The sequence below is a fragment of the Neolamprologus brichardi genome, chromosome 1 (assembly GCF_056152115.1).
Source record: "Neolamprologus brichardi isolate AB-2024 chromosome 1, ASM5615211v1, whole genome shotgun sequence".
Classification (NCBI taxonomy): domain Eukaryota; kingdom Metazoa; phylum Chordata; class Actinopteri; order Cichliformes; family Cichlidae; genus Neolamprologus; species Neolamprologus brichardi.
In genome coordinates this window covers 26,483,490-26,544,437 of record NC_142104.1, presented here as the reverse complement: position 1 = coordinate 26,544,437, position 60,948 = coordinate 26,483,490, and the positions used below count along the sequence as shown (strand labels likewise).

The 60,948-nt window shown below is 39.0% G+C and overlaps 5 protein-coding genes across 7 annotated transcripts; 4 read left to right on the top strand and 1 right to left on the bottom strand.

Annotated features, from left to right (window-relative positions):
• Positions 1-3,604: 3,604 nt before the first annotated feature.
• Positions 3,605-14,774, top strand: ace2 (angiotensin converting enzyme 2). Its single transcript, XM_006780411.2, has 18 exons — positions 3,605-3,833; positions 3,914-4,072; positions 4,200-4,293; positions 4,935-5,078; positions 5,422-5,537; positions 5,673-5,778; positions 6,524-6,621; positions 6,786-6,958; positions 9,122-9,348; positions 9,989-10,133; positions 11,259-11,357; positions 11,519-11,641; positions 11,868-12,040; positions 12,586-12,644; positions 12,768-12,865; positions 12,947-13,063; positions 13,542-13,736; positions 14,183-14,774. Exons 1-18 carry the CDS (start codon positions 3,645-3,647, stop codon positions 14,277-14,279), a joined length of 2,412 nt encoding a protein of 803 aa, XP_006780474.2. The 5' UTR covers positions 3,605-3,644; the 3' UTR covers positions 14,280-14,774.
• Positions 14,764-20,952, bottom strand: il1fma (interleukin-1 family member A). Its single transcript, XM_006780529.3, has 7 exons — positions 20,919-20,952; positions 20,670-20,788; positions 19,647-19,743; positions 19,049-19,391; positions 18,443-18,568; positions 18,136-18,275; positions 14,764-16,328 (listed from the first exon to the last, which is right to left on the bottom strand). Exons 1-7 carry the CDS (start codon positions 20,928-20,930, stop codon positions 16,110-16,112), a joined length of 1,056 nt encoding a protein of 351 aa, XP_006780592.3. The 5' UTR covers positions 20,931-20,952; the 3' UTR covers positions 14,764-16,109.
• Positions 20,953-25,237: 4,285 nt separating this feature from the next.
• zgc:113276 (uncharacterized) lies at positions 25,238-31,342 on the top strand. The gene is made up of 10 exons (XM_006780410.3): positions 25,238-25,363; positions 25,697-25,907; positions 26,542-26,726; positions 26,810-27,025; positions 27,934-28,348; positions 28,592-28,713; positions 28,809-29,048; positions 29,282-29,443; positions 29,632-29,721; positions 29,811-31,342. Exons 1-10 carry the CDS (start codon positions 25,238-25,240, stop codon positions 29,979-29,981), a joined length of 1,938 nt encoding a protein of 645 aa, XP_006780473.2. The 3' UTR covers positions 29,982-31,342.
• Positions 31,343-34,319: 2,977 nt separating this feature from the next.
• Positions 34,320-47,545, top strand: pir (pirin). Of its 3 annotated transcripts, none has more exons than XM_035905279.2 (10): positions 34,320-34,475; positions 35,522-35,640; positions 35,724-35,816; positions 37,611-37,691; positions 39,784-39,990; positions 41,846-41,930; positions 42,706-42,750; positions 44,478-44,560; positions 44,928-44,994; positions 45,128-47,545. In XM_035905279.2, the coding sequence occupies exons 1-10, from the start codon at positions 34,355-34,357 to the stop codon at positions 45,244-45,246; spliced, it is 1,020 nt and encodes a 339-aa protein (XP_035761172.1). In that variant the 5' UTR covers positions 34,320-34,354; the 3' UTR covers positions 45,247-47,545. The 3 variants fall into 3 exon arrangements, with proteins under 3 accessions (XP_035761172.1, XP_006780472.1, XP_035761218.1); XM_006780409.3 differs by having other exon boundaries at positions 34,423-34,475; positions 35,544-35,640; XM_035905325.2 differs by lacking the exon at positions 34,320-34,475 and adding an exon at positions 34,527-34,586 and having other exon boundaries at positions 35,544-35,640.
• A 118-nt stretch (positions 47,546-47,663) lies between these two features.
• On the top strand, positions 47,664-56,790 carry vegfd (vascular endothelial growth factor D). Its single transcript, XM_006780408.3, has 8 exons — positions 47,664-48,594; positions 52,066-52,267; positions 52,348-52,468; positions 54,318-54,387; positions 54,520-54,647; positions 54,736-54,848; positions 55,697-55,862; positions 56,520-56,790. The coding sequence occupies exons 1-8, from the start codon at positions 48,481-48,483 to the stop codon at positions 56,536-56,538; spliced, it is 933 nt and encodes a 310-aa protein (XP_006780471.1). The 5' UTR covers positions 47,664-48,480; the 3' UTR covers positions 56,539-56,790.
• Positions 56,791-60,948: the final 4,158 nt, after the last annotated feature.

Here is a 60,948-nt window from a genome sequence, read left to right as displayed (position 1 = left end):
TATGTGTGAGAGTAAACTCACACATCTGCAGTCAGCTAGTTTATCAGTTGAAGTCACTTAACTCTGTCATAAAATTGATAATTAGATTAGATGATATCTGACCATAACAAGTCTTTCTTATGATTTGATTATCACCTGGAATAGGGTAGTTTTACTGTGTCCGAACATAAACCCTATGTACAGTCCGTGGTCTGAATTTTTGTGTCATCACGGAGAAATGCTTTCCCGGAGACGTCTAAAATGTTGAGAACTAGCACAAAAAGCATGTTCAAGAACTTTGGCAGGTTTGTCCTCATGATGGTTTTGCAGCTACCTGAGATACAGTTACAGAACTTTACAGGTTTCCACAAGTATTTTTTTCTTTCCCAGTCATTAAAAAAAGTTCCTGGTTTCAAACATAAAAATTAAATTACGTTTTTTTCTTTGTGTGTGTGTGTGTGTGCGTGCGCGCGTGTGAAAGCATTGTCAAAGTGAATTGCAAATCTTTACATCCTGCACACTCAGCATTGGTTTGTAGCTTTATCAGGCACGTGCAGAGAGGGGGCTAGAGGGGCTTGAGCACCCGCCCCTTTCCTGATGGGTGCCCAAAGTGCCCTTTTGTTGAGGCAACTTTTTTAAAAAAAATTATTATTATTATTTTAATGTGTGTGTGCGTGCGGAGTCCTGTCTGTGCGCCTCAACAATAATATTTAACTATTAATCACAGTTTTGCTAAATAAAAGGATCTGGCTTGCATCAGTCACATGATCACATTTAACCAATGATCGCCCTTGACTGCAGAACGCGCTGGTTACAAGCCGGGAACGAGCTCACAAAGAGCACACGCATTTTTTGCGGTCCAGAGCTGTAGGAGAAACACAAGTTAACTCAGAGACACAGACTGATGCGACAAAACCAGTAAGTAGGTGTACAGCGTACACTGTAGTGTGTAGCACACAGGAGTATTAGCTTATTACGTACACGTTGGTAAGCTGTCTTGTTGCAACTGACGAACTGAAACAAACGAGCGTGCTGTGTGCAACAGCGCGACAAACATTACCTGTCCTTTTATTAACTGCACAAGTAGTGATGGTCATAGCTGCTGGCTACCTGTGTAAGGCTGTCATGGGTCTGTAGCTCTGTCACCGTTTTAGGGAACATATTTAGTTTTAAAGTAAGTTTAGTAAGTTAAAGTAAGTAAGGCTTTTCCTGCCTTTCTGGAAGGATTATATTTCACTAAAAAACGATCTAATATGCATGTCCACATAATTATGCATTATTATAATTATAATATATTAAAAAACACACGCTGTATTTTAAAGAACATACATTAAGAAACAGATTATATTAGATTTATATTTTAAATAAGACAAAATTTGGTTTTTACAGCAGTAAAATGATTTTATCTCTACAGTTCCCCCTGCACAGAGTGGATAGTGAAACAAATGGAATCATCATAATGACATTATTTCATATTTATTACTTCTCCCTCCTCATTGCTTTATTATTGTAGCTCTAGTAATAAATAATAATGTAAGGATTCTGGATCAGCACCGTGATGCCCATAGTATATACAGTATTCTGAAGAAGGTCTAAAATGTCACTGTGTGTGCGTGCATGTGTGTGTTTTATTTAGATGGATTAAAAATATATATATTACTCATGATATAACATTGTCCAGACATGCCTGGTAAGGACATGAGGAGGGAACAGTAGGAGCTGTGTGAGGCTACTAAAGGCAGGGCTATAACATTTTTCTGTCATCATTTTATTATAGATTAAGTGTTAGGTGTGGATAATTAGATTATAGTTTATTGCAATAGCAAGTTGTGCCTTGTTCTCAGATAGACAGCACGTGGAGAGTGATATATGAAAAGATGGGATGGAAGGAAGAAGAGAAACAAAGAGTGATTCACAGGCAGAGCCTAAATTATTTCTCACAGTTTTTTTGTTGCCTTATGGTTCCAAACGCTGTCACCAATCTTTGCATTTTGTTATTATCTCATGACACTTGTTTAACCAGCTACCATCTCTCCTATGGACTTTTTAGTGTCTACAGTCTCAGATCAACACAGCCCTGCCCTTCCCATATTAGATTCTTGATGAATGTGTGTTGTTGTTATTCAGCCTGGTTCAATGTGCCCCTTTTTAACTTTGAGCACCCGCCCCTTTAAACCTCTCTGCACGGCCCTGAGCTTTATTGTCCCAAATTCCCATTTTGTACTTCCACAGACTGCGTGCCCTAAATAAGGTTTGGTGGCGTAATAATGAAACAAACGGTTCACAGATTTTTAGGGTTCATGAGGATCTAAATAGTGTTTAACCGCGAGACGGAAAGAATTTCTAAGTGCTGAAAGTACTGTAATGCCGCTAGTTTCCATAGGAGGTCACTGTTGCACCAGTGTTTCAAATTACTGCTAAGGTAGAAACATATATTTGGAAACTGCCACTTTAATAGCAGAAGTAAATAACAAAGGTAACATTCAAAATCAAGCTTTCCTCAGAATACCCCAAGTCTCAACCAGAAAGTCTTTTGAAAGTCGAATTTGCTGCTGTAACAATTCAGACGGCCTTTATCTTGTTATTTTCCCGATGTTTTAGTCAATTATTGATTGGTTTGTAGCAGAGAAAGCCAGGAAGTATTAAATAATCTTTGGTGTTAGTAATAAACATAAATATGGCATAAACTTTGTCCTTATGGCTGATTACTTATCAGTATTTAGGGCCTAACAGTGCATGACTTGCAATTTTATCTATTGCTTGGAAATTCGTCACCAACTGATAAAGTGGTTTCAGGCTCATCTAAAGCTACTGTGTTCTGTTTTTCTGCTTTACATGTAAAATTACCTCAGCAAATAATTGCATTTTAGGGTTCTGAGATTAAAAAAGCACATAAAGCAACAATAATCCCATATGGAATATATATATATATAAATCTTATAAAGTTTGTATCTCTCTTCTGTTGAACTTGTATGAAAAGCATACAAGAGTGAAAGCAGATATAAGATCCCTTGAAAAATTATATAAATGAAACTTGTATGTTTTGAATACTTCCTAAAACAATATATGAAAGTAATGAGAAAGTGGCCACTTTGATGAGTAAATCATATAAGCCTTATATAATATGAAGCAAGCCAAAGCTGATGCAAGTCTTTTATAAGTTTTTTCTATTTCTTTTCCAAATGGGAAGTAAAATAAGCAACATGAACTTAATAAACTTATTAAAGACACAAGAAAAAAGCCAAAAAGGAGAAGTAATAAAGAGAAGTAATGATAAATAATGAAGTAAAACAAAATGAAGTATACAAAATTAAGATAAGACTGATGTCTTGTTCATAACAACAACCCTTTCACTTCGAGCCAAAGTATATAAAACCTTTGAGGAAGTGGCCCCATCAAAACAGCACATTTTGTGCACATGTAACTAATTGTACAGCTTCTTGATAATTATCAAAGCGAATCTAAGACTTCCCCTCTTGTGAAGACAGCCCACTGATGTTTGCTGCTTCTCTGAAACATTGTATCTGTAAATGAAAACTCAGATACACCCTCCGTTATGGCTCTACTGTCCAAAGGCCAAGGCAGCACAGAAGGTTAATGAAACTGTATAACAGAGTCCTTCCCTCTCAGTGAGAGTTTGTCTGCGTGGAGCTGAAGCAGCCAGCATGTCTCCGAGGATTCTTGTAACGCTCCTGGCCGTGTCCTGTGCTGTTTCTGCTCAGTCAGACGTGGAGAGCCAGGCGAGGGAGTTCCTGGACAGGTTTGACAAGGAGGCGAGTGACCTTATGTACCAGTACTCGCTGGCATCATGGGCCTACAACACCAACATCACACAGGAGAACGCAGACAAAGAGGTCAGCACTTGTAAAAACACTTACTTTAAAATGTGGTTATTTTGTTACTGAGTTATAAAACCTGAAGTCATTCTCCACAGGCAGAACAGGGAGCGATCTGGGGCACGTTTTACAACAGAATGTCTGAAGAGTCCCAGAAATACCCCATCGACCAGGTCAACGACCTGGAAATCAAATTACAGCTCATTTCCCTACAAGACAAAGGCTCTGGTGCTTTGTCCGCAGATAAAGCTGCACATGTAAGACTATTTAAATATTAAATTCAACTTTGGCAAATTTTCATTTGGACAAACTGCACAGATATAGTAGTCTTCCACATCAAATTAAACATTTTATCCCTGTGTATTCTTTCATATCTTCCTGTAGCTGAATAAAGTCATGAGTGAGATGAGTACAATCTACAGCACAGCCACAGTGTGTATGCTTGACAACCCGCTTAACTGTCTGACATTGGAGCCAGGTAAGCTCTCCTTATTAGGACCTGTTGTAGTGAAGTGGCTGCCTGCTGCTGTCAAAGACAGGCAGAGCAGTTTATTATTATCATGCTCGCTAAGAAGATGAAAATATGTCTGTTTGGGACAAAAGTTTGTATTTGTTGCAGTAAAGCCACTTTCGTCACAAGGGATCGCAGCAGCGGGCAGCTCCACGTGTGATTAGTAAATGAAATCATCATAAAATAATAAAATAGCACTAATTCATCGCTATCTCCTCACAGTCAGAAGGCTCTGGGTTTGAATGTTTTGTCCTGGTGAGGGCCTTTCTGTTTGCCCTGCACAGCTTTTATCCGGGTTCTTGACTTTCTTCCCGTGATCCAATAGAATTCCCTGTTAGATGCATTTGCGATTTTAAATTTGACGTAGGTGTAAATGTGAGTGTGGATGGTTGTCTGTTTTTTTAAAGCCTATAATGGACTGCCTACTTGCCCAAGGCGCACACCTGTTCTTGATCAGTGTCAGAATGGATACAGGAACAAACCCAACTTTACTTTTTTTTGTTTTTGTTTAGTTTAGTTTTTTGGGGGGAGAATATAGGCATTTTTCTGTTTTCTCACTTCAGTGTGAGTCTGCCCTGACACCGCTCTGTGTCTTTACTTGTTTACAGGACTGGACAAAATAATGGCCACTAGTCAAAACTATGACGAACGTCTCCATGTGTGGGAGGGCTGGAGGAAAGAAGCAGGAAAGAGGATGAGACCTCTCTACGAAGACTACGTGGATCTGAAGAATGAAGCTGCCAAGCTAAATGGTGAGGAACTGATGAAAAAATAATGAATAACAGACAAGTTTCATTGCGGTGTGTCCTGATGCAGACTCTAACTTTATCAGGGACCTGTAGAGATATAAACTGATTCTCAGTGAAGATAGTGAGACAAGAGCTGATAGTGTTCAGTGATCATGACCACTCCTCCACCACTGAGGTCTAATTTTGCTTTGGCAGCATCTCGCTCATGTAACACTAGTAGTGTCATATCTTACATTATGCTTATTAAGTGTGATTACCACCAATGCTAAACACACCAAAAAATGTAAAAAAGCATTTGATTTGGTGTTTTTTCTTGATCTCTGACACAAACGCTTACTGCGTGCAGGTTTTGAAGACTATGGCGCTTACTGGAGATACAACTATGAGACTCTTGAGGACGACATCATGTACCATTACACAGGCGATGAGTTAATGGAAGATGTCCGTGTAATATACAAACAGGTACGTCCATGTCTGTGTGACGCATGCTTCACGCTTCAGTGCCTCTGTGTTAAAGACAGTTAGAATGTGCAGTTGGTTATTGACTGTGACGTAATTAACATAAATTATTTATAATAATTGTTTTTTTTTCCACAGATCCTGCCTTTATACAAGGAGCTGCATGCCTATGTGAGAGCCAAGCTTATGGAGGTCTATCCAGGGCATATTGATTCAGATGGATTTCTCCCAGCCCACTTGCTGGGTATGTTTCTGGTTTCAAAGCTAATAATGAAACCAAAGACACTGAATGCGAAATATTCACCTACTACTCTCATAATTACATTTTTATATGCTTTAATTTTACAGAGTTAGTGTTTTTGGCATAAATTCAGCACAGTTGCGAAACAAATTTGAGAGCGGCATCAGGAGCTTTATTATCATGAAAGAGTCAAGATTCAAATCTGTTTCATCATATACAGAAAATTAAGATCTTCACTTCCTGTCCTCTATGATTATCAGGCTACAAATAACTTTTAAAGAAAACATCTAAAAGTGTGTTGGGGGGGGTATTACATTTGATTCCCCCATCATCGCTCCCTCATGTCTGCACTTTCTGTAATATTTTCTTATTTGATCCTTGGTTTAAGTGTAGAGTCTTTGTTCATGGGGCTTGTGGGATACCTGACGACAAAAAAAGAGTAATTGACAACATATAACTGTAATCTGTAAACCGTGACAACAAAAATGTTGTTGACAGAGCAGATAGTTCATGCAAGGTCTCATAAGTTCAGAACTGAAAGTGTGTCTCCCTCTGCTGTTCATGTATTATCACTACCTCTCTGTGCTACAGAAAAATAATGCCAACAGACTTATTATATTGTATATGTGGCTTTTAGCTGGAAATAACTGATCCACCCACATGCATTGTGCACGTATAAAAAGCTACAGTCTGCTGTAGACGGAGAAAATGTATGAAAAAATAATTTTCTTATTTGTTGGTTGTTCAGGTGACATGTGGGGAAGATTCTGGACCAACCTTTATTCTCTAACAGTGCCATATCCTGACAAACCGGATATCGATGTCAGTCAGTCTATGGTGGACAAGGTATTGCAGAACTTTTTATTTATATTAAAAAAACAGACAGCCCTGTGACATGGGGTTATCTGTCCAGGGTGTACCCTGTGTCTTGTCCTATGGTAGATAGAGTGGATGGATGGAAAATAAATATGTATACTTAGAAATTCCCTACCTGTCATCTTAAATTTCAGGGTTGGACCAAGCTTCAGCTTTTCCAAGAAGCTGAGAAGTTCTTCATGTCTGTGGGCCTCTACAAGATGTTTGACAACTTCTGGACTCACTCTATGTTTGTACATCCCGATGATGGACGCAATGTGGTCTGTCACCCCACAGCCTGGGACATGGGAAACAGAAAGGACTTTAGGTAGAGTATACACAGCTACACTACTGTGCAACAGTCTTAAGACACCTGTCATTTCTTTATGAGTTAACCAGTTTTGTATCTACAAACAACTAACAACTTAGCAAAGAACAAAACTTAAATTTCTTAAGGCACCTTGTAAAATTGAAACTCACTTAGCAGATCTCACGCAGCGATGAATCCATATGTGAATTTTCTGGTTCAAATCAGTGTCAAAATATAAAGAGGAGGTCGGGAGAGAGGTACAGTGAGACTCTGATTTTGATCCACGGTGGGATGTGGTAATTGTCTGGTTGGCAACAACAATGATCCCAAACACACTTCGGATAAAGTAAAAGCGTACCGGATGGAAAAGCACACAATGGAACACTATCAGTGATGGTTTGGTCCCCCCTGAGCCCGGACCTTAACATTATTGAAGCAGTGTGAGATCACCTTAGAGAACAGAACAAAAAGCAGCCAACATCCAAAGAAGAGCTTTGAATGTCCTCCAAGATGCCTGGAGAACTATTCCTGAAGACTTCACAAAGAAATACAATACAATACAACTTTATTTATATAGCACATTTAAAACCAAAGGTACACCAAAGTGCTTCACAACAAGGTTAAAACATAAGATAAAAGATAAAAGGCTATAACAGAGTACAAAACCCCCCAAAGGTACAGACAGAATAAGAAGTAAAACATTAGAGCATGGTTTAGAAGATAAAATTACAGGGTATTCATAAATATAAGGTGGGGGTATTTATGCAGTGGAACATTAGTAGGAAGATAAGTAACATAAGGGTAAAATATAGGGGAAGTGCACTAACTAACTGAAAATGCTCGGTCAAACAAGTATGTTTTTAACTGAGATTTAAATGCAGAGATTTAAATCTGAGATTTTAGAAGCACAAATAGCAGCAGGAAGATTGTTCCAGAGGCTCGGGGCTGCCAGGGCAGAAGCACGGTCACCTCTGGTCTGTAGCTGGGATCTAGGCTGCACTAAGAGTAATTGTCCTGATGATCTTAGGGCTCTCCTATGGGTATATGGACTAAGGAGTTCAGTGAGGTAGCACGGTGCAGTATTGTTTATGATTTTAACGGTAAGCAACAGAATTTTAAACTCAATTCGGTATTTGACAGGGCGCCAATGCAGGTCAGCAAGGACTGGAGTGATAGAGGCTAACCTTGCGGTTCCAGTCAGAAGGCTGGACAACCTGCAATCTATGAAGAAGGGTGGAGTGGAGACCAAAGTAAAGGGAATTACAGTAGTCTAATCTAGAGGTCACAAAAGCATGGATTAGTTTCTCAATGTCCTTGTGCGGTATGTAGTGCTTGGCCTTGGAGATTTGACGCAATTGGTAGAAACTAGATTTAACTATAGTGGATACTTGCTTGTCAAACTTAAAGGAGCTGGCAAAGAGAACACCTAAGTTGCTAACAGTGCCAGGAAGAAAGGCGGCAAGGGGTCCTTGACAGAAATAACAGAAAGCTTGTTAAGAGAGTTCAAGCTCTTCTAGGCAAGAGGAAAAAAGGTGTATATACAAGATGTCGACTTTCAAGCTCCTTCGAATTGTACAAACTCTGTGTTTGCCTTTTATACTGTATTTCCAAGCCTGCATACTTCAGTAATTTAATGCTCTTATTTCCCATTGTCTTAGCAAAACTTAGCAAGACATGAAGAACAAGAGGTGGCTCATAACTTTTGATTTATCTATCCATCTGTCCATCTGTCTATCTAGGTTCGACTTTTGTTAAAGCAAGTTGGCAGCTGGGAATTATGATAGCCATAAAAATAAACCTATTGGAACACTGATGTTGTGATGCTATTTAATCGCTGAATCATCCTTTTCTGCTGATAAAGATAACCAAAGTCTAGGTTGTAAAATATTAATATAATTTCCCCAACACTGCCTAGAATAACAAAGTTTCTCAAAATGCAAAATAAGCAAAATAATTTTATAGTTACTCATGTGTCAGTTTGGTTTAAAATTACAGGAAAAGATTTTGCGTGTAAAACTGAAGTCCTCTACCTGTCTTTTTAATTAGTTATTCTGCTTTTAGTGCTTGGAGTTCACTGAGTTCACTATTGCTCTTTTACTGGTCACTGGTCACATTAGTATGAAGTCTCTCTGTCACACAATATAATTGCTGATATCACCATTTCTCCTGTGATATCTTCAGGATCAAGATGTGCACCCAGGTTAACATGGACAACTACCTCACAGCACACCATGAAATGGGACACAACGAGTACCAGATGGCTTACCGCAATCTGTCCTACCTTCTGAGGGACGGAGCCAATGAGGGTTTCCACGAGGCTGTTGGAGAAATCATGTCCCTCTCTGCTGCAACACCCAAACACCTACAGAGCCTGAATCTCCTGCCTGCTGACTTTGTTTATGATCAAGGTACAGCCGTTGCGGGCAGCACTGGTGCTTAAAAACATTAAAGCTGCTTTAATCAATAGATTTATAATAACAAGAAACAGGTGAATGAGTAAGCTACAGAGAGCAATCACCTAACTCTGCAGTTTTTGTATGCAGAATTTTAACTTCTTTCAGCCAATTGTTTTAGTTTTCTGTCCCCTCAATTTTACAGGAGCATTCAATATATACCCAACATTAGAACTCAGGTAGTCGCAATTGCTGGTGTCTCACTTCTACAGACAACCTCAAATGACAACCTGAGGAAGTGCTGTTTCTGGCTTGATTTTTCTGTCCTGATGCTTGCCCCCTCAACATGAACCTAGATATTATGAACACGTTGACCTTGTTTTTATTGCCTCTGCGTAGCAAAACAAATATGTATTTATTGCAGATTTAATTTTGCAATGTGTCTGGATTATTAAATGTAGGGTTAAGATAACTTAAGCACTACATGCGATATCAGGATAAGATGACCTGCAGCCTTATGCTAACTGGTATTCAAACTGTCATCGATTTACAGTCTCTGATAAAGAGGCCATAAACATAAAAACAAAGCATTTGTAAAATTTAATTACGTTCTCACTCTGAATCATAAACTGTCTTTGTGTTTAATGCCTTACAGACACAGAGATCAACTTTCTGCTGAAACAGGCACTCACTATTGTGGCCACCCTGCCTTTCACCTACATGCTGGAGGAATGGAGGTGGCAGGTGTTTGCAGGGAACATCACCAAGGATGAATGGATGCAACGCTGGTGGCAGATGAAGTGAGCAGAGTTATGCAATATTTAGTATAAAGTTTACTTCAATGTCATCAGATTACAGTTAGGTTCATACTTTTTTTAACTATTTTTTTTGCATCTGTGCACCCCTATAGAGATTTTAAAATCAAACAAGATGCAAATGAGGTGCAGAATTTCTTGTACTTAATGCAAACTGTTCATGCAAACTGCATGCAAACTTAGGGATTACAGCCATTTTTAAAAGATGAATTCAATTCCATGAAAAATGAATCCAAAGATTTAGAGTTCATTTGAAGTGTTGAATTTAAATTTGTCTGCTTTTCACTAGAATCTCAATTTGATGTTCCAAGACTTAAAGTAAAGTAGGCCAAATTATGCTGAATAAACCAACATAAACCTGTTAAAAAAATAGGAGTGACCAAATCAAAGTTATTAAAAAGAATTAATGCACAGGCCAGCTCGATAACACCAAAAGGCTTAAAAGAGCACAGAAGACAACTAAAGGAGATCATGGCAAAAATGTTTCCTCCACAACATCACAACACTCTCAAGAAGGTCATTGTACCATTATGGAAGTCTATAACGTAGATGTGCCTTCTTGACTGGAAATGCAAAAAGTTTACAACAAGGTGCAAACAAGTCACCTAATCTCAACACAACAGAGCCTTCTTTGTAGTTATTAAATGCAATGCAGCAACTGAATATTGATGCAATAAAGGCCTGTGAGAACATTTTAAGTGAAGACACGGTTTTTGATATCCATGGGTTTTAGACTTCAAGCAGCCACCAAGAACAATGGAGTTTTTAATCCAAGTTTTAATAACAGTCCTTAAATTTAAAAGTTTGTCTCTGTCTTTGTCTCTAACTCTTAAACTGTAAATGCAAAACCGTAGTTAATCCTTTGAATTAAAGTCAGCACTTCAACCACATCTTAATTGTTCAAGTTAAAATCCATTGTGGATTGGTTCTGCTGGCAGCCATGCGAAATTACAACAAAAACACAACAGAAATGTTACAAAGCGGGCATAACTGTAGGGAAGTGACTTAAAAACTGGAGAAATAAAAAAAGGTCTTCATTTTGTGCAGTTTAGCAGCTGCTTCACTGCAGGCCTGACAGCTTGTATTATTGATTCTGTGTTGTTTTAATAGGAGAGAGATGGTTGGGGTGATGGAGCCAGTGCCAAGAGATGAGACTTACTGTGACCCACCCGCTCTGTTCCATGTGTCTGGAGACTATTCATTCATCAGGTAACAATCCCAATCTAAAGCTGCATTTTGTGTAAATAACACTACAGATTGTGGATTGACTTAATTCTTAAATCATAGCAGTTATGACCATTTGGTGCAGTTCTCAGTTCACTTTAAACTGAACCTGTGTGTGTGTCCATTTGTTACTGCTTTCGATCCAGGTACTTCACACGAACCATCTACCAGTTTCAGTTCCAAAAAGCGCTCTGCGATGCGGCCGGTCACACAGGCGACCTGTCTGCATGTGACATCACTAATTCTATCGAAGCAGGAACCAAGCTAAGGTGCATACAACTTCCCTTTCTTCATTTTTAACCTCGCTCGCTTGATTTTCTTATCACAGCAGTGTGTTTATGTTTTCTAGGAAGTCCATCTAGCTATTTGAAATTACAGCATAAATGGTGCAGGATTTCAATTTTGCTCTAGCACATTGTATTACTTTTTTGTTCTTCACGTCTAAAAGTGCTGGAATAATTTATCATCATCATCATCCTCATTGTTTTCTTCTAGGAATATGTTAGAACTTGGAAGGTCTAAGTCTTGGACCAGGGCTTTGCAAGCAATATCTGGTGACACAAAGATGGATGCCCAACCTCTGCTGGACTATTTCCATAAACTTTATGAGTGGTTGCAGGCACATAACAAGAAACACAACCTGGTTGTAGGCTGGAGTGAAGATCCATGTAAGTACAAAAGATACCCAAAATGAAAATTATACTATTATATTATTGATACCGCTCTTCCTGATGCCACTACTTGACAAAAGACTGAACGTGGGAAGGAAACTCTCTGTAGTCTGTACTTGCACGTGTAAAGTGCATTGAATGATTTGTACACAAACTTTAGAACTGACTAATTTACTTGAATCTAGTTGTCATCGTCCAGCATAATACAGCTTTCAAAATGCCGTTGTTTTTTTTTTACAATTTGCTTTTTATACTCAAAGAAGACAACATTTTAATTAGTGTCACAGTCTTCTGTTCCCAACCATATGTCCTTAATTTATCACCACTCTTCTCACACATTTTCTGGTCCTGTTAGCCTTTAAGCTTTCATCGATTCTTAAAATCTTAAAATCAAAAGTCTGCTTTTGGGTCCTCACCCCTACAGCTATCTGTTCTTCCTTATTTCTAGACTTTATGCTAGTTAACGTAATATGCTGGAGCACATTTATCATACAGGTATACATCTTTAAAATGTCTTTAACTGATTGTTGTTCCCATTACAGATCCAGAATATTCAATTAAAGTGAGACTAAGTTTAAATTCTGCAATGGGCGATGATGCTGTGAGTACTAAAAATTGTCATTGAGACAGAAATTTTGCAGGAATTCTGCACTTGTGAAGTGAAATACTGTCTGTTTAACGTCATGCCCATTGTTGTTGTTTTTTAATCTACTATGTGTTTCAGTACCCCTGGAATGACAATGAGCTTTACCTGTTCCGGGCCAACATTGCTTATGCCTTGAGGCAGTACTACAGCCAGAAGAACAAGACTCTTCCTTTCACGTCAGTATGCGGTCGATATTTTGTGCTTTAAGCAAAACAAAAAAATTGTTTGGTTTGAGTTTTCTCTGTTTGCACATGCAGAATAACTAATGTCATCACCTATAAGGAGACTCCCAGAATCTCTTTCTACGTTGTCGCCAAAAACCCAAATACACCCACTGAATTCATCCCAAAGAATGAGCTGAAGGAAGCCATCAGGTGAGGATCAAGTGCGTGAGTGGCTAAATACAGAATATCCCAAAGCACTGAGCTCAGCATCCTAAGGTAGCTGCAGTAGCCAAGCTATTTCATTTATTTAAAATCTTTTTAGTTGCAGTTTTTAGCTGGATGGAAATGTTGAACTTCAGTAACATGGCACAAATTGCCATCAAATTGCTGTTTTATTCACGCATCCATGGTCTTTACAGGATTAGTCGCAGGTGTCTTTGGTGATCTATGGCTCAAACCTTTTTCTTATGAAATGAATTGTAAACTCTTTAAAATATTTTTTAAAATGTCTTGGTACAGCTATAACAACAGCATGCATTTATAACATATTCTTTTTATTTTTTTTATTATAAGAGTTGTAATTTAACTGCCTCCTGCTACACCTGAAATAACCAACCTGGTAGTAATGTCACCTGTGCCTGTTTATGAGTTGTAAAGCAATAGTAAAGTCATTTAAAATCTATTCCAGGTTAGCTCGAGGCCGGATCAACGACGCCTTCAAGTTAGGTGATAATACTCTGGAGTTTGCCGGTATCCTACCAACACTGGCCTCACCCACTGAGCAACCTGTGCAGGTGTGGCTGGTGGTATTTGGTGTGCTTATGAGCATTGTGGTGGTAGCCGGCGTCTACCTTGTCGTCTCTGGTGTCAAGGAGCGCAGGAAGTGAGTAGACCAAAATATACACTACTAGTAATATACTGCTCAATTTTTCCAGTTATTTACTGCAATTCAAGTCATTCAAGTCCAATGAATAGCTTGATAACTGAAAAATAATGTACATTTCAGAATTATACAAAAAAGCCTTTTTCAGGGAACATAAAATGGGTTAAAATTTAAAGCTGTTCTGCAAGTCTCAGTTTCAACTGTGAAGAGAAGACTTCGAGCTGCAGGTTTAACAGGACGGGTTGTGTATGTGTGTTTTAATTATATGTAGATATTACAAGTCTGTCTATGCAGCTGTATGTTTTTACCATCAGAGCTTTAGTCTGCCCCTTTTCACAAATGATATCTTGACTTCACATAGACTCGGTGACTAAATGAGTAAAAAATATTCCAATTAAATTAATTATGTGCATAATGTTAAGGAATGTTGTTTTCTGTGTTTATAGGAAAAAGCCTGGTGTGGAGAACCCCTATGAGTCATCCACTGATGGACAAAGCAACAAAGCCTATGATGACAGTGACAATGAGCAAACTGGATTCTGAGTCTACCACTGTCGTAGTAGATCAGAGGGTTGTTAATTGGCAACAGTGAATAACCCTGTTAATGAACAGTATCCTTAATTGCCATTTACATAATATACTTCCATGTGAATGTCATTAAAGTGTTATTATACAGTATTTTGTGATATAATAAGTAACAAGTTTAACACACTGCCTTACCTCCCTTTTTGAAACCCTTTTTACTTACCTGTGCAATTATGTATATTTAACTGTTTTGGTAATAATAATAATAATAATAATAATAATAATAATAATCGGTTTAAAGTATAATTTTAAAAACAAAGTTCATAATTGAAAAAGTTAGGCAAATTCAAGTCACATTTATGATCACAGCACACATTTAGTTTTAGTCTAGTTTACTGTGTTTTCATATCAAAACTGAGAGATTTCCTAAAGTATCAAATCTTGTCATTATACACCTAGATGCTAAAGAAAAATGATAAAATAAAAACATGAATGTTGCATTAAAAAATTCTGCTACACAGTTTACCAATGGAACTTTTTTTTACTTGTCAGCTGCGCATGTGTACAAAAAAAGACATTTCTTTCGCAAGCAGTGAGTGACCATTAAGCGAAAAGGAGAATGGTACATTTGTATGAGTTGATATTATACAATCAAAGCCTAAAGGTGTGATTTCCAGGACGTCTGAGATGTGTTATTAAAAAAAGAATTCTAAATATGTTTGGTTGTGTTAATGCATTGGGCCATTATTTATCATTCATGTAATGTGTCATTTTTCCTTACAATGTCTTATAATATATTGGAAACCGTATTGCTGTATCAAACATATAGATTATACAATATGAGTTCAAAAAAGAAAACAAACAAACAAAAAAATTCAGCTTGAAAGACTTTAAACGACAACGGACCCCAGCTCTGTTTACATATCAGTACACGGTACACATCAGACATCCTAGATCGCAGGCCAATGATTGATTTTGTAATCGTATCATTGGAACTGCTGCCATATATTCCCGACACCAAGGAACACCTGATCGCCACCTTCGCCTGGTGGTGAGCTGGATCAGGTGGTGGGAGAGGATGCTGGATGGGCGTGGCATATCTAAACACAGAGTGAAGGTGTGCTGGGAGTGTTGGGTAGAAGCTCTGGTCTGTGAAATGTCAAATTCACACTTCCAGCAGAAATTTGACAACATTGTGAGGGAAATAGGGAACAGTGAGGCCCCTTGACCATGTTCCCAACCTCCATTGCTGAGGTAGCTGCAATGGGCTACAAGGTGGGTGGTGCCTTTCTTGGTAGGGCCAGGTGAAGTGTGGCTCTGAAGCAAAAACTTGAATGTGTTTGGTGAGAGCATTAAGACTTTCAGTCAGCCTCAAAGTGATTCTAGCAAATCTTCAGGCAACTCAGAAACTTGCGGTGTGTGGTACGGGTGCTGCCAGTTTCAACTGAGGATGTAAGTCGGATGGCGGAAGGAATACTTTGAGGATCTCCTCAATCCCACAGACTTACCTTCTGTAGAGGAAGCAGAGCCTGGGTACAAGAAGGATGACCCATCCATCACTTGGGGTAAGGTCACTGAGGCAAGTAAAAAACGAAAGTGTAACACTACAGTTGGTGTCTGAGATCATTTTCCACGTCATCTCTCAGGTAGGGACATGTGGAATGACAGCTGTGTAAAGGCATAGCCTTATTGAGATGGAGAACTATGGATTTCTGCAGCAGCAGAATTTGAAACATGGATGTTGGTTTGTGTTGTTAAACCAGGTCACATGAAATATTTACAAGAATTTTTTTAAAAATGTAACTGACTTTTCTGAGTCCTGAAAATGCAGAAGAAAATGACTCTCCATCACTTTTGAATGATGAAGAGGAAGGACTGATCCACTGTATGTCCATCCAGGGTTGCCACGCCCACTGTGTCTGTGTTGCAAACGTTGATGAACCAACCGCTATACAATGCTGACTCAAATCTCCGTCGTCTCGCTGAGTCACCCTTCATGTAAAACACAAAGGAGAGGGTACTCTCATCGCTCTTGGAGATCTGCTTCAGCCTCTGCTTCTCACATGTCTAAAGGGATGAAAGCGTGGATTAGTTTGCTTGAAAATGGCAATTTGGCAGAAGACTACACCAGGTTCCACTACTGTCAGCTAAGAACAAGCAGTGAGGCTACAGTTCACACAGTACAACAGAAGATTGGAAAGCCATTGTTTGGTCCGATAAGGCTTGATTTCTGCTGCTACATTTGGAAGGTAGGATCAGACTTTGGCATAAGCATGAAAGGATGCATCCATCCTGCCTTGTATCAATAGTTCAGCTTGGTGGTGTAATGGACATTTTTTGAACACCCTTTAGGAGTACCAGCTGTGCATCATTTAAACACCACGGTCTACTCGAGTATTACTGCTGACCTTGTCAATTCATCAAGACTATACAGTGTACTCTGATGGCTGCTTCCAACAGAATTATGTGCCAGGTCTCAAATCATCTCAAACTGGTTTGTTCAACACGACAGTGACTCAAACGACCTCCACAGTCACCAGATCTTAATCCACTGCAGGACCTTTGAGATGTGGTGGAGCAGGAGAGTCTCATCATGGAGCAGCTGACAAATCTGCTGCGTCTGTCTGAAGCTATCATGTCAATGATAGTAAAATCTCTGAGGAATGCTTCCAGAGGGCTGTTGAATCTGCGCCACAAAAATTTAGGCAATTTTGAAAATAAAAGGGCTCCAACATAATATTAACAAGATGAATCTAATATTTAACTGGTATTAGATTAGTGTGACCTCTAAAGTAGCAATTTTTGTACTGTTTTGGTTCTGGCAGGCATGTGGATTTTTTTTCTCCTTCTCTCTCCTCTCTGTAACCGCTCTCTCTTTATTTCTGCCATTCTCATTAGGCCATTATTTCGGTTGTATGCTTTTAGCCCGTTCTGTACTATATTCTCGAGAATGTGCAGCTAACATGGAGAAAATTAGAGCAGTAACCAAGTGGCCGGTTCCTGCCACTAATTACACAGTCTCATTCTTCAGACACTCTGTTTAATGGCCAAAAATTGACAAAGATTTTAAAGAATATGTACTTAATTTCCTGCTCCATTTGAACAGTTTCTCTTGTCCCTGTCTCCCTTTGAAGTGTCTCTTGGTTACCAGCCTCCTTTGTTGTTCACAGCTCTTTCTGTTCAGCATGATGTATGCCCCTGCCATCTGTGGAAACAGGCCAAACCTGCCCTCCTCAGAACAGCTGACCAGAATGGTTGATTGGAGGACTCCAGCTCCTAAGTGTTGTTGCAGACCATGTACACCCTTTAATAGAAATGACTGTGGCCTCTTTCAACAGGATAAAATGCTCTGCCACAAAGCAAAAATGTATCAGCAATGGTTTGAGGAGCATATCTTCAGGTTGAGGTATTGACTTGGTCTCCAAATTGCCCCAGATCTAAATCCAATTGAGCATCTCTAGGATGTGCTGGACAAAAAGTCTGACCCATGAAGGTCTCACCTCATAACTAAAGGGATCTGTTGCTAACATCTTGGTGCCTGATACCACAGTCCATGCCTCAGGGGGGAAGGCTAATTTTGGGACCAACACAATATTAGGCAGGTGGTCATAATGTTATGCCTAATCTGTGTATATTTAAACAATTTTGATATTACTACTAATTTGAGATGCTAATTATTCTGCCATTATACATTTTTTGTAACATAACTCTGTCTAAGCAAATCTTTTAAAGTGAGAAGTGTATCTACATAGAACAAAGGACAGAAACTGGCATGCAATGCTTTCATCCCCTGAACAATTATGGCTTAGTCCAGAGAAACAAATGTTTATCAAGCCTTTTTTTTCACTGAAAATCAAGAGCGTACACTTATTACCTCCACTTTTAGGAGCACTCTGTCCGCTTGCTTGCAGCACATGAGGAAGCAGTTGGAATCGGTGAGGTTTAGCACCACTGGCATCCCACTGGAACCCCTTCTGAAACCGCTTGACTTGTAGTAGTAGATAGTAATTTTCTCTGAGCACAAAAGGAAACCAAAACAATGAGAGCAGTTTCTATATCAGAACAGAGTATTTTCTTACTCTGCCTAACACTGGAGAAAATGTGAATGATGACAGCTTCAGTAAAAACTCATCTGAAAACCACAAGTGCCACGTTGATGTGTCCTACTCTGACAGACAAACCTGGATTTGGAGAAGCATAGACGATCCTCTCAGAACAGATACCTCGGAGGTATTGGCGAGTGGCCAGATTTTCAATTAAAACATTCGACAACTTTTCCTGCCGGAAACTGCCGCCTCCTCTCGGAACTGAAAGTAAGAATGGGAACAAGGGCCCCTGTTTATAAGTCATATCCCTTTTTAAAAACAAAGGTGACTCCACTGACCGTTTTCAAACTGTGATTTCACAGTAGTGGTCTTGTGTTCTTTACATCGATCTCGACTTTCACAGGTTTCATTTTTCCTTTATGAGATTTAATGTTGCCAGTTGAAGGCAGTTGTACAACACATAAGTGATCTATGGGGGCCTGCAGAAAAACTGCCTAGTCAAGGTCATAACAGCTGCCAGGACACATTTTGGTTCATGGGTGTAAACATGCGACCATTCTCAGTAGCTTCCTCTTTAGATAACCACAAATATACAGAAGCAAAAGAAATACCCAGTTGCCTCACAACATTCAAACACTTTAATTCATTAAATACTGTAAATATTGCTGTTAGCAAAGTTAATTATGAGAAAAGAAGAAAAGCTGGGAGAAAAGGCAGGAGAGTAAAACTGCTTTTACTTACCGAGCGTCACCGTGCTGGATTCTGCCACCATGATGATGTCATTAAAGGTACATCCTGTCGCATCACAGCCCCTGCCTCTCACCAGAGAGATGCTAGTTTTTGTCATCTCAACAACAAACATCTCATTCTCCTCAGTTTTCGCTTGGCAAAGATCCTCTTCAATATTCCCCGTCTCCTTTTCTTCTTCCTGCGGCTCCACTACAGTTCCCTTCGGGTCATCCTCCCTTGTCATCTCCCAGCTAAAGCTGAGGAGTGTGGGCTCTTTAGAGACTGGTTGTAAAGTGTCTTCAGTCAGGGATGTCTGCTCAGTGTGGTCCTCTTCCTTGGCTGGTTTGCACACTGTCTGAAGAGAACGAAGAGAAACAGGATAATATAAAATACCCCCAAAAACCAAAATAAACACAGAAAAAAGATGTTCGCAGTTAGCATTTACCAAGATTATGAAGAACATAAGCACAGAAATTTGAATCACATTACACAATTTCATAATGTTTACATATATAAAGTGAAACACAATGAATTGTTTATTTTATTTTATTTTTAATCTTCTAAGACTGTATCTGAAATAATATCTCTAAACTAGAAGTCGTCAACTCACCAGCATTGGACTCCCCTCAGCTATCATGTTTGCCACCTCCTCAGGTGTAAGATCATTCGCGTCCATGCCATTTATCTGCAGAAGCTTGTCTCCTTTTCTGATAAAAATAAACAGTAAATAAATCAAATAAATATACAATGTGCTTTACTGAGCCCTTTTGTGTTTGGCAGATGTAATAAAAGGAGTTAGCGTGTGTTCATAAATAATAATTTACTAGTTTTACTCTTTAAAGGGGTTATTTTTTCCACTACAGAAGGTCTCGTGAGTACACTGAGCTAGAGATGAACACAAAAAAATGATCTTCAGACATTTCTTAGCAGTTAAGAAAACAATCCAACCCAAAATTGGAATAAAATTACAAAATAAGGCGACAGAATTATATAATACATCTCAGTTCATTTGCTCAATTCACCTATAATATTTCACAGTTTCAAACTTTTCTGGCATCATGTTGAAACGATTAAGTGGTAGAATTTGAAAACAGTGAAAATAAGAGAAAAAACAGGATTACATAATTAGGTATGCAACAAACCAAGATACTCCAAACTGAACTCATGCTCAAAGAAAGAAAGAAGAGAAAAAGAAATTCTGCACAAAATGCTGACTTTAAGTAATTTTATCACATTTAAATTTTGTAATTTTGTTACATTTTATTGGATCTGGTCAAATTGGTCAACATTTTATACCAAGTTTATTTCAGTTTATTCCTTAAGAATGAATTATTGGAATAAATAAACATATCTTTCATCACTGCTTCATGTTTAATGAGGGTGAAAAATAGACGTCTCAACATGTAAGCTGGAGAGAAAACCTCAATGTAAATATAAATAAAAACTAAGAGAGTTATATGTTTTTACCAAAAACATGGTCTTGGTAAAAAAAAATCCATAACATGAGGTCCGTGCAACGTTATATGACTACAACTTTTGAGGCTCTACAGTAAAACTGTATTAACTTCTTCCATAGTAGTACCCGGAAAATAGTTGAAGAGAAAGAATCCGCTAAACAGAGAGCAAATTATACCTGACATAAAGTTTTCCTTCATTCTTCATTTTGTACTTCACCACATTTTCCACTACATATTGATGCTTTCCCTCATGGATCTTGTGTGCAATCAGCACACCGCCCTTAACCAGAGAATCCTAAAATGTACAAAAAGAACACAAACTTTAACTTTTCTCAACAAAGACAATCATGTCAGGATTATCTTTTAAGTGTATCTCACTACATGTAGTGCTTATTGTTAGGGGACCGTTAAGCGTTGTCACCTACCTTCATGTCCATGGTGGCAGCGATGTCCGCTCTAGATAGCGTAATACCACTGACTGAAACAGACTCCGGTGAAAGTGGCAGTTTTTAAGTCTTCCAGTGTGTCTGTGCTTCAACTTATTATAGAACAAAAAAGGGAACTGTGAGTGAGAAAACACTGACACTGTCGTGGATGGGGAACTGCTGTCAAAAAAGGAAGTAAGAGAAGATTAGAACATTTATGATGAAAAGTGGACACAGTGTATGGTTTGTTTTAAAGCAGAACTTGTGAAGCATGTGGAAGAAGAAGGTTATGATTTAACTGTAAAATATCTTTTCAATAGCAACAAATACAGTGCTTTGATAAGTCACACACTTCCCTTTTCAAAACTGATAGAGACTAAAATATTATCACATAGTATTACTATATAATATTACTCAGATAACATCCCTTTTTTTCTTTCACTGTGTTTAAACTTCCTTAAAAACACCAATAATAAGGATTAAAAAATTAGCATGAAAACCTGAAAAGCTTCAAATATAAATCCCAACAGTCAGACTTACAGTGTATCACAGATCACATGTAAGCTGTTGGAAAAGAAATCTCTTCCCTGTGACAGTTATGATGGAAATATATAATGTAACTAAATATCAGTTCATTTTTACCCATGTCTGCCTGTACATTAGAAAAAACACAGTACCAGATTGTGAACATCAAGTAAATGCAAGTAAAATTCCTCCATTTAAAACCATAAGTACAGCGTTCACTATTAATTTAATGCTTAAAAAGTAAAAAGATGCCGCTTCTTAATTTGTACATTTCACTGCTTTAAACAGAGGCGCTACCAACGGGGGGCCGGGGGGCCCTGGCCAACCCCCTGGCAAAACTGTCCTAATAATGTAAAAATGGTGCAGAAAAGCTGGTGCCAATCCCTGGACAGATCGCTGGTGCATCTCAGGGACAACACAGAGACAGGCAACATGATCGAATGCTTATTTTTCTTTCCTGAACAAGTTTGCTCCTAAAGTTAACTCCACTCTGAGAAAGTGAATCTTAAGCTGCTTCTGCTGACAATCATTAAAGTGATGGTTGGGACTTCCAGTCAATTAAAACAGATTAACATGGATTTCCAAATTTCCACCTATTTTATGTCACATCAACTTTAATAGCGGGGAATTAACCAGGCATACAACTCCCAAAAAGTGGATTCTGTTCATCTGGACTTTTTTCAGTGGGAGAAACATCACGTCACTCATCCAAGTAACTTCTTCAGTCTCATATAGGGCATGTTTTTCAAGTAACCTATATTTGATGACAGCATACTAAAACTGGAAATTCAGTTTCTGGTGCCCCCCCCCCCCCCCCCCCCCCCCCCCCCATATTTTTAGTGGCCCCTATAAGGCCACCCCTATGAAAAAATTCTGGATGCCCCCCTTGCTGTACAGTACATATTTCATATTCTTGCTCAAAAAAGGTCAACCTATTATGAGTTAAGTTTATTTTAAGAAGGTGATTTTTGTGATGCGTCCATGCTACCAGCAGCCATGGCTACCCAACTGAGAGAGATGGATTTAAAGCACATTTAATTACTATCTTATTATAAAAAAAGAAGTCAGCACAAATCTCTGAGCTTAAATTGTATATACATATTTATAATTTGACCTCCACACAGTGTATTGCTTATCATGATTTGTGTTGAATTACAGTGTTTTAGCCCACTTTAATGACATGAAACGTGATATAGTGTCGCAACAAAAACGTCGGGATGTTACGCCTCGGGAGTGAGAACGGGCTCAGTGTCCTCACAATTTTGTGTTCCAGCACCACCTAGTGGAGGACACCATGATTTATTAGAGAAGAGAAGAGAGGGTTTCTGGATATTTACTTTACAGCATTGAATGCTGAACTCCTATTTAAAGTAATTTTGAAATTTTCCAAAGGAGCCTGTTTATGTGGATCATTGTTTGATTTATTATTTGAATAAATCATTCTTTTAACACTGCACATCATCACCAAATGGATGAAAGAAAGTATTAACAATTGATATGAACTCATTTTAAATTATGGTTTTAGAATATTTAATAGATTTTTTTTTTTATCCCTCTTTGGATCTTGATGTTATTGATAAACATGTTATTGATAAATGTCTTTTCTTTTCTTTTGCCTTCTAGAGACCCAATAACAAAACCAATGTTGTTTTTGAATCTAATTATCCAGTCACACATGTGTGATGTGTCTAAGAGTTAGTATTTTCTTTTCTCTCTTTTTTCTTTTTTTTGGGCATTTTCTTTTTAATTAATTTATTTATTTATTTCACCTGTCCCTTTTGGATCTTTAGCCATCAGAATTGTTGTCCGAAGGCCAAGAAAGATGCCAAGCGGATTTACTTTACCAATTGGATCATCATGGCCTTGCCATATTGGTCTATTTAATTGACCTTTATTATAATTATGTATTTATTTGATTTGATTTTCGGTTGTTACAGACGGGACAGACATGACTGGGGGATAGGACAGGGAGAAAGAATAAAAGAAAGAGAGGGAGAGAAAGAAAAATAGAGGGGAGAAGAGACGGTGAGAAAGGGGGGAAGAAAACAAGAAAAACAAACCAAACAACTGGATCACCTGTACGGAGATAAGAAAAAACAGAAGAGAAAACAAACCAAAAAGAGCAACACAATAAATACAACACCATCACAATAAACTAGCTAACAGCAGATAACAGTATATTAAATGTTATTGTGCAGCACGCAAGATCGACAGCGCACAATGTGCTTTGAGGTAGCAGCCAAGAAAGGTGTAGTTTGTGTCTGTGAACACCCGTGTGTACACCTGTGTGGATCAGCACACTTCTATTCAAAAGGTTTCTCTATGTAACGATCTGTTAGGGAGTGTGGGGAGCCATAGCCCCGTCCCCCAGGGCATGAAGCAGGTATGGAGGAGATCCAGGCCCCAGACATCCAGAGGCCCCAGAGTACGAGGACCCAAGGAGGAACACCACAGGGGCAACCGTGCCACCCTCCTGGGAAGAGCTGAGGAGAGCCCCAAACAAGAGGTCACCCTGCAGCCACGGAGCAGAGGCCAGAGGGGGTTGCAGTGACGTGCCCGTGGGCTCTGCCGGCAGTCAGCTGTGGCAGAGAGGACCGAGCCCCAGGCCCAGAGGCCAGGAGTGAATATATATTACTGTCTGTAAGCGACTGTGTGAACATTGCTTTACTGTAAAGATGAAGGTCACCTGGACCCAAACCTAGTAATTCAACAAAAATAATGGTCAGTGAGACAGTTTGTGACATGGCGGCTCATTGTGCAGACTGTCCTGTAATTATGAAACAGAAAGTTTTGTTAATTCACAGAAAATGTCCTTCTTTTTGTCTTCATTTATTGTTTTTCTCCAAACAAAACAAAAAAAACACAAACAAATGCAGGCAGGCAGGAGTGCCTGCCTGCAGGACGCTTAGGAAACAAGGTTTCAACTGAAAATGCAGCTTTATTGCTAGAACAAAACTTCAACATAAAATAAAACTCACAAAAGCAAACAAAATTCTAAACTGAGGTGCAGGAGGACTGGAAATCATGAACACACAGCAAGTTGAGGGTACAATGCGACAGGGAGCACAGGAAAACACAGGGCTTAAATACACAGGGGAGTAATTAGGAAATGGGCAACAGGAGGGAGACACAGCTGGGAGAAATTAGGCTAACGAGACAGGAGAACGGTAAAACTGAACACATTGACATGAGACATGAACTTTCAGAATAAAACAGGAAACTAACAGACACAGAGAACCAGAACGGACACTGAACTTGGCAGGCAGACTCACGAGCACACACAGTGACACCATGGACAGACAGAGGGACACAGGCAGGCATGAAACAAACACACTAACACATAGCAAACCTAAACAAAAGACAAGGCAGAATAAACAAGAATATAGAAGAATATAAAGAAACACAAAACACCGAGTCCTCAGACTCAGGACCATGACAGTAAAACTCATGAAAATGTATACCCTCCTTCACTTATTATTAGTCTTTGTTGGGACAATTCTGGCCCCTGGGCTTTGTGTTTGACACACCTGTTTTAAAGCCTCCAGATAATATCAGCGCTGTCCGCAGGGCTAGAAGCCTGTAAAAACTTTCCTTTTCACATAACTGTATGACTGCAAACATAAATGTTATGCAGTGACTTTGATGCTTTGCTGCTATGATGAGTTGTTACTAAATTTATACAAGCACACACACACACAAACAAGCAACCACACATTCTGCAGTTATTTCCAGTGTGGCCTGTGGAGCCACTGACATCCAGCTAAATCCGTAGATGTTCAGGTGGATTGAATTACATGAGAAGCCCACTCCAGTGTCGCAACATTGGTAACAGCGGCACACGGTGGACCCTCAATCCAGTGTACTGGCCAGTTTTTCACCATCTCAGAAGCCAAAATAAGCTGATGAATAAATCCAAACAGGTACTGTGACATACTAAACATACAATGAGAAATTGTGCATGAAAGTGTGTGTCTGCCTCCTGAAAAATTTTTTAAATCTCTACCTGGTAAAGTTTTAAAGACTCTTACTGTATTGATAAGTATGTAGCATTTTATCTGCTTAAATCTTGGCAAGAAAACAAGACGGCTTAAGTCTGTATTTGCATTTTCGAGTGAACTTTGACAAACTGTGTTGTTTGAAGTTTCCTAAATTGCGTTTCAGAAACTCATATCGACTTTCTCGGTGTTGTCTTTAATAAAATCAGCAATATAAGAGTTGTACTGTTTGACATCATTACTGTATGTGTGTTTCAGATGGTGATACATGATGTGTTAATAATAGGAAGTGGCCCTCATGCCCTAACCCTGGCTAGCTTGCTATGTAGCAATGACTGGGACCCAAAATCAGACCTTAGACATGACTCGCTGCTCTCCACCTCCACCACCAAGTCTCAGCCAAGCACAGAAACATCCAGCAACAAGCCCAATAGTAGCAAGATGAAGAGGAAGAAGAGGGTAACAGATGGTATGGTGTGCTTAGCTTTACTTTCTCAAAACTGGGAAGATGTTAGGATTGTTACTGAGAATCTGAGTGTTCACAGGGAAACATTTTCAGGCAATTAACCAAACTGTCCAGGCAAAATGAACTGAAGACAGATTGTTTGAACCGTTTTAAGCAGAAATGCCAGACGTAATGTAGATCTGTTTATAAAGCGTGAGGGCTTGCACTTTATTTTAAAAAGCAGAGAATATTATTGGGCTGTTGGTCAGACAAAACAAGTAGATTGAAGAACATGAGTGATGAGAAACTGGGAGTTTTTCATAGTTTTGTAATATTTTGTAGTTTAACTAAACTACAAATGATAAAAATCTAAAGTATCTTATTACGAATAAATAAAATTCAAGTATCCACACAAACTGAACCAGATAATTTAGATTTTTCTTTTAGTCATTTTGACTTTTTCTGGATAGTTTTTAAATTGACTGTTTAAAAAAAAAAAGCCGGCTTTTGTAATTCGCCGATTTTTCAGACATAACTGAGTTTTATGTGAACATGATAATGAGACTGAAGACGCACTTATTTTGATATCCACTGATGCTGTAAATAAGAATGAACAGATCTCTCTGTTCTCTTTGTTGACAAATTAAATATTCTGCAGGCCAGGCGATGGAGGTGCAACATGCAAAGTTAACCACATCGGAGAGGACAGTTTGTTCCCCGCTCAGTCTCAGAGTGGTGGACACCTATGGAGAGTGGACTGCTCTGTGGGAGAGCCAGTTCACAGCTCTGAACATCCCTCATCTGCGCTCACACTCGCTGGTGCACACAGACCCTCTTAATAAGGTAGAAGCACAATCGACTTCCCCTACTGTGGAAATGAGGTACGAATAAGAACGGTGTTAACGTGTGAATATTTGTCCTGACAGAAAGCGCTGCAGGAATTTGCTTTAAGGTGCGAGCGCTCGGCAGAGCTTCATAGCCTCCCAGAGCAGGTTTATATTCTGGATGAAAATGCGTTCTTTAACGACATGAGGCTCGGCAAGAAAGAGAGGAAACGTCTAAACATCAGCTCTGGGCTAAAGAAGAGTTTGTCCTTCAGTCTGCCAGGAGCAAAACTAAGTGTGGATTTCTTCAAGGAGCAGGTGAGAGCAGCTGTGTGTGTAAATAGCATGTGTGCTTGTCTTGTTTGAAGGTGCACTGCATTGATTGGTACACTTTGTAAGCTTTGATTGCTGCTCTTTTAACACCACATTTGTGTTACTGAATAAGAGAAGTTTGCATGCAAAACAGAATATAAACGTTGAAACTTTGAATCCTAAAATGAGACATTTCTTTTAGACAATGTGATTTCTTCTCTACCTGTTGCTGTTGGGGGAGCATCAAAGTTTGGAACAGAGCTGTGCTTTAGGATTTTATTTTGTTTTTAGATTCAGCTTGTTCAAACAGTGGGATTTCTTGTCAGCTTTTATTATTTTGAAGATGTCTAGTTTTAGTTTTTATTAGCTTCATAGTTAAGTCTTTTTAATTTTTAATGTATGGAGAACATATGTCAGAGGCAAGATTTAAGAATGTAAGAAAACCAGCAAGCTAATACAATAAGAACATCAATATTTGAAAACAATTGACTTGTGGTCTTCTAGACATCCATCAAAGACTCATCAAACCTTATTCTTATAATTTAAGAAATAATCCAACTAATTTTATATCCTCCATATTTTATTTTAGTTGGTTTTACAACTTCACAAAATTAGTTTAGTTAGTTTCAATATTATATTTGTTTTTAACAGTTGTAGTTATCTTTTATTTTGGTCAACTAAAATATTTTTTTCACACCTACTTTTAGGTTTGAGTTTAGTTTTCACTTTTAAAAAAACTTTGCAACAATGTAACTAATGTTGCATGACATCTTCTGCTGCTTCGAGAAACTCACCAAAACACCAACGCCAAATTTAAATTGCTAATTGCTACCACTTATCCTGCCAAATTTAAGCAGCATGAGCACCAAAATTTGAGAATTGCTGTTTCCTTAGCTATTTCAGTTAAAACACAGGTGGAGAGATACAAGTTGGACAAAGTGCTGCTGAAGGGAACAGTGGAGCACATCACCCCTGTGAAGGAAGACGAGACAGAGATGAAAGACAAGAACTTGAAACAGGAGGAGGAAAATCAGAGTGACGTCTTCAAGGTGTCTGATGCAAAGAGAAATGGGGCGGGGAAGAGAGCTAAATATTTTCAAGTCCAACTTGAAGATGGCACCATCCTAAGAGCCTACCAGATCGTCATGGCAACAGGTCCAACCCGTGCCCAGATGGCGAACATCCCATCGTGGGTGAAAAGCATTGGTGAAAGCTACCCAGAGGAGCGTTTACTGCATACAGTTCATCTCATGCATCATCTGCCGAATTCTAAGCAAAAACCTCGAGAAGCAAATTGTGTGAGAGACAAAGATACTTTTGCTCCTCAAGGTATGTGAGATTTCTTTTAGAAATAATTTGATTACATAAACATTAAAGCTTTAGTGCCCCAGTACCTTAAAGTAAAACTCCACTTTGTGAGTTGTTTGCACATTTCCTAGAATGTTATAACTTTTGCTTTCTGATAAATGTCTTTGCTTCTGCAGACTTCATTGGCCATTTGGCACCTATCCTCACACCTGCTCCTCCCTGTGCAAATACTGTGTGCTTGTGTGTTTCTGTCATTGTATGTAGTCTGTGAGCCCGGCCAGAGAGTAATGGTCATTGGTGGAGGTCTGACCAGCGCTCACGTCATCTCAGTTGCACTGCAACAAGGTGCCAGCCATGTGACATGGGTTATGAGAAAACACCTCCAGGTTTAGAGACTGTAAAACGGCACATGAACCAAAAATTAATAAGAATTCTGTCCAACTCGAGTACACATTTTAGCTCGTGTTGTTTTCTTTCACAGCTGAAACAGTTTGACGTGGGTGATGTTGAGAGTTTGGTGGGTCGTTACTCTCATGTGGAGCACGGCATCAAGATGGATGGCCAAGCCTACCTACGGCAGTTCTACAATGAGAGGAGTCTCCACAAACGCCTTGCAATGATTCATCAGGCAAGGAAGGGAGGGGCCGTCACCCCGGAGGCCTACATCCAACTGCAGCCATTCATAGTGAATGGAAAGGTGGATGTGAAGACGTACTGTCAGGTTTGTATTCAGTGTAGAAGGTCCCAAGAGTAAAATGAGATATGACCCACCAAGTAATGACAAACTTCTGAGTTCTACTACCTTTCCAGCATCCTAATGTGGACATGTCACCCATGTTTGAGTTGCACAATGCAGTTACCTCACTGGCTTGACAATGTGTGCATTGTATGTCAAATAAGGCCTATAATGAACAGGGAGATAAAGAATCCGAACCTGAATCTCACACCGTCTAGGTGAGTGAAGCCAGCTGGTGCTACAGAAACCAGGTCTGGAGCCTTTCCCTCACCACCGGGGAGCACTGGACTGGAGATAAGATTTGGATCGCCACCGGCTGCAAACTTGATGTGAAACAGGACCCATTACTTTCTGAAGTGATGAAGGAATTCCCAATTCAGGTGTGTTATGTAGAGAAATGTGTAGTGTTTGTGCATGTACAACACAGAAGTGTATTGTACATGCACAAAAGTTTTGGAAATTACTTGGATAATGAGGAATTTTTTTATGTTTTCATGTAGTTTTTTTCTGCAATCAGTCTCTGGATATAAAAATAGATTATTGATGACATATGTTTTGTGTTCTTTAGGTGATAGACGGATGGCCGTGCATAACGGAAAGCTTACAGTGGACAGAAGAATGCCCACTCTACCTGATGGGGCAGTACGCAGCTCTTCAGGTAAGTTTTACAAATTGTATTTGAAGTGATTTTTTCTTTTTAGTTATATTACAGGCTGTCTGTGCCTTTCCCCCCAATTTCTCACATAGGTTGGACCTCATGCAGTAAACCTCGCTGGAGGACAGGCTGCCAGCATGAGGATTGCCAAGGACATTATAGGCCGTCATCAGCAGAAGGGTGGGCAGGCTCTTGAACTAAGTGGACAAAAACCAAAAACTGAAGAATACATTCAACAGATGCGAGGTCTGTTGTGGCTGTAAAATGACCACTTAGCCTGAGAAAGTCAAAAATAGCTGCTAGCCATTGCTCAAAAATAGAAGTCATCTCTTCCTGGTTATCCTGGTCAAGGTGTACTTGGAGAATAATAAATGTGGACTTTGATTTTTATGGGTATTTTATTTATGGGAGAATTTGTTCCACTTTGTGATGGCCGAGTTTCTTTTCTTGGAGATAGTTTCTCCTGCCTCAGAGAAAATCCTCTCACATGGAACAGAAGACGCTGGAGTGCAGAAAGTGTAGAGATGCAGGTATACCGTCTTCCTGGGTCCCACAGACAATCAGCTAAAAAGAATTAAAAAATTAAATTGTTGCGCATTTTGTAGAATAACATTTTAAGATTATTTTAAAAATGCATATTTTTTAATATTAAATTTAAGTCAAATGGAAGTGTTTCTTAAGTTATATAAGGATATTTATATTATGAAAAGCAGATTTCTGACATTTTAAGTTTTTCACATTTTAAGATGAAAAAATAAACACACAAAACAAAAACAAACAAGAACTGAAAGCTGGCAAACCCACCCGACTGACCAAAAATCAACTCAAAATGCTCCCTGGCTGTAGTTCAGGTGGCAGAGCAGGTCAGCCACATGACTGAAGTAGCAACAGGAGAGGGAGGGGGAGAGAATGAGAGCCGAAGAAGCAGAAGAAGCAGCTGTGCAGCGTAACGACAGAATAACTCCAGCTTTGTGTCTTTTTCCATTCTAGCTGAAGTCCGGGACAAACTGTGTTCCTTCTCAGCTCAATACGAAACGCGTAATATTTTCTCTGAATACGGGACGATTCCGTCTTTTTATGGGATGGTTGGCAACTCTACTAACTAACCTTATGAATACAATAAAGTTCACTATCAGTAACATCATAGCACCCACCCAGCTGTATAGAAACTCCGTCATGCTAGCTAGTACGCAGGAGTTATTGTAACTGATTGTAAAAAGTTAGCACAACGAAAATAAACTGCATCTAAACTTGGTTTATATCTGACCCAGACAGGCTGCAGGTCATAACGTTTTACCTGAAGTTCAGTTCACCTGACACTCAGACCGGCCTCGAGTCTCTCCTCTTGCCTCCCCTTTCCCTCCCCTTTCCCTCATCCACCTGCTGGCCTCCACCACTTGCAAATGTTACTGAATCTGTGGAAGCTACGCCATACCAAACAACTGAGTTATTTTTACACACCGGCCAGCATCTGGCCAATCCACCACCTCTCTTACTTACTTTAGGCTTGATGATACAAATACGATACTGATAGCAATACTTAATAAATGCAAGACATCAGACTACTTGTTGTATTGTCTAATTATGAAGAATTATCCTACAAGAAAAAACCTGAAACATCAATACCCACATTTTAGAATATTCAATTAACAATCATTCAAAACAAATGTGACTGATTGAAAATAATAATAAAGCTGAGAAAGATTTTCTCAAGTTCTGTCTTCCTGTTTTATGTATGAAATATTTTGAGTTGCATTTTTATTTTTAAAGCCCACAGTAACTGTTTTACTTCAAGTATGCTGTATATTTTAATGAGACCTACCCTATATAAGTCACTTTAATTGCTCTACAACCTTACTGACAGAATCAGGCCAACTGAACTGATGTGAGGTGATTTCAGAGACACATATTACTCCAAGCTAAACTCATACATATATTTTTGTAGCATGTATTTATTTCATTACTAATTTCACATCCATATTTATACTACACGTCCGCCAACAGCTCCACCTTCTCCCTCTGTACTCGATAGTGCCTGCCTGCAACAAAGTGAGCGCAAGCAATGTCTGTCTCGCGCTAGCAGCACCTGTCCATCATAAATTTATCATCATATTCTGTGTTATAATTTACTTTTTTGTGTTTGATAAGGTTTGTGGTCTTGCCGCATATGTCACAGACTGTATCTTGGCTGTTTACACGACTCCACTTAAGACTAATTAAATGAGCAAACACGCCTGAGCCTGTATAAATTTATACGGCTGTATAAATGGATCATGATCCATTTTTGGATCACGACAAAGGGGGGGGGGGGGAGAAGTAGTTCCTACTAGAGATGGGCGATATAGGATTTTTTCATATCACGATATGTTTTTTCATTTCAGCCGATAACAATATATATCACGATATAAGCCAAATAACTATATTTGTAAGATTTAAATGTGCCGTTGCTCACAAGTAAAATGTGAAATAATCAGCAGCTTGTTTTGATTTAAATATTTATTTCCCATAATAAGTTCAACAGGGTAGATGTACTTAAGGAACATGAGACTTTTTCAGATAAATAAAGGCAAATATTGCAAACTACACAAAAGGCAGCCGCTAAAGCGTTTAAGTTTCAAAATAGAACAAACGAAACAGGCTACTAAATTGTCAATTCCACTTAGAAACAAAATATTATGCTACAGCTGTGATTGGTTCGGCTCTGCGCTAGTTAATTTGGATTGGCTGTTCTTCTTCTTTTTTTTTAAGAGGACAAGCGAGATGAGGCCTATCGCAACAGTTTAACTTTTCTATCGAGAAAAAGTTATTTCGTAATACATATCGTTATCGTTCTATCGCCCAGCTCTAGTTCCTACCATTCCTAATTACTTTCTATTTTGTTCATGTTACTGATAAACAGAGATGGGCAGTAACGCGTTACTGTAATCTGATTACTTTTTTCAGGTAACGAGTATGGTGGTGTATGCTCAGGTGTAGCTCAGGTGGCAGAGCAGGTCAGCCACTAATCAGAAGGTCGGTGGTTCGATCCCAGGCTGCCTCCTGGCTGCATGCCAGATATCCTTGGGCAAGATACTAACCCCATGTTTGCCTACTGGTGGTGGTCAGAGGGCCCGGTGGCGCCTGTGTCCGGCAGCCTCGCCTCTGTCAGTGCGCCCCAGGGCAGCTGTGGCTACAATGTAGCTTGCCATTGCCAGTGTGTGAATGTGAGTGTGAATGGGTGAATGACTGAATGTAGTGTAAAGCGCTTTGGGGTCCTTAAGGACTACAAAAGCGCTATACAAATGCAGGCCATTTACCATATAGTAAGGGATTACTATTGCAAAAACGGTAATTAGATTAACGTTACTTTCCCGTAGGAACGCTGCGTTACTAAAACCGGGATTTTTCGCGAGAATGTCTCATGACAGTGATGTAAGCGAGTGCCATGTTCGTGACAACAGCTGTGTGTAGATCAACAATAAGAGTGCGGGTGAGAGTATGAGCATGCAGCGTTTAAAGCGTGGAAGCACTGACCTTATTTTGAGTTTGATTCCATAAAAAGTGACAAAAACATTAGTGTCCGTTGTGCATGGGAAGAAAACTTCTTTTTACAGCGAAAAAAAAACCCTAAACTTCAAGCACCGGGAGTGCGCTACCACGTAATGGGAAACTCACAGAGAAACTCGCGGATTCTTCAACTGACCGCTGCAGCACACCTGCACCAGGGCACACCTCCGCCTACGCCACTCCTGCTTTACAGGTGAAAATAGAGCAACAGGACCGCTAGTCTTTGATGTTATTTATTTTCTGCTGTGTTTTACTTGCATCTATTTGAAAGAGTGAGTGTAAACACACAAAAAAAATATTTTATGTGCTGGAATGTACAGAAAATAAGTTTAAATGTTAAACAAATTTCTTCCAGTCAGAGAATGTTGCATATAATTACATTTTTGCTTGATGCATAAAGTTAAAAGGTTAAAACTAATAAAACAAGTTTTAAAAAGAGACTTTTCCATTTGATTACATTTTGTATGATGGATTATGCAGAAAAAGTAGAATTGGGCTGAAAGATCTATCGCTTTATCACCTATTCAGGTTGTAAATTGTGTTTTTAAAAAGTAACTAAGTAATTAATTACTTTTGAAAATAAGTAATCAGTAAAGTAACGGGATTACTTTTGGGGGGAAGTAATCGGTAATTAGTTAATTACCGATTACCAATAATAACTATCATCCCATGCAAATGTGTGCGTCTTGTTGTCAAATGTTGGAGTGTAATTGTATAAATTATTTAAAAATTACCTATTACTTTTTTCAAGTAACTTGACCAACAGCTGCTGATAAATTCCAAATTTGCCAAAATTACTAAAATATTGATATGTTAATATGAGAATCGATTCTTGAACATAAATATCTGCTATGGGAGGACAGTATATTTCACGAAACTGCTCAAGCACTAGCTGTTGGGATTTTGGAGGATTGCAGGAGAGCAGGTTTGAAGCAATGACTGTGGCTTCTAAGTTTATGACCTATACTGCAGCCAGATGGCAGGGGGCGATAGAAACGGTTTAAAGAGGTTAAAAAACCGCGCCCCGTGTGCCCGCAGTGGGCAAATACCTGCGGCTAGGTACACAACCGTTGCGGCATAAGGCTGAAAAATGATTAGTCATCCCTCCGCCCAAAACACAAACATACACACGCCTCCGCCCCTGGCTTGTTATAGTAGGCTGCAATCTGAGCAGGTGAAGTTCCAGAAAAAAACTCGCTCCTGTCCGGCAGGTGAGTGTAACTACAAGATAACAAGCTTGTATGAGCTGGATATAGCCTCTAAAAAGAAGTAGACGGCTAGTGTTTCTACACAGAGTGAAAACGGGCTTGTTCTTTACCGTGGTATGCTTTTTTTCTGTAAACGTCATTCTCGAGTCGCATTTAAACATTGCCGAAAGGGTTTTTCATGGCAGGTAATGCAGTACGGTGCGCCTTTATTTCCTAGAAAATGACGCAGTGTGGTTAAAGTTGTTCACTAAACAGAAAAGAAGGGACTGCTGGTCACGTGATCACCAGACCAGACTGCAAATCGGCTTCAACGCTAAATCATCAACGGACATCGTTTCAGGAAGTGATCACACAATAGAGCCGGGAGCGAAAAGAGACGGCGTAGGCCTAACAAGGTCTGAAGAAGTATCAAATGAATACAACGAAAGTTACAGGACCGAGCCGACAGCGAGAACTGATGATCAGCTGACCGATCAGCTGATCACTGCCGTCAGACTCTATGAGCTTTTCGCAGTGGCGCCAGATCAGCTGAGATCCTCCAGTTCGCCCAATCAAGTGTTTAGAAATCGGGGAATGAAATAGGGGCTATTTTGTCATGTCTTGGTATTTTACAGTATTTTATTTCAGAATAGTCGCCTACAGCAGAGTTGAGTTTTTTTCTTTAGGATAAAATAATGAATAAAAATTAATTTTAAAAAAGTGTTTTTACTTTGAGACTTCTAAGTCATTTGAGACACTACAGTCAATAAATACAGATTTTTTTTTTTAGAAAAGAGAGGTGAACTGAAACTTACACTGGTGCATTTTAAGAGTAAGGAAGTGCTTTAATAGATAAAGATGGAGAGTTGAAATCTGAGTAATAGATATAAAATGAAAATTATTCACAAAAGTTATTACAGCGAATCAACAAATAAAAAAGGCATGTCACGGGTAAAATAAAGATTTTCTTCTTATTATTATCCTTTTTTTTTTAGTGAATGCTGAGGTATGTTGTGTATTGTTTTATATCATTGTTTTGAATGTTTATGTATATGTTGTATACGTTGTAGTGACTACCGAAATCTTCCCCAGAACGATGAATGTGAGGAGAGTGCAAAAGACAGTTCTGAGTGTGGAACAGGAAGAGGGGCTCGGCGCTCGGGTCCGCAGGAGCATTGGGAGAAAGGAGGTACGCTCTTCAGCTGTCATGCTGCTTGCTGAAAATGCACTCAACAGCACTCCTCAAACATATGCTGCATATTTTATTTCCAGCTGAGGAACCTGGATCCTTTTTTGATGCTGGATGAGTTTAGAGTGAGCAAGCCAGCGGGATTTCCAGACCATCCTCACAGAGGATTTGAGACGGTGAGGCTGTGTGAGTGTGTGACCAAAGATTAACAAGTTCCAGATTCTCAAGTTTGGGAATTTGCTGCTCTTCCTTCCTGCTTTTGGTCTTTCTGTTGGGGGGGAAAAGCAATCAGTTTTGTATTTTTCCTTTAGAAAATTATGAGAATTCTTTCCGTGTTTTACAACACTTAATAGACAAAAAAAGAAAAGATTTCAAATTTACATTTTTAAAATCAAAATCTGCAACACTGCAACAGGTTGCAAAGGAGGGTGAAAGTACTGCAGTTGTCAGCCTTTCAACTAAACGTTGTCACACAGTTTAACTAGTACGTCACCAGCAGGTGAAATTCCTCCTTTCGTCACTAGATGGTGACATCAGGACAAGGCCCAGGAGATAAACGTACCACATTCATTTATACAAACATTATTTCAGGTTGATTGACTTTTTTAAAACATAGATAAAGTCCAAGGTAGAAGAAACACTAATATTTTATGCCACTGTAAAGTTTGCATAAACTCACCTTTTCCCAGAATGCTTTGCAAGGAAACGTGCAAAGAATTAAATGAAGAAAAAAAAATCCCCTATTTTGAAATGACCAAATGCCCCAGCTATTAGTGGAGCAGCTTTACTTTTGTGGGAGAGGTTATTTTAAAACAAATGCCAAATATCTGTGCATATTTTTACTGAATTTGTGATCCAATAAATGTGGGCAATCGTGGCTCAAGAGTTGGGAGTTTGCCTTGTAATCGGAAGGTTGCTGGTTCGAGCCCCGGCTTGGACAGTCTCGGTCGTTGTGTCCTTGGGCAAGACACTTCACCCGTTGCCTACTGGTGGTGGTCAGAGGGCCCGGTGGCGCCAGTGTCCGGCAGCCTCGCCTCTGTCAGTGCGCCCCAGGGTGGCTGTGGCTACAATGTAGCTTGCCATCACCAGTGTGTGAATGGGTGGATGACTGGATATGTAAAGCGCTTTGGGGTCCTTAGGGACAAGTAAAGCGCTATATAAATACAGGCCATTTACCATTTACCATAAAAGCTTGAAGCTTCTAAATGTGATTTTTTTTAAAGCAAATTATTTTTTAAAAGGTGATGTTGTCTTCACCTTTTGCATTTTACTCATTACTTGTTTTATGGATCACACAAATTAAATATGAAGTAGCCAAAGCTCTTTCTAGAATGCACATCACAATTTACACAAAACATCAGCAAAGCTGCTACCATAGCTATGAATCAATGAAGTGTGGCAGGCTTGACTTGTGTCTTCATAGTCTTGAAAACCCAGACGTTGTCCTTAGATTGCCGGACTTCCCCCAACTTTATTTGATTTGGCAGATGCGACTTAAATCTCCTGGTGTGGGTGGACAGGACTAGGCTTCACTCCCAGCATGCCTTTCAGCAGGTGTGTTTGTACACACTTACATGACTTTTGAAATCACACAGCTGTGGAGACAGATCGCATGCAGTTCACTGCGGGAGCCCAAGCGTTCCTCTCTTACACAGATGTTCACCTTTGAGCTTTTGGCCTTACTGTCAGTACTTCTCTTCCTGTCCACTCTGACCACTCTGAAAAAAAAATCCATATTTTTAAAAGTTCCTGCTTAAAAATAAGTGAAAACAAGCCTTTTTGTGTTAATGAAGCAAATAAATCAATGGTAGAGTTAATGAAAAAAATGTTTGTTTTATAAAGGATTTTGCCAAAAACCTGTTTAGTAAAGGTGCCATAAAAGGGAAAAACTCTAATCATGTCTTTTTTAAATTTTAACTGTGACTAAATACTGATAGTGGGTGATTATGCTGTTTATATGTGTCTTTCAGGTAACATATCTTTTAGAGGGGAGCATAGCTCATGAAGACTTTTGCGGCCATTCAGGACGACTGAAATCTGGAGATCTGCAAGTATGACTTTCTACAAGGGGACTTCTAATGATTTTTCCTATGTATACAGTATACTGTTAAAATGGTGGATGCTCATATTAAACAAGGTTAAAGTTTCAAATAAGGAGTTCTGCACTGGCAGGAGTATTCCCTCTGAGCTAAAACCTCAGACCTTGTTCAACAAATCATACACTGTACATAAAAGATGGAAAGAGCCATCATGATGTCACCCTTTAATTTGTATGCCGCGTTTTTGTAACTCGACTTCGACTAGAAAGTTAGCCAGAGTTCATAAGTTACCAGCTAAGCTTGGCTAGTAAGGTACCTCCATATATGACATACCAGCTAATTAGTGCAACAGTCAAAGAAAATGCTAAAATTCAGATGATTCAACTAAAATGTTCCACCAATGCCAAACATGGTACATTTCAGCCTTTTGAATTAGCAATGCCGAAGTTTTAAGAGACAACTAAGACTTTAGCTGACTCTATTTGGTAACTTCAATATTTTGATCACAATTTAAACAAGAGTGTGAAAAAAACAACACTCTATAGTTGTCATAAAAAGGGAAATTAGTTTTAGAGACCAAACCCAAACTTGGATATAGCCCTTATAAATCTGAAGATTTTATGGATTCATTCACTCTTCAAGACAGCCTCAAGTGGTCATTCAGGTAGCTGTTCTTTTTTTTTCCACTCCCACAGTGGCTTAATTTTTTAGTCCCAGAGGCTGCCAGTTGGCACTGATATGTGGATTTTGAACCAAGCTGTTCCCAGTATATCCAGTGTTTACGCTAAGCCGCTATTGACTATAGCCTCATATTTGGATTCAGTAAGGCTTCAACAGTAGAACAAGACTTAAGTTTATGAGAGCATATGAATCCCCACAAAACTCATTACATACGCATTACAATGTTGTGCACTCACACTAATTGGATATTGTGCCCTCTGGGATGTTTCCTCTGTTTTAAAGTAGTAAAGCAATATTCACACAAACACAGCCCACTGACTCAGCTTCAGTGTGCAGCAGAGGTTCAGTCAGTTCAGCTGGATTTGTTCTAACCCACCCCGTGCACCCTCAGTTGGCTCTTGTGGGAGCTGCAAATGCTCAAACAGACGCCTGCCTGTCCTAACTGAAAATCTAGACGATGTAGATGAAAGCAGGTTTTCATTAGAGGAAGAGGTGAAGAAGCGATCAGCAAAGAAAATGTTTGAGAATGTTCTTGGGTTAAGTTCAGATATGATGGAGCGTCGTAATGATTTTAGATGGTGACTCATTTTTTAAATCCAAACCAGAAGCTTTCTTCTAAGTTACAGATATTTCATGCCTATTTAATGATAACAGATATTTTGAAATTATTTTCAAATTTTATTCTCTGGGATTTCCTAAGGGTTTGTACTAATTTTCTGCTACATTTATACATCTTTAATTTTCCAGTTTACATCAAGTAACTGATGAATAAAAACCTGCATGATGAACACTCTTAGATAAATGATAAGTGGGCAGATATAGTTAAACAAGGTTGGGAGCTCAAATTTCAAAGACTATCAGTGGTTCTAGTTGCTTCTAGGCTGTGCTGTGTGTGTGGGTTTTTTTTTTTTTGTTTAGGTGGCTGTCAAACAGTATTACAGGACACCCGCCTAGAAGAGCCCAATAAATATAGTTGCACTTAGTTTAAGTTATATTTCATTATTTGTGTACATACACACTCAGTGGAAGTGTTTGCTTGCCTGCCTTCTATCTCTTCTATCTAAAAAACACACATTGGCATACTGGTGACACCAGACCAAAAATGAGGGGATCACCAAGGTTTCAACACATCCTCTCAGGGAGATTCATGTCTGTACAAAATTTCAACATCCACTGTCAGCTTTTCAAAGCTGTTTTTTCCAAAGTGATGAACCAGTCGCTGATCACCACCATCCACACATGTTAGGCCCTACACCAAACCATTGCAATGCAAATAGTATGCAGCCCACCTCTAATCCAAACACAAAATTCAAACAGACAATAATAAACTGTAATTTTTTTTCATTAGTCCTATCATACACATGCTTGCACATCATTTGTGACTGTCTTTTGTACATGTGAATTATTTCTCCTTGTCCACCAGTGGATGACTGCAGGACGGGGGGTGGTCCATGCTGAGATGCCCATGTCAGAGGAGCCGGTAGTGGGCTTACAGTTGTGGGTTAACCTGTCAAGGCAAGAAAAGATGGTGGAACCTGCGTACCAGGAGCTTAAAGGCTCAGATATCCCCAAACGCAGCCAGGGAGGAGTTGCAGTCACTGTGATATCTGGAGAAGCTTTAGGAGCAAAGGTGTGTGCATGTGGGTTTGTTTTTATAATTCATCTACAGGGATCTGATATCACTAAAGCCTTTGTCCTACCAAGTTTATCAGACTAGCACTCTAAAACTGGGCATGGTGTTTAGTTTCCTGTTAGCTGCTGATCTCATGATGATTGCTCATTTGCTGGATGCTTGAGGCAAAAATGAAAAACCTACAAACAGTATGTGGGTGTGTGTGCATCTAGGATAGGGGAAGGAGCCCGTTACTGCACTGTTTGACCAGAGTGAGTGTCTAAAAAGAGGAAACTACAAATAAGAAGCAGATTGTTCGGCGCTGTGAGGGTTGACTTGTTAGTTAGTTGTGGTTTGCCTTTGTGCTTGTTCTAAGACTTTTGTGGACATCGGTGGAAGTTGATGTGGAGGTTGTTTAAGGAAGTGGGCACTATTGACACATTTTAGGTTAAATGTAAGACTGAAAGTGAAGGAAACTGATGCAACTCGTTGTTTGAAGTATGTGTTTGTGTTCATCCATGTATGTGGACTCTAATATACCGACAATCAGAATGTTTTATTAATACCAGAAGACATTATGTTGTCAGTGTTCCTCACAACAGTAAGAAAAGTAACTAAACAAACTAAATTAAATAATAATACACACTTGTACAGTGAGGGGTTGTATAGTGAGAAATGATCAAAGTTCCCAAGTCCATAGTAAAAGGACTTGGAAACAGTTTGCTGCTTGTGATATACTTGTGTGTGTGTGTGTGTGTGTGTGTGTGTGTGTGTGTGTGTGTGTGTGTGTGTGTGTGTGTGTGTGTGTGTGTGTGTGTGTGTGTGTGTGTGTGTGTGTGTAATGAACAAGGTTACTGCTGGTAACATTAAATCCTCAGATGTGTGCTGTGTAAAAAGAACAGTTCAAAGAAAGCATTAAAAGCCTCAAATAACACCAACATTACATTTATTGGTTAAGCTCATCACTTTGGTCTCCTGCCATCGTATCTATTTTTTAAACCAGCAAGTTAGTTTAAATTTAATTGTGCCCAGTTTTATTCCCACACTTTGTAAATGTTTTCACAAAACACTTTTAATTGCTGTTTACAGTACAGCCTTCTTGGGACAGCAAACATGTCACAATACACATCTGGAACAAAAATAAAGAGACCAAAGTGGAAAAAATGTAGCCTATGACTGTTACTGAGTCCCTCAAAGTAAGACATAAGTAAACAAAGTACTACATGAATGTGATGACATTCACATTTAAGGCAGACTTTTTTCCTTATCTTAATGCATTTATGTCAAAGCACTAATCATGTGTCTGAACTATAGACTAACATAATTATTACAGTGGAATTGTTTTTCTGGTTAACTGACCAGTATTTGCTTGCTTATGGCAATATTCTTGGTCTCTACTAACGTCTGAGGGAAATGCATGAATCTTATATCTTCCCATGCTTCACCAGCTATTTGTTAAAAACGTCTGCTTGCTGTTTGATGTTGAGCAGGAGGCGTAGCGCTCTTTTCTGTTGAAAACAACTGCCTGTTACAGATAACAACAGTGGAGAAAGAGAATATGCAGCAGTTAGCTATGCAGCTGATAAACTGTAATACAAAACTCATAAAAACTGTGAAATCCAAAACTGTGTTTTCAGTCATGTGCTGTAAGAAATTATATTTGCGAGTATTGCACCGGTACGTGTTACACAGGTGTCTGGTGGAGTGCGATGTGGAGTCAGCTATGGTAAATTAAGACTAGTAGTAGTTAACAATTACTCAAATATACTCAAATATTTCACATCTTCAAACAGAAGAATAACTCTGTAACTCTCCTTGTTGCTGTCTTGCTCTCTCTTGTTTTCTTTTTCTGTTTCCTTTTGCTTTTGTTTAGTCCAAGATCTACACGAGAACTCCGACGTTATACCTGGACTTCAAATTGCAGGCAGGGGCCACGCATGTGCAGCCTGTCCCTCAAGGTAGGAAAAATTAGAAACTAGTTTCTCTAACATGAGTTGATAATAATAAAATTCTTAATCATGTCTTTGATGATGGTTACATAAACATCTTGTGGTCACTCTGGGACTGACGCCGTCTGTTACTGAACTATTGGTTCTCCAGTGTTGTTGCCAGGAGGGGACTGTGTTCTCCACAGGCTGTGTTGAATATTGGCATATTTGTAAAAGAGACAGAACAATGACTAATGCTTCTGGATATAAGAAGTGTTTCAACCTACTTTTTTCTAAAGCAACAGAAAAACAAACTCAAAGCAAATGTTTGGCTTTTAAAATAAGACTTTTTAGAATAAAAATTAGGTTGAATCCATGATTAATAAAGCCTCTTGTTTCTATCCATGTTGGATTGCATAAGAAAGGATAAATGTTACTGGTGATGACTGTGACTGCGAAATATAAATTATTCTCTTAGTTAGTTACTTTGAGACTTGGTATTCTATAATCTTCAAATTTTCATATGTTCCTTTTTCCAATAAATAAATAAATACAAATCCTAGATCACAGCACAAAATGTAAATAGCAAAATGCATCTGCAAATAATTCTAAGGCTTTATTTCATTAAAACATAAATGACCTGTCAAATGTTAAAACTGAGAAGTTGTGAATTAAAATTATTTCTGATGCCTACAAATGTCCAAAAACACAATAAATTCAGCTGGAGGTGAATTGTCTTTTAAAACGATTGACCTATTTTGTTATTACGCCTGTACTTAAGATATGATGTTTCTGCGCTTGACAGGTTGGACCACGTTCATCTACACACTATCAGGATCCACTCATGTTGGTAAGTTTCTTCTTTATTTGACTAATTATTACTTTCCTAATACCTATTTTATTGTTTCTTATTGTTTAACAGCTCAGATTAATGTAAGGAGATTGGTTGTGCTCCACCTGAATTCTTCTGAAAGTTGATCTGGTCATTTTTGTGTGAGCTTGCCGGCAGGCAGACAGCCTTTCGAGGGTAGTGCTCTGTTTGGATTTGTGCACTGGTTTCCCTCCTTGCTCCTCCTGGGGCCTTATCAACGTTACAAAAATGTGTGTGATCTCAGTCCAGCTGCGTCTTCCTTTCAGCTTGATGGATATCGACTGTCACTCAGCTATGATCTTTTTAGACTAGATCACTGCAGATGATCTAGCATCTGTGGAAATATAATAGTGCACCTTTGTGTAAAATACCACCATCTCACTGCTTGGCTTCTTATCAGTGAGCTTATGTTCATGTTATAATTCAGTATGCTGCGTCAGTGTTCCTGTTTGGTCTGTGAACTATATTGTTTCATGCTTATTGAACAGCATGGTGTGATCAGGGAATTCCCCTCACATGCGAACAAGCTCTCTCAGAGAATGAACTCATTTTCAGAGGCTTTGTTAGTTTGTTGAAACCTGTTGTGTTCTGTCAGAATTTCCCTTTTAATATCCTTCATTATGATTCAGTTGCTCCATTGTTACACTGCAGGGTCTCTCAGACTGGCTGTAATTTCGAGCAGATGTTTGATGACACGAGAGGATGAAAATGACTGCTAAGATTAAAGAAGTTGTCTGTGAAGGTTCTCAGTCATCCAGGCCATCGTAGCCAAAGGAGCTTACAAAGAAAAGCGTCTGGACTTCTTTAAGTTGCTTGAAGACGTTTCACCTCTCATCCGAGAGGCTTCTTCAGTTCTAAGGACAAATGGTGGGGAGTCCCAGATTTAAACCTAGTGGGAGTGTCCCCCCAAAGAGGGACAAAAGGACCCCCTGATGATCCTCTAATCGCCTGAGCCAAGGTGTGAAACTGGGTGTGGGTCCCAATCAGCCAGGGTTTTGGGTGAGCTCATTGTGAAACCTGGCCCCACCTTATCATGCAAATTCCTGAGGTCAGATGGCCCAGGATGTGAGTGGGCGTTAAGTAAAGAAGTTATTTGATTTTAAAGTCTCTAACTCTACAGGCAGTCCTCCCAAATCAGCACCAGCTGGCTTTGATGAATGAATCCAACACAAGTGGGATTGGCTGTGTTTCTCAGCATTTAGTGTTGGTGTTGCGAACAAACTGCTCAAGCAGGTTGAAAGTGTAAATGGCTGAAACGTGGAGGTGGCAAATTTACTCTTTGTTGCTAATGATGCTTATTTCGACTCACAAGCCACAAACTTAATCACTTATATTTGTATTTTGTGTTGCTCTGTACATGATTTATGACGAAGTACAATTCTATGGATGAAATGCGTACTCCGTTTCATACGTCATAAGAAAAAATGGGCAAATGTGGCAAAATGCTGGGAAACTGTCACATTTAGAAATATAAATGAAGAATTTAACAAATATTATTATTATCATTATCAATATGTCAAACTTATAATATGTTTGAGATCATTTATGGCATCTTAAAACAAGTATGAATAACTTTACTCAAAGCAAAAAAATATCTAAACTGATGTCAGTATAAAACGTGAGATCTACGCAGCTGAACTTGTGCTTTGCTTTTACTCGCTCACAAATATCATGCCTGGAATATTGGACTTCCCTTTCTTTTCAAGGCCCAGATGAGGAGCAGCAGCAGGTGGAGCCTCATCACACTGTGGTGTTTGGGGATGGAGACTGTGTCAAATTTGGAAACAAGGTTAGAAAAATGTCTTTCACCAGTAGTATGCTATGGGAATTTTCCAGCTTATGTCATCTAGTGGTAATTTTTCTGCCTTTGTGAGGTGTTTTTAGTGTGAACTGTCAAGATACAAGATGCTGAACCCTAGATCTTTCCTCATACAGTGTGATTGGTAGAAAGCACTTAAAGCTTTAGAATAAAGTGCCTTGTAAATGAGACTTGTAGTAAAAGTGCTATTTAAGCACCAGTACATTTACCAAATGGTGAACATGTCTTTAGTCCCTATCTCTAAGCGGGGAGCTACTGACTTTGAATTGTTCATGAAAAACTTTAGTCTGTCCCCTTTAAATTCAAACAAATATTATTCTTGTGTTTTTTTCCTTAGGGCTCCGAGGTTTCCCATTTTGTGCTGATCGCTGGACAACCAATCAACGAGCCTGTGGTACAACACGGTAAGTCATTGGTGTCCTTTCCTCCATGCCGGCACAAGGTCACTGACAGACAAAAAAAGATGCTCTGTGCTTTTAGGGTATAGTTGATGTAACACAGCTTTGATGTAACACTCGTGTTGTGTCTGCTGTTCAGGTCCATTTGTCATGACCACAGAGGACGAGATCAGAGAAGCTTTCAGAGACTACCAGAATGGCAGAAATGGCTTTGAGAGGGCTCCAAACTGGAGATCCAAGATCAGGGATTCTGTTTGACCACCATATCCTGACACTCTTTTACCCCTCAGAAAACATTTGTTACTACAGAAAAAACATAAGGTGGTTTTAGTTTGGGATAATCATATAAAGATGGGAAAAGTTTAGTTTTTGAGAACTTGTTTTTATTTATTAATCTTTGATTTATGTGTGATTAAATTAAACTTGTTACATGAAATGACCACAGCAGGAAAGATGCTTGTAAGAACTTCGTTGTGTTTTGGTACAAAGTAGCAGGGTTTGAATCAAAGGAGAGGACCTGCATTTAACATGAAGTTAAGGTTACGGTAATGCAGTGGCCATGGTAAGAAGAGACACTGGCTATCAGTTTGAAACAGGAAATGGATAGACTACCCTGACCTCCTCACTCAACTGAGAGTAACTCTATAACACTCCCAGAGTGTTATGCTGAGTGAACGGACTCTATGGCAGAACACACAGAAGCGCAGAAAATACAGGGAGTGCTCTTTATTTACTGTGTCAAACTTATTTACACGGGATGAGATAAGTATGCTGATGAATAAACAGAAGGAAACCAGGGGAGGGGGCTGACACGCATTCGGAGGGAAAGGGGTTACCCGCGCACGCAGGGTGGACTTGTCACACTGGCTGTACAGGCTCGGGCGAGGATTCTCGGGATGTGGGAGAAACGCTGTGATTGATCTCCGTAGTGATCCCGGAAATGCGGCTTCACAAACAGCTGACAGGTAAGCGGGTGATGGATCCGGCACTCCAGGAGGTGGCAATACTCCGACACCAGACGTCAGTCGCGCTGCTCCTAAGTAACGCTTCATCAAATGACGTCTGATGCACCGCCGGTGTGTCAGCATCCCGTGACACACCACCCCGCCTACCTGTGCTGAAAACAGAAGCAGACCCCGTGACACCACACCAGAGAAACCCCACCAACTCCAAATACAGAGTTATTATGGCCACTACAGGTCACTGTCAACAAAGTGTTTCAAAGGGTTGCTGTTTGCACAAACAACCTGTGGAGCTGTTTCAATCGGGGGACAATCATTATCATTTATGTGAGAGTTGCAGCACTGTGCAAAAGTCTTGAGCCACACCTCATTTCTTTATATTTTGCTTCCAAAGTCTGAACCAACAATTCTCCAGACTTTCTTGACTGTTTTATTTTTTGTAAAGCCATTTAATACTGACCAGTTAATCATTCAAGAGATAAGCCAGTGTTGTTGTTACACATAACAGGCAACTTAACAAAGAACCTATTTTAAATTGGCACTTTGTTACTAGCAGCCTCTCACAAAAATACACAATTTATTACCATTTTTGTAGCTGAATCTCTGAAAAATGCCAAAGAAAACATAGTTTGACAGACAGAAATTAGTAATTATGTACCAGCAAGGTGATTTCTGAAGAGGTGTCAGCATGATGTGCAGTGTGTCCTTAAAACAAACTGCGGAAACTGGGCAGGAGAAATGGAGGACAAAAGAACAAAGCCGGAAAAAGTATCTACTTCTTTTATCTGTTCTTAAGAAATAGGAGAAAAAACTGACACAGGACCTTAGAGATGTATCTGACCTTTCATTTGATCTATCTTTGGAAAGCTTTAAAGCACAAATTGACCTCCAAACTTGTTAGATTTGCCTTATACTGTATTTCCATGTATGTATAAATATGTTTCAGTAAATTGTTGCACCTATTTCCCATTTTCCTGGCAAAATATAAAGACATGAGTGGTGACTTCTGCATAGTCACAGCAGATTAATAGACTAGATGCCATGTGTAAATGCACTTCTCAGATGTACTCATGCTTTCTTTGGTGCCGGAAATGAAAGTGAAAGATTTAAGGTTTGATCAGTAACCACTATAAGAATCATCCGTGTTATTTTACACACTGGTTTGTCAGCATTTCTGTCCAAATTTAGCCACAATAAAAGTTTCTATGCTAAATAAAATGTACATAATTGCAAGCCTTGTGCTCCTACTTCTCTCCCCTTCTTGCTGTCTCTTCTCAGCCAGCGTCTGAGGTTCATTTTCCACAAACATCTAAACACATTTTCATGTCCCAGTTTGCTCTGCCTTCTCCTCTCTCTCAACATCAAAAATAAAAGTTTTAGCATAATATAACATGATAATTTGGGGGAAACTTAACATGTGCTTTTGTCTTAGGATCACTGCTTTTATAAGGGAATAATTTAACAAAAGTAAAGTGAGATTCTTTAAATGTACTGGTGTGTGCCCAGTTAAAACCTAATAAACCACATAAAAGTCTTTAAAGCAATCCACAGTCATACAAATAATTGATTTTATTTATATGTCCTCACAGCACACATGTTGCTAGTGGATTACATTCAAAGACAAATGGGCTTGGAGGGGTGTGTGGGTGTGGTGTCTGTGAGACAGGGGTGGTGCCGGCATCTTGTTTCCCCTTACATGTTATAGCGGTCTGGATCACATTTAAAACACATGGTATTGCTCTTTGGCTGTGTGTGGTTTGGCAGCTTCAGAAGAAAGGACATTGGTAGGGGGATTTAACAGGCAGGGGACTTGATCACTTGACAGACGGACATTAAAAAAGGGAAAACGGGAACACGAGGAACATAAAAAGCTGCACTTTGAGGCTGCAGGACCGGCAGCAGTGAAAGAAAGACAGGCATTCAAGCCTCCTGGAACTCAAGAGGCATCGAAACACCACAGCAGGAAGAAATGAAGACAGATAGTGGTGAATTTGCAATACAGATACTGTAACATAGCAGTTACGAGGAACCTAGAAGTCTGAACACATAGGTTTTTGTTTAGTTTATCCAGCCACAGGCCTTTAAGCATATCATCGGCCTTGAATTTAAAACAGAGTGTGTTGATAAGAAGTCTTCGGGATAACCTTCATTTTCTTTTTGTCTGAGGTAATTTGCAACGTTTAACTTGTAATAGCCTCAGCATTTAACTGGACGTCTCAGCTTCTTATTAAAGCTTCAACAGGAAGAGGTGCTTGTTTTAAACACCCCATTTCTCCATTTGGCTTGAGGGTGTCTGGGTGGCCGTGACAGGTTACGCCTGGCTCACACACACTAGTTTTCGTCTGTAAGACCAAGAGTTTGTTTTGGACATACCTGGTCTGAGAGGACTTTGTGTTTGTGTGTGGTCTGAAGGACTCAGCTGGTCTGGGAAACCGAGTCAGAGAGGCAGCCAGCTCTAAGTGCTCTCTGCCAGCAGCAGAAGGAACCAAGATCATATTGCTTCCTCAGAAAGAACAGCGAGAGTCAAAGGATGATGATGAAGATGAAACGGACTCTGTGGAGAATTTCTTGCTTGGTGACTCTAGTGGTGGAGCTCAGCTGGATACATGTGGGCCACAGCGCACACAGAGAGGGAGAAAACAGGGTGAGTGTGGCTCGTTTGTACGTTTATGTTCTGTCTAAACTATGAAAACGTAAAATGTCTGTGAGAAAAAGTGCAAGTTGATCTGTAACTTCAGCTGATTGAAGTTAGCCATTTCATTTTTTGCTGCTTCTTTCCTTCTTTCATCCTTGTTTTTGCCTTACAAACTTATACTGCCACAGTTACTGCGATCACATTAAATTCACATGTGAACATGTTTATTTGCAGCTGAAACCACAATTGTAAATGTGCAGCTAACATGGTAGTTACATTTGAGGGATTTTTAAAAAAGAATTTAACTCTTTCTTTTTTTACATAATTTCCTTCATCACCAGTCATTTCCACACCAAAAAATTCAACCTCTTTTAGGTTCCCATCTTTCTTCTCTGTCCCTTCCCGTTTTTTTTGTTGACGTCTTTCACATTTAAGTAGAATCAAACCTGCCCCACCCTCCTCTTTTGTAACACTCTGATCCCATCAGAGGGTTTCGATCCATATAGCTGTCCAGAGGAAATAAACCGAGCACTGTGGAGCCCGTGACCATCCATCCTGCCGTGCCGCCACCCCTGTTATAGACCTACCATCTGGTGTCACGCTTTGACTTACACCCCACAAAAAATGGGACTGGGAATTCCAAAATTTTAACTCAACTCTCTCCTTTCTCCTGCTTGGGTAGTTCACATCCTCTGCTCTGTGTTTTACTCTATTTTAGCATGTCAACATAACAACAGAGCGCTAAACATTGTAATCCTTTCGCACGTATTCCGTGCGAGGAGTGAGTAAAAAACTTGGTTGTGTTTCATAAAAGGTTACTCACATGTCTTATTCATTGTATTTTCAATTTTTCTGTCAACATCATCACTTCTGCGGTGGCATGACGTACAGCGTTTTGGTTTTGAGTCACAGTTGTTTATGGAGTTTCAAACAAAAAAAGTGTTCATGTAAGTCTGGCATATGCGTGTTGGCCAACACGGGCTTAAATGGTGAACAAGGAAACCGCTTACAGGAAGCACAGTTAGGAAACTTTAAGCAGTCTTCAGAGGCAGGGAAATGTAACAAACAAGTATTCTGTAGCAGCTGTTACTGAATTTAGTTTTATGCTCCATTTGGTTGTTTTTTAATCCAGTGAGTCTGACGCCACACTAGCAGCTCTTGAAGGATGTGCAATGTTTTTGTAAAATGCTAATGGTGAAACGGCTAACATGCTAATGATTAGCATATGGGATTTTCCCAGGAAATCCTTCATTGTTCACTAAAAGTTGCTTATACCCCCATGTGACTGTCAAGATGTCGGACGTTGAAAGTATGACACTTTGCCTAACATGAAGTGAAAAGAATTAAGTTACTCCTGTAATTTATTGGCAAAGATTCATTTTTGTTGCAGTTTTGCACCCGTATACCACTACAGGGGATTTTAAATCAAAGAATCAAGATGTGCAGACTGTCACCTTTAATTCAAGGAATTTTACAAAACTTTCCTAATTAACAGACATTTTTATGAATAGTTTCCCATTTTAAGAGGCTAAAACATAACTGAATAATTGACTGACTTTGTCGCGGCAGGCTTAGTGTTGGAGTACAGAATAAATTATAAAAATAAAATTCATATGTAGGCTTAGTCTACATATGCATTTCGTATAAATTCAGCAAGTAGGTTGCAAATAGGTGCTCTGTTTAAGATAATAGATTTCTTCTAGTAGAACAACATGAGTTGTTGTAAAATTGTTTGCAAACGGCGGGAAAAAACCAAGTTGGTAACTTTCATCTAATATATGTTTCTTACCGATCACCAGGGAAACACAGACATTTGACACTAATGAATTACTGTAGACCCTCCTACTATTCATGCACAGAGGTCAGCTGTAGCATCAGCATTCTCTGAAAAACCGAATCAGTATGTGGTGATTGAATACTCCATACCTGTTGATCTCCAATCTAGATTTGCAGCATAAATTACCATGGTGTTAGACATCATGGTGTCTAACACTGAGCTAACTTTCTAGTACAAAAAACCCAAGGTTAACCTTGAAGTTTACCTTGAAGTTACTTGAATAGGAAAAAAGTCCACAATCAATAGACTCATAAATGTAACTGCAGAGTGAATACAATGTGATGTAAACCACTGGTCACATTCAAGAACATTAAATACACAATTTGCCTTAAAACATCTACAAGAGCCTGATCAGGTCTGGTAGAAACACAATTCTTTAGACAGATGAAACCAAGATTAACTAAGGATAATGGGAAAATTGGATTTTCTTCAGTGGCCTAGTCAACCATCTGGTTGGCAGTTAGGAAAGTCAAAACTGAAGGCAGAAAGACCCCAAAACAGGGAGAAACTGAAGGTGGCTGCAGTAAAGACTTAAGACTGGACCCTGTGAACATCATCATGTGCTGCATTAAAGCATTCATTGACTGCAAAAGATTTTCATCCAAGTATTAAACTTAGGGATGCAACGATACCAATTTTTTCAAACCGATACGATACCAATACTTGGATCTGAGTACTTGCCGATACAGAGTACAAAAACCGATACTTCTACCACACACACACACACACAAATGCAATGAATTGGAAGACAGGTTTTATTTTATTCTCTGTTGATAATAAATAATATCTTAATAAAAATGACCACAAAAAAATTTCAAGTGAAAGTCATCCAGAGCGATAAAATGAGTCAGAGCCTCTGTTATTTTAACGTGTATTTTCTCTCGACATTTTTCATCGCTTTTCCAAAACCTGAGTTAAAGTTGGCTGTGCCGGTCCACACTGCTGACATTTTGTTTAGCCTAGCTACAGCAGCCTCCAGTTTCTCTTTTTTTAACTGGAGCTGCCAGTCTGACTCGTCTAACCCTGTGCCTGTTTAGCGCGGGATGTCCTCCTAGTGGCCAATCTTAATAACTTCAACAAAAATGACAAGCCACCCTCTGATTAATGAAATAAGTTAGTATCGGTTCATGGTATCGGTTAACTTTTACGAGTATGAGTACACACACATTTTACAGTATCGGCCCCGATACCCGATACCAGTATCGGTATCGGTGCATCCCTAATTAAACTCAATCCTTAAATTCTAGTACTTTAGTTTTGAGCCTCTAAAAATGGTTGTAAGCCTCAAGCAGTTACTCCAAAACTTTTGTCAAACCCCTTAAACTGATGCTCCAAGTCTGCACTTCAAACACATTTGTGGCGCTAGTGAGGGAAAAATGAGAAAAATTCAACTAAATAAATAAATAAATAAAAACAAAATTAAGGAGCTACCTGTATTTTATCTTTTAAAGCATGGTGTCTTAATTAAAGTTGCTGAATAAGAAATTCCATTTATCACTGAGGTGGCTCTAGTCATACTTGTGCGCTCCTCCTAATAGATCTAGTGTCCCTATTTAAGCTATAGAAATGCCCAGTATTGGATCGATTTAAAACCTCCATCCCAAAACAACCAAAGATCTCAAATAGAATGTCTGTCATTGCAGCGAGTGCAACAGTGGGAAAGGAAGGTGCGGTCGTCCTCGAGCCTGGATGAGCTGCTACGACTCGCAGACTTTCCTGACTGGAAACTGTGGAAGTGTCGACTTAGACTACAGCAGCCAGAGACCCTCACTTCTCCTCTCTCAGTGGGGTCACACCGTTCCACACGCTTTGCTGCTGAATCCTACAGCTTGGAGATTCTTACAGGTTGGATATCTACATATTACATGTAATGTGCAAGGCTTTGTGTTTTATTTGGATTGAAACATTGCATTTTTCCTATTAAGCCATAGACGAAGAGTGGCAGCGTACACAGTGCATGCCCAGGGAAACCTGTGTTGACGTGGCTAAGGAGCTGGGCACCGACCACTCAGTGTTCTTCAAGCCACCTTGCGTGTCTGTCCACAGGTTTGTTTAAGATGGAGCATGAATCCAGAAATTACACCAGTAACAAAAGGGATCATCACCGTATACACTGAAAAAACTGAAAGGTTTTCACAGGACTTGTGTAGTTCTCATCATAGCATTTCAATCAGGTTAAGGTCTGGACTTTGACTGCAACACTTTGAGTCTTTTCTTTTTCAGTCTTTCTGTTATAGAGTTGTGCTTGTGATCATTGTCCTGTTGCATAACCCTTTTTGATCCAACTTTTAGATGTTGGACAGGTCGCTTCACATTCAAATCTCTATACTTTAATACAGAGACAGTGTTGGGAAGGTTACTTTTAAAATGTATTCCACTACAGATTACAGAATACATGCCCCAAAATGTATTTTGTAATGTATACTGTTACGTTACTTAATGAGAGTAACGTATTCTGAATACTTTGGATTACTTAATATATTATCATTATATTAGTATTTTACAACTACATGAATGTACTATTGCTGTGTGATTTATTACTATTACTGAAGGTTATTCGCCATGCCAATAGCAACTACATTTTTAAATCTTAATATAAAATGAGTAACAGTAGGGTGGACATTAGGTAAGGCTGCACTTTTTGCAGCGATCTCGTATAGAAAACTATTCCGCGTGTATATAAAACAGGTCCGCGGCTCCGAACCGTAGTAAAGGGACCTCTGGCTAACACGTCGGGTACTGTGTCGGGCTCGTAGCTGAAAACTAGCTTTACTTTGTTATCTGGGTCAGCTTTGCTAGCAAGAAACAGAGAGGCGTTGAAAGGCTGCTCTAACTGAACTTATTGTTTTGGAGGAAAACAGGAACACAGTATACAGTCGAGTCTTAATAGCTTACTTAGAACTGGGCTTGTCAGACACTCTTTGTGGCTCCAGTGGTTATTATTATATTTACATGCTTCCAGCTCCCATTTCTGCTCCGTGACAACTCGTACGTTTCGACTCTCCTTTTTCTCCCTCCCTCGCTCACAGACACATAACGGGTATGGCAGTCCATTCTCCCTGCAGCACGGACTACACTGCCCATGAGGCTACATTCTTTAAGGCTATGCCTGTAACACTCTGCCGATTGCCTTCATAATAAAAAAATTTTTGAATAATAATTTTTAAAAATATTTCTTCACGTCATTATGCGGCCGCAAGTAGAGGTGACATGGGCTGTGAGATTGAGTCACAGGCATTAGAGCCTCTTAATGCGCGTTTTGTTTGGGTTTTCACCGGCGTGGAATTACCAAAAATAGAAGACCGCCATGTAATCCATTTATTTCAACAATTAACTGTATTCTGAATACCACCTTTTTAAATGGTAACTGTAAAGGAATACAGTTTTTATTTTGTATTTTTTTTTGTACATATTTTGTATTTTAAATACGTAACGCCGGTACATGTATTCTGTTACTCCCCAACACTGTATAGAGAGGAGTTAATTAGACTCCAGTTCTGCAAAAATGCCTCCGTGCGTTACAGTAACTGACCTCGGACTCAGTTTCCTGAGACATCCGCTCCTGGAAGGATTGGCAACAATCTTGAATGTTTTCCACTTGCGAATAATCTTTCTAGCTGTAGAATGGCAGACGTCAGATTGTTTGGAAATGGCTGTATAAACTTTCCCAGACTGATGGACCCCAACGGTTGTTTCTCCAAGAACATTGCTGATGTTCTGATGCATTTACTAGCACATCTATTTCATTTTGGCAGTTTTGGTCCTCCATACCTGTTATATTTTATGCTCATTTAGACATGAAGAACTATCTTAAAACAAGAAAAATGTTAGGTGCTCAGTCCGCGTACTTGGAGGTGCATACATTTCACTTTACTTGTTTTGCTGCTGCTGACAGATGTAGTGGCTGCTGCAATCAAGAGGGCGTCACCTGCAGAAACACAACTACTGAATATGTCAATAAAACTGTAAGTGATCACATCTCAGAAGGCTAAGAGATTTTCTTTTCAGTTATCCTTTAATTACACCACGATTTGTCATCAGTCAGTCAGTGAAACCTGCATATTTGTGATTATGTGTGTGTATTTTTATATTATTAGGTCCTCAGTGTAATCCCATTCAAGTTTGTACCAGAACCTGTGCTAGTAAAAGTTGCGAACCATACAGAGTGCAAGTGTTTGGAGCCTGCAATAATACGACGGAACGCTCAACCTCACAGGGGCAATGGGTGAGTCCCAAACCCCACTCGTGTCTCTCAGCTGAATCTGTTTGATCTTTTGTTTTCCTCTTTTTCAAGTGATTTTGTTTGTTGGCAGCTGTGCTTTGGGCCAGCTGTCACAGGCAGAGGACTCCAAGAGACTGTGTGCCAGTGGATTCATTTGGGACTGTTCATCTGAAAGATGCATACCTTACCCTTCCAGTACACCGGGTGCGTGTATGCAAACATGTTCCTGTCGTTTCAAATAGTTCTATTGTTAGGATCAAATGTGTGGCTGTGAGCAACAGACGGGACTGGCATGAGATCCCACCTAACAAGGTCTAATTCTGTTTGTGTGAACTAGTACTTCAACAGCAAATCTAAAAAACCTGGGACACTGTGTAAAATGCAAATAAAAGCAGAATGTGATGATTTGCAAATTTTCTAAACCCATATTTTCACAGCACAGACAACCTATCAAATGTTTAAACTGAGAACAACTTTTGAACATACATAAAATACATAAATACATAAAAAAATTTAAATTATTTTGAAAAAAATGGGAACACAACCATGTCTGTTTAGCGTCCACTCTTCTTTTAACAACAGTCTGTAAAGGTCAGGAAAGTGATGAGTTCAACTGATGGATATTTGGGAGAGGAAGGATGTCAATGGGAGCATATGTGGCTCTTAAAAGTACATTTCAGCCTTCCAGATGTGCAAACTGACAATTCCTGAGGCACTAATGCACAGAAAGACCAGCAGAGATGGAGGCTTTTGAAATGAGCACTGATAACAATCCGGATGGATTAGCTAATATTTTCTTAAAATAACTCATTTTCCCAGTTTAAATATTATATATGTTTTCTGTGCTCTTTTGTGAATAAAATCTGGGTTATTTATTATTAAGATTTTATTTACATTTTACACATAATTCCAGTTTTTTTAATCAAAGTTGTAAATTCATTTTTCAGCAAGGTCATTATCAAAGTATAACCTTGTGACAATACAGTGATTAAGCTAATCGTGTCGTACTTTGGTTGTGCTCTAAAATTACCTCATTATTTTGTCTTTCTTAGAGCTTCCGCTCAGTTCGTGGATGCCAGATTGTGAGATAGACGTGGAACGTTGTGACTGTCTTCCTAGAACTGAGCCAACGCTCCAGTCAAGAACCACCCATCGCTGTCAAGTGAACTCCTCTATCTGTGCCCACAAGCATCAACGCTTTGACGAGGCATCATGCAGGTAGACCAGGGAGGGACCTTAACAGTATGCATAAAAGAGAATTTAGCCTCCCAGAAAGCTTCATTGGATAATAATTTTACATTTCAGTCACGGTTTCCTTGGGTTCAGGCAATAAAAATAATTGGTTTGGGGAATGATTATGGTTTGGTTTAAAATGGCCCCTTTGATTAGATCTTATTGGGAATTGCTTACAGAAAACCTTGAGGGCAAATGTACTTACCGCTAACCAAAATGCTTCTGTTCAGCAAAAAATATCCCCCCACTTTTTGGCAAGCGAGCAGATTCACATCGGCAGCAGCCATCTTTATCACTGCCACAGTGATTAGCCCAGTATGGGCAAAGATGGGTGAGAGTTTGTTTGAGCTGAAATGATGGCACATGTCTCCAAGGCTTGTCTGACTAATGATGGGTTTTTCAGATATACTAATCTGCAATGGAAAGTATCATTACACATATAAGAAGCCAGTCTTCAAACAGAAAATACTGAAATTTTGAGATGAAGATGACTAAAACACAAGAGAGATGCTGTATAAAGTAAAATAATGTTATTCCTAGCAGCTATTTATGCAGGATGAATGTCAACATCCACTCCTGCTGAGTGCAGGTTCATGCAGGGTGAAGGAGGCGTGAACTAAATGACTCCTCTTGTCTTCACAGATGCAGATGGCCCAAGTAGACGTCCACTGTGGAATAAACTACAACGACCTTCCCTCCAAGGATGTATAGGCGGGAGAGAAAAAAGACTTATAATTTATTTACAGTCCTATTTATGCAGATCACTTTAACTAATTATATTAGCTCACATGACCATGTTAATTGATGTTTAACATGCTTAATTTTGTTTTAATCAATGTGTAAAATTGAAGATTTGTACATATGTTTTATGCACTGAATAGTTTATATTAAAAGACTATTTTTATAATTTGAACTTAATGTTTGGACTGTTTCATAAGTAACTAAAAAGTGTTTTGTTCCTTTTAGGTACTGGTTAATTTTCCCTATTGAAAATAAAGACTGATATAACCAGGAATTACAAGTTGCCCCTGTGAAATAAGACAACCTCAGCTTGTCTTAGATATCTATTTGAAATGTTTTCTAAACATGTCACTCTTAAAAAATGCAGTCATACAGTCAGCAACACCCACTGAGTCAAGGGTTGTTATTTCAGATATATGTTTAAATCCCGACTATCTTGTTCCTTTGACTTTAGTTTATGTTTTTAAATATTTTTAAATATTCAGTCAAAAATAATTAATTAAAAAAATATTTTGTGTTAATTTTTTGTTTTAATGTCAGCATAGCCATATATTAATCTGTAAAATAAAACAGAAAACATTTGTCATATAGTGTGGGAAATGTAAATTGTGACTGCTGAACCCTGTAATTAGTTAACTGCTGGGCCCCTGCATGATGACCCAAGAAGTTTCAAACTTAAACGCACATGAATATGTTTGGCCTGCGAGTTCAAAAGCCCTTCTCTTAACTGCTATAACACAGTGGTTCCCAAAAACATCACTACTTGCACATCTAATTGTCTGTAATGGAGGTGGAGTAAACCGGATCCACCTTGGCAAAACACTGATCCTGCCGATATTTGTTCGCTCGGTTCAAATCACAGACAAACAGTATCCCACAGTTGTTTTTAAAGCCATTTTGCACAGAGAGACATTTTTTGAAAAATGTATTGATAGCAATGTTGAATATTCTTACACAGTAAAAAACAAAAAAACAACTATATGTAAAATAATTTGTTTTTCTGCTTTTTAAAAAGAGGTAGTGATTTATTTAATTGCAACCTGTACTCTATTGCAGTTAACTTTTATTTTTTTATTGTTTACAAAAGGTTTGAGGTGTGTAATAAACTGCTATGGAGTTTGAAAACAAAATATGGGTGTGTGTGGTTGGAGGATGTGGGGAGCCTAGCAAAAAAGGTTTGGGAACCACTGCTATAACATATCTTGCCAGTTTGACATCATACAGTGAGGATTATATCAGGAGTTTATGTTTTTGCAAATGCATTTTTGAATGAGCCCTTGGTTATACTCCTCTGACAGCCAAGTCTGCTGCTCCATGAGTTCAAGGACTTATGCTATTCATTTGCCAATAACTTGTGTAAATATATCGATTAAGTTCAAGACATTAAAGCAGAATGCTGGATGTATATGGACCTGCCCACAACAGCAAAATGCACATTCATAAGAAAGACAAGCTTCTGAGCAGTAGTTGAATATAAACACAAAGGTCAGGCTCAAAAAAGAAAACTGCAACTGAAAAAAAGAAAGCAATATTCCCAGGAACGTCAGTGGCAGCAGACGTACAGATTCAAAGACACCTGCTAGTGCTAAAACTGGGAGCTGTGCTTCACCCAGCCCTGATAAAAAGCAGGTGTTTCCCTCCTTATTAAAATCGGCAGATTCTGTAAAGCACAGAGCAACAGCGTGTAATCCAGTAGTCATTTCATTTAAGCAGTGCTGTGCCCTGTTTGGCTGTTTGCAGATCTTTTGAGGTTTTATGATCTGCTGCTCATATTACATTGTATTTAATCCCATCAGATAGAGAGACTGTAAAATTCAGGGAACACTTTGGTGCACAGAGCCATTGATGGTGAGTTTATGCTTTAATTAGTGCGATTAACTGTGAAAGGTGCAGCATGTTTTAAGGAGGTAAGTGAGTCATACTGATTTTAAAGATAAGATCTCCCCTTTTCTACTGGAAAGAGTACTCTTGCATTGTCAGCTATGGAGATTTCAATAAGCTGAGCTGTGGGCAAAAGGTGAGAAAGTACCCTATCTGCATGAAGTGATGAACAAAATATTTGACTTCAGCACAAACAGGTCCCAAGCAAGAGAATTTAACAAGATAATACCCACTGTGAATGAAGACTTCCTGGTCCTGGTTGTTCTTCTTGGTACCTGGCAAACATGTTAAATTACTCTACAGCGTACATCAGACTCTCTTGAAGCATTTGCACGGATGAAACATGACATAATCAGAATCTGCATATGACATGCTGTGCCACTGCTTAGAGCAGTAAGACCATTTGGAACCACAGCACATATTTCACATTAGAAAAATCAAAAGGCACACCACCAAACCAAAATGTCACAAAAAACTAATTGATAATTTGTCCCCATGCACCAGACATAGTGGAATTGGCTCGGTTTGTCCCCAGTATACCTTTTTTGCTTTCTTCTGACCACTATGCTAGGGCCTTCATCTGGGTCTGAGTTTTCTCCAGGATCCAGCTTAGACTGACTACTTTTTCTTTTCAAATGTTTATCTATTGCTAATAGGTTTTGTAACACAGTATGACTATTATGTAATTTCTTCTTTATCTTCTTCTTTTTTACTGGAAGTTGGCAAACCATTTAATTAAAGCATGTAGTTGTACTGCCCTCTAGTGGAAAATAATGTAATTTTTCTACCCGTTACGCTGATTGCTTAGAGTACTAACCAGGTGGATCCAGATAATCTTCCACGGCGCACCTATGTTCCACGGCACAGTAGTTGGGATACACTGACTTAGAGGTCAAAATGAATGTATTAAAGGGCGTTTCTAGAAAGAAAACCCAATGCTGTCTCCAGGAAACCTGGAGCTTGTTTCCTAACGAAGCAAGAACAAGAACTTCACTTCAAAACAGCTTTTTTGTGTCCTTGAGCAGCTGCTGAGACAACAGCTCAATAACTGCACTTGAAAAAAGGTTGTTCATTCACAACCCCAATGCAAACTGACAGCTTAATCAATTTTGCAAAGAATGAGGTTATTGCACATGTGCTGTGTGTTAGAGGCCTGTCCTCACTCGAGACTGAAACTGCTGCATCTACTGAATGCTGGTTTGGGGGAAGTGAATTTAACTGCAAAAAATAATAATAATTGTGTATTGTATTTTTGTCTTTAATTTAGATAACTTTGTAGAAATTTACCCGTGACATCCATTTTTCCATTGCTGTCATATAAATAAACATCTCCGTTTTTGTGTTATCTGACGTCCTATATATCTGCATCCAGATAACCTCCATCATCTCTAACAGTGTTTAAATTACTCAGACAGAAAACAAACACAACTTCTCATTTGTAAATGTGGTTATTTATGTGTTACTGTTGTTGTTCAGCAGATGTATTGATTTTCAGTCGTGCACACCAGTTTTGTCTCCTACATGTTTTAGGCAGCGTCAGAATTGATTTTGCACTCATCACAAAGAGTCAAAATGCCACGATATTTGAATGTCATCGCGTCTCACAGTTCAGGGAAACGAATTCATAAAGGTTAGTTCAGCTACACAGAGTTTTGTCTCCCCCTTGCTGCAGAATTTGAGCGATGACTTTTTCCTCACTCATCTGTTTTAATTGCAGAGAAACATAATTGGAAACAGCTATTTTTGCACTTTTACAAGCAAGCATTAATTCACTCATTTCCTTCTAACTGAATCCATTAAAATCCATTATTTCTTACTTCTCGAATATATTAAATGAATATGAGAGAAGTGTAGAAATTTCATATCATGATGAACTTAAAGCTACAACACTGAAAAAATGACGGTGATGATTTCATTTCGACTAAAATGATGTGAATATTTTGTGTGACATTATTATGCATTATTTTATCTTTCAGTTATTGAACTAATTCAAACTTCTATCTTCTGTTCTTCCAATCCTGTCCAACATTTTGGGCACAACGACCACTGTATGTAAAAGATTGAATATGTAAGTATTCATTGTAGCAATGCAGAACTACAGTATTCTATATACATACTCATTTCAATTATACCTAAAATTAACTTTTAAACTCAAATAAAATTTATTTTAAAAAAAACAACTAAATTTAGGGTCTAAGGAGAAAAACGTGTTAGCTGGTCAGAAACAGGTGCACTGCAAAATCTAATTTTATTCCCAGAACTTAACTCGTTGCCTTTGAAAAACTAAGTACAATTTGCGTAAGGTGACTAAGTTAGATCAACTTATTCATTCCAGGGATGTCAGTTTATTCAATCTCTTATCTTACCTGAAGCTCAAGGTGTTCAGCCATATATAAGACTCACATCACCGGCCAAAAGAAGGGATTGGTGCTACATCATTGACTCCCTG

What these genes read in the sequence shown, in the direction of transcription:
- ace2 (XM_006780411.2), top strand. Translation starts at nt 3,645, where the DNA reads ATGTCTCCGAGGATTCTTGTAACGCTCCTGGCCGTGTCCTGTGCTGTT. An exon ending in TCCGTGTAATATACAAACAG is followed by an intron (nt 5,538 to 5,672) that starts GTACGTCCATGT and finishes TTTTTTCCACAG; the next exon opens with ATCCTGCCTTTATACAAGGA. An exon ending in GGAGACTATTCATTCATCAG is followed by an intron (nt 11,358 to 11,518) that starts GTAACAATCCCA and finishes CTTTCGATCCAG; the next exon opens with GTACTTCACACGAACCATCT.
- il1fma (XM_006780529.3), bottom strand. An exon ending in GAAGGAAAACTTTATGTCAG is followed by an intron (nt 19,744 to 20,669) that starts GTATAATTTGCT and finishes TATTTTTATCAG; the next exon opens with AAAAGGAGACAAGCTTCTGC. An exon ending in ATCCAGCACGGTGACGCTCG is followed by an intron (nt 18,569 to 19,048) that starts GTAAGTAAAAGC and finishes TCTTACTTTCAG; the next exon opens with TTCCGAGAGGAGGCGGCAGT.
- zgc:113276 (XM_006780410.3), top strand. Translation starts at nt 25,238, where the DNA reads ATGAGAAGCCCACTCCAGTGTCGCAACATTGGTAACAGCGGCACACGG. An exon ending in TGATGAATAAATCCAAACAG is followed by an intron (nt 25,364 to 25,696) that starts GTACTGTGACAT and finishes TGTGTGTTTCAG; the next exon opens with ATGGTGATACATGATGTGTT. An exon ending in AGATACTTTTGCTCCTCAAG is followed by an intron (nt 28,349 to 28,591) that starts GTATGTGAGATT and finishes CATTGTATGTAG; the next exon opens with TCTGTGAGCCCGGCCAGAGA.
- pir (XM_035905279.2), top strand. Translation starts at nt 34,355, where the DNA reads ATGATTAGTCATCCCTCCGCCCAAAACACAAACATACACACGCCTCCG. An exon ending in CTCACAGAGGATTTGAGACG is followed by an intron (nt 35,817 to 37,610) that starts GTGAGGCTGTGT and finishes TGTGTCTTTCAG; the next exon opens with GTAACATATCTTTTAGAGGG. An exon ending in TGAAATCTGGAGATCTGCAA is followed by an intron (nt 37,692 to 39,783) that starts GTATGACTTTCT and finishes CTTGTCCACCAG; the next exon opens with TGGATGACTGCAGGACGGGG.
- vegfd (XM_006780408.3), top strand. Translation starts at nt 48,481, where the DNA reads ATGATGATGAAGATGAAACGGACTCTGTGGAGAATTTCTTGCTTGGTG. An exon ending in CAGCTTGGAGATTCTTACAG is followed by an intron (nt 52,268 to 52,347) that starts GTTGGATATCTA and finishes TTTCCTATTAAG; the next exon opens with CCATAGACGAAGAGTGGCAG. An exon ending in CTGAATATGTCAATAAAACT is followed by an intron (nt 54,388 to 54,519) that starts GTAAGTGATCAC and finishes TTATATTATTAG; the next exon opens with GTCCTCAGTGTAATCCCATT.